The sequence below is a fragment of the Carcharodon carcharias genome, chromosome 14 (genome assembly GCF_017639515.1).
Source record: "Carcharodon carcharias isolate sCarCar2 chromosome 14, sCarCar2.pri, whole genome shotgun sequence".
Classification (NCBI taxonomy): domain Eukaryota; kingdom Metazoa; phylum Chordata; class Chondrichthyes; order Lamniformes; family Lamnidae; genus Carcharodon; species Carcharodon carcharias.
Genome location: NC_054480.1, coordinates 98,218,349 through 98,290,437, shown reverse-complemented (window position 1 = coordinate 98,290,437; position 72,089 = coordinate 98,218,349). Strand labels below are relative to the sequence as shown.

At 42.2% G+C, this 72,089-nt stretch overlaps 2 protein-coding genes across 3 annotated transcripts in view; both read right to left on the bottom strand.

Moving 5' to 3' along the window:
* The window catches only part of crsp7 (cofactor required for Sp1 transcriptional activation, subunit 7), a 187,277-nt gene extending 179,282 nt beyond the window's left edge, over window positions 1-7,995 (bottom strand). Inside the window, exon 1 of the mRNA XM_041205141.1 lies at window positions 7,578-7,995. Coding sequence (XP_041061075.1) covers window positions 7,578-7,640 — 63 coding nt within the window. The 5' untranslated portion in view covers window positions 7,641-7,995. The remainder of the gene's footprint in view (window positions 1-7,577) is intronic.
* Window positions 7,996-35,519: 27,524 nt separating this feature from the next.
* smim7 (small integral membrane protein 7) lies at window positions 35,520-67,242 on the bottom strand. Of its 2 annotated transcripts, XM_041205615.1 has the most exons (5): window positions 67,129-67,242; window positions 55,062-55,103; window positions 49,489-49,541; window positions 39,994-40,084; window positions 35,520-35,966 (listed from the first exon to the last, which is right to left on the bottom strand). In XM_041205615.1, exons 1-5 carry the CDS (start codon window positions 67,152-67,154, stop codon window positions 35,951-35,953), a joined length of 228 nt encoding a protein of 75 aa, XP_041061549.1. In that variant the 5' UTR covers window positions 67,155-67,242; the 3' UTR covers window positions 35,520-35,950. The 2 variants fall into 2 exon arrangements, with proteins under 2 accessions (XP_041061549.1, XP_041061548.1); XM_041205614.1 differs by lacking the exons at window positions 35,520-35,966; window positions 39,994-40,084 and adding an exon at window positions 48,686-48,861.
* Between the last annotated feature and the right edge of the window lie 4,847 nt (window positions 67,243-72,089).

Genomic DNA, 72,089 nt, shown 5'->3' with positions numbered 1-72,089 from the left:
ATTTCAATACCAATTTCCTGCCTGCTCCCATATCCCTTGATTCCCTGAGACACCAAAAATTTGTCCATCTCAGCCTTAAATATATTCAATGATGGTGCAGCCACAATCCTCTGAGGTAGAGAATTTCAAAGATTCACAACCCCTCTGAGTAAAGAAATTTCTTTATCTCAGTCAGAAATGAACAGCCCCTTAAGCTGAAACTGTGACCCTTTCTTCTAGATTCCCCAGCAAGGTGAAACAACCTAGTATCAGTCTCTACCATGTCAAATCTCTTCAGGATCTCGAATATTTCAATGAGATTGCCCAGCATTCTTCTAAACTCCTAAGAATATAGACACAATTTACTCAGCCTCACATCATACGGCAATCCTCTCATCCCAGGGACTAATTTAGTGAACCTTCACTGTACCACCTCCAATGCAATTCCTTAAATATGGAGACCAAAATTGCTCAGAGTATTCCAAATGTGGTATCATCAAAGTCCAGTACAATTGTAGCAAGACTTCTTTATTCTTGTACTCCAATCCCCTTGGAAGAAAAGCCAACATGCCATTTGCTTTCCCCATTGCTTCCTGCATCTGCATGCTGTGTTCCTTGTATAAGCACACCCAACTCTCTCTGACCATCAACGTTTACAAGTTTCACTGGCACCCTTCACCCGTCAAACTAGACATACCATTTGTGACATTCCCAAGCTGTGGGTGCAACTATTAAAAGGTAAGGCACCCACCTCCTCCAACAGAAAGAAGACATTCCATTAGTCAACAGCATAGGTTGAGGGATGTTAATGGAAGCCAAAAGACTGGCGCTCCAGAAGCCACCGCTTCAGACCCAGAATTAGTTTAGTCCAACTCCATTGGCTAATATAATGGTGATTTTCATGAATTCACTAGTGAAACAAGTTCAATTGTACAAATTTCATTTGGAACAAAATGACTACAACATGAACATGTATTATTCATTCATTGTTGATGTCTCACTCGACAACAAACTGGTCAGCAGGCAAGAAAACTTTGCCCTAGGTTGTGGACATAAAGCACATACAAACTTATATTTGCTTTTTTTCCCCTCTGGGTGAGACAAATAAGCTGAACTCCTGGGCCACATGGCAGCACCTGCAGAATAGCCATTTGAGCAATTTTTGATGAGCCAATCATCCAAGGAAGGATAAAGTAGCAAGAACCATAGAGTGGCACCAACAAGGCAACATTTTGTGCAAAGGGAAGTAGCTGTGACTCCAAAGTTGAATAAGATACTATTGATAACACAGCTTAATAAGCAGGAATCTCCATGCAGGAAACTGTCAATGATTTGGGACATATTTACCATCCAAGCCTTTGCTTGCACTGGAATCTGTCCTGAGCCCAAGAATGAGACTGTACCATCTAGAATTTGAGAGAGATAAATCAGATAAAAACTCTTCCCAATCTAGATGAACTGTTTCAATTGCTACAGATGAAAGAAGGCCACCCATTGAAGGGTCACTTGGAAGAATGATCCAACTATAAAATTCACAATGGTTCAGTCTGAAAATAGACAGAGTCAGTGCTGGCTATACAGGGCTTAACGTGAAGTAATGGAAAATCTATGGTAAGAATCACAGTCCAGGCCTCAAACAAAGAAAAGAGGCTCCATGGGAGGCTGCTCAGAAGCTCTGGCCAAAATCATAAAAGAGCTGCTCCTGTGGACCCTGCCTAGATCTGTAGACAGATTCCTCAGTAGGCACCTGTGAAGCCATAGCGCAGACCTTGTGCATTTCTGATTACAGCCCTTTCATGTTTCTTCAGGAGTTCTGAGCCCCAACTCAGCAGTTCATCACTTGGGCTTGTAAGAAAAATTGGACCACAAACAGGTTGCATTCAAAACTAGCAGCTGCTACTGCACATATGTAAAATCTCCAGATGGTGATCTGCAGAAATAGACAGGAGGAACCTCAAAAATAAAAATATATGCGTGTTAGTGGTTCATTCCCTTGACAGGAATTCCATATCTGATGCATGCATACTGTTCTGTCATCCCAGAGTCGAAACAGCCTTAATGTGCCGCAGGTACTTGTTCAGCAAAGTTAGCAGATCATTCTAATTTTTCTACTCTTCTTATGCAGATTGTAATTTCAGTTGCCTTTTGGAAGTGAAATGATTCATATGGCCACCTCAGCAGGCACCCAGTAGAGAAGGTTGGGGAGGAAAGTCCTGATTTTTCATTTTACAACCACTGGTTCTACCAATGAGACCCTGGATGGAAGATGTGATGGTGTCAAATCTAGAAGTGATAACTTCGTACCACTCAGGAGTTAGCAGTCCTTGTGCTTTCCTTAATAGCTTATACCCTCAAAAATTAAGGGTGCCCAGGAGTTGCAGAAAACACCAAGGCAGATGCTATGTGCAATCATTGGTGTACACTCACTGATCCAATACACAATTCATCTAAATAAATGGTACCCAAATACACGTCTGATACTTTGCAATGTAATATACCAACGGATGCTAGAGCCCCAAAGCCACATCCGTAATGTCAGAGGTTCATGACAATAATCCATCTGGAGTGGAGGAAGACTGGCAAATTACACATCATGGACCATCAAGGAGCAATCTCTTCAGTGAAAATCAGCAATAATCCAATGGTACCAAAAAAGGAAATAAAAACAGTGCTGTGAATATTCAGCAAATCTGAGGAATCTGTTCAGAAGTTAAGAGTATTCATATTCTACTTGACATGTTAACTGTTTCTTTCTCCACAGATTCTTCCAGACTTGCTTAGTATTTACAGCACTTTATTATTTCAGATTCCTGGTATCCACAGTATTTTGCTTTTGTATTATGTACTAAAAGATGACATTTCTTTAAATGCTTGACAATGGTTTGGCTCTCAATACTGCAGTCAAAACAAAAAGAACAGTATCGTTTGCATCAAATTCTGCTGGTCAGACAAGAGTAGAGGTCTATCACAAGTTCATAAGAAATAGGAGTGGGAGAGGGCCATTTGGCCTATCAAACCTGCTCCACCATTCAGTAAGATCATGACTGATCTGACTGTGGCCTTAACTCCGGTTTCCTGCCTGACCTCCATAACCCTCCACCCCTTGTATATCAAAAATCATGTTGATGAAATCAACTTCAATCCATATATCTGAGGACCAGATAATGTAGCAACATAGGCCCTGTGCCAATATTGTTGATCGGTACTACTCCTTGGAACACCACTGGCCCTTAATGCTTGAAGCTCATCTCGCCCCTTGTGGTTGCAGTCACAGGGCTGGCCAGTACCAGCATGCTTTCCAGTCTTTTTGTGGATTGTGTCAAATCTGACCCAGCATACCCAGTTCTGAAAGTTCTAGCATTATAGTCATGATGTCAGACAGTTCCTAAGCGGGTTAGAATTTTTAGCCACCATTTAGCTAAAAACCTCCAGCCTAGACATTGGAAGCAATAAAGGGAAAGGAACACTTGAAGCCATAAACAAACATATAGATGAGTGATGGTCAGGATGAAAGATAGAATATTTTTTAAACTAACATTTTTATCTAAGTCTAAAGAAATTCAATAAATTCAAGAAAAATATTAAGACATAGGAAAAGATGACTTATCTAGAGTCTGTTGCCACAACATTAAAATTTACAATCAATAGGATAATTGTAGGTAGGAAATAATTTTCCAACATTGATAAAAATAAATATTCCAAGGTGGGACAGGGCTGTATTCAGCCAACAGGGATAACACTGACTACAAAACACCTTGAAAAGAAGCTACCCCTTGCATAAGACTGAGGAGACGACAGTTTCACAAATTTGTTGACAAATTTCAACAGCTTATAACAATAGAGTACCAATATTGAGACTTCAATTACCCTAATATAGACTGGGAAAAACATAGCACTGATGTCAAGGAAGAGGAATTTCTAACATATGCACTAGTAAATTTTCTCGATGATGTCTCCAGTTCAGCAAGGAATGAAGGATTTTGGATCTTGTTCTGGGAAATGAAGCAGGGCAAGTGGAGTGTGTTACAGTACATTACCCAGCTAAGCATGGCCACAAAGTAATTGTGGAAAGAGACCAACACTATCAAAGGTAAGAATGCTCAACTGGGAAAAGGCACATTCCAAATGATTGGTAAAGCAGTAACAGGGAAATGGTGGGAGGGCAAATGAGATAATTCAGTTACAAACTGGGAATATTTCTTTGAAGGGAAACGGTACAGCATCTAAAGCTAATGCGTTCCGAAAGATAAAGAAATTAAAAAGTTAAAGTAAAACAGAAAAGGAGGCTTATGACAAATGTCAGGAGCAAGATTCAGCTAATATTCAGGAATATTATGGAAAGTAGAGCAGGGAATTGAAAAAAATTAAAAATAGGCCCAGAGAAGACCTATTAAATTGAATCCTAAAATTGCTCATAAGAAGTGCAAGTGGTTTGTCAGGGCAAAGGTTGGGGAACAGAAATTTTCGCGTAGATGAAGAGATGACTATGGTTGAAACGATGTTTTGCATCTGTCTTCACAAAGGAAGTGCATGATGTGAAAAATTACATGAAAAAAAGGAGAGGGGAGTTATAGAAGGGATAGTAATAAAGCAGACCTACTGAAAATTGACAAGTCAGTTGGCCCAGATGAAATACACTCTAGGTTGTTAAAAGAAGCAAAAGCATAAATAGCAGCGGCATTGCTCACAATATTTCATTCTTCACTGGATACAAGAATAGTGCTAGAGGAATGGAAGGTTGCAGATGTTTACTACTGCTATTGAAAAAAGGGGAGGGGAATAAACCAGCAAACTGCAGGCCAGTCAGCTGAACATTGGTGGTGGGGAGGACGATCATGGATAAAAACTTTTATTTGGAAAAGCATAGGTTAATCTAGGAAAGCCAGGATAGATTTGTAAAGGTAAATCATATCTGACTAACTTGGTTAAAATTTTGATATGATGAAGTATGTTGATCAAAGCTGTTGCATTTATGAACTTTCAGAAGGCAATTGACAAGGTGCTACATAGGAGGTTTATTTAGAAGATGGAATCTCATGGAATTAAGGGGAAAGTGATAGTATGGATATAAAATCGGCTGAGTGACAGAAAGCAAAGGATGGTGGTAGTGGATGGATGTTTTTCAGACTGGGAGGTGGTTTACAGTGGTTTTCCCCAAGAACCAATTATGGATACACTATGCTTTGCAATTTTTATAAACAAATAGCATTATAAAGTTTACAGATGATATGAAACTTAGCAAAGTATTAGATCATGATGAGAATAGATATGGCATTCAGGGTGACACAGGATGGTGAAATGGGTAGAAGCATGACAAATGGAGTTCAATGAGAAGTGATGCACTTCTAGAGGACTAATTTAGAAAGGCAGTATACTATAAATAGCACAATTTTAAATAGTGTAGACGAACAGCAAAGCCTTGATGTTCATGTACACAAATTCTTACAAGGTAGTTTGGCAAATCAATAAAGGTGGATAAAAAAGCATATGGGTTACTTAAGTTTATAAATAGAGGAACAGGATATAAAAGCAAAGAGATCATGCTACAACTGTGAATCACTAGTTAGGCCTGAGCTAGAGTATTGTGGACAATTCTGGGCACCACACACTTCAGGAAAGAGGAAAAGGTGCTGGAAAAGGGTACAGAGGAAATTTACCAGAATGTTACTACGGATGAAGACCTTCAGTTATGAGGGGGCAGCAGAAAAGTTAAGAATGCTCTCCTTGGAACAGAGACGGTTTAAAGGTGACAGTATGGACATTTTCAAGATGATTAGAGCTTTTGATAGAGTAAATGGGGAAGATATATTCCCTCTGGCAAATGGGTCAATAACTAGAGGTTATAGATTCAAAATCAATGGAAAAAAACCTAGAGAGGAAATGAGGAGTCCTTCTTTCTTTCAGTTGTCAGAATCTGGAAATTCTACTTGTAAAGGTGGAAACTCATTCCATTATTTTAAAAGCGAGTTGTACAGGTACTGATAATGAGGAACTCACATGGTTACAGGTAAAAAGCAAAGATAGGGGACTGAGCACAACTGTTCTTTCAGAGTGGCACAGGAACAAATGGCCTCCTCTGCGCTGTAAACTCTTATGATTGTATAATTTTGCTCAGAACATTCTTTGGCGCCAGATCACAAACTGTATATAAATGCAAAATGTAGAAGAATTGGAGAGAAAAGTTATTTGACACAGAACCCTTTCACAATACTAGACAAAATAAGTTACATAAAAAATCCTTGCTTAGCAAATCTGACTTGGAGAGATACATTGCAAATTTTGCTTAACCATAAAAGACGTGCACTATTGCTTACGTTTTACTTTCTGCTATATAATGAGCAGGAAGAAAATTGATTTTGGAACCAAACACTGACGTAACACTATTACTCTGCAAATGCTATTACTCTGAAATTCATAGATTTATTTTTCAAAAAATGAAGATGCTAGTGAACATTTTCTGAACAAGTTCTCTGGGTGAAGGCTATCAGTTATCACGAGCCTGCATAGGTCATGAAGGAATATAATATTGCTTTTTATGCATTAACTAGGAAATACATTTGAAACCAGCCATAAGAAACATCCACCAAATATAAAGCAGCAGAATTCCTCTATTTCACGACACAGCTGCAACTTCACCACGTGAAATACCGAAATTATGATTTATGGAACCGAGTAAGATACATAAGATACATTTTTTACAAGTTAAACTAGAATTATCCTAAAATTCCGTACTTTCCTATCAGATTTATTCTGCGCTGATGTTACTCGGGAGCTCCAAATTACCCATCATTCCAGTAGCCACTTCCTGTTTGCCCGTTTTTACCTGCTCTCCCGTATGTGATTCCCTGACCCTAAATCAATTACTTCAACACGAAAACATTAAATTCAATCCCCCCGAACTCACATTAGCCACAACATGAATTAATTCCAGCTCCACTTTCTATAGGGGAGGGATTTGCAGAAAGGATAGATACACCACCGCTCATCTTCCAATTTTAACGAAATGTGTATTACGTGACTTTGATTTAATCATTCAAATATATTAAATATCACAAATCAACTTCACGCTTCAGTCAAATATGTTCAATGCCATCTCATAAGGTCTATGTACAGTTAACTTAAAAAAGATGGCAGTGAGTACAACAGTTGGTCACCATTTTAATAGGGGAAACTTTCCAACGATTTAGATAACAAGCATTAACAGTTGTTTAAAACTTTATATATTTTCGGAACGAGTCATTGTGCGTGTGATTTGTGATAAGTTAGAAACAACCAGAGCGTGCTGTAAGGCACTGTGAAAGCTGAGAGCTGACATGGTTTAGAGGAATCCTGCTGCTACTCCATGCTGGGAGGTTAAACCCCGAGCCTTGAACAAGGCGCAATAAGATCCTGGCTATTCCCATTCCGACCCGCCTCACTCCAGTCTGCTCCACACACTCATCGCGGGCCTGGGGTCAAAGCCTGTCCCGCTAGGCCGCGTTTACTCTTCTATATACACACACACACACACACACACACACAGTCTCACACAGGCAGACCCCGAACCGCCACGGGCCCGAGCCAGGGGCTTGCGTGTAGGCACACGGCCTGGTTCTTACATTGGCATCCTTGTCTATGGCCTGGAGCAGCTGGTCCTTGATCTGCTGCGGGGTGGGTGTCATTTGGCGGCAGTGTGGCGGCAGCGGCGCGGCGGTGGACGGGACGGGGGAGGGGGGGTTAAGGAGGAGGTGGGGAGGGAAGAGGGAGAGGAAAGGGACAGGGAAGGAGGGAGGCCCGCTAACAAGAAGCGCAGAGTCTGAGGAAGTAGCTGCGAAGAGCGGCGGCTACAGCAGGGCCGCTCGGAACCGTCATATTCCGCCGCTGCGCTCTCGGGTTGCTCCCTGCGTCCAGTGTGCGCCTCACTTTCGCCGGCTGTCTGTCACTGCCTGAAGGGAACCGGCACCACAAGCAGCCGAGAAACCGAGCCAGTCCGAGCAAAGCAGCCCACAGCGAAAGCTCACTCTACCGACTCTAACTGAGGATCCGCGCGCGCTGCACCACGGGAACCCAGCACTCCGGCGGCGCGTGCCCGCGTCACAATCTACGATCGAGCGCGTCATTCGCCCCGCGCGTGCGCGGAACAGAGAATAACGGCGCTCTCGTGCGCGCGCGCCCTCGCTTTTAAAAAAAATTACGGCCGGCGCGCACCCTCCATCGGAACAATCACGCCGCGCGCTCCAGCGTCTTGACGTCATAGCGTAGGTAAGTTCAGGCGCGGTGGGTGTGCGTGAGATTTCCTGCCGCTGAGGAGCATGCGGCGGGGTGGCGGACGGTTACCCTGGTAACGAACCGCTGGAGCTGGATCGGAAGTATTCTCAGGATTGCTTCTGCCGAGAGGCTGGAGCCTGGGAGCGAGAGAGGATCTGTCGAAGGTTTAAGTGGTCATATTTCTTTGATAACAGCAACTTCTCAGTATAAATGTAGCTCTCCAGAAGGCATATCCTTGTCGAATGCACTTTAGGCTTCATAACCGAGTGTAGGATTCTGCTGATGGAGGGTTAGAGAATAAACTCACAAATATAGTTCAGTCCCCAATGTAAGGTCGTATATTCTGTTCTTCTTTATGTGTAACATGTTGATTTTATTAATTACAAAAAAATGACTTGCATTTATATAGCACTTTTCATGACCAGTGGACATCTCAAAGCGCTTTACTGCTAACGAAGTACTTTTGCAGTGTACTCACTGTTGTAATGTAGATGTGACCTTTTTGATGAAAGGCTGTTGACCTGACAACATTAATTCTGTTTCTCTCTCCACAAATTCTGCCCGACCTTCTGAACGTTTCCAGCATTTTCTGTTTTTATTTCAGATTTCCAACATCCACAGGCTTTTGTACCATAGAAAAGTTACAGCACAGGAGGCCATTCGGCCCAACTTGTCCATGCCAGCCCAAGGACACCCAGGTGACCCTTTCTAATCCCACCTTCCTTCACCCGACCCATAGCCCTGCAGTTTACAGCACTTAAGGTGTAGATCCAGGTACTTTTTAAAGAGTTTACAGTTTCTGCCTCTACACCAACTTGGGCAGTGATTTCCAGGCACCCATTACCCTCTGCTTAAAAAAAAGTTCTTCCTCATGTCCCCCGTACACCTTCTGCCACTTATCTTAAATCTATGTCCCCTGGTTCTAGAATTCTCCACCATGGGAAACAATTTTATCCCTCGATCTATTCCCCTCATAATTTTGTATATCTCAATCAAGTCACCTCTCAGCCTTCTTTGTTTTAAGGAAATAACCCCAACCTATCCAATCTTTCCTTGTAGCTACACTTTTCTAATCCTGGCAACATTCTTGTAAATCTCCTCTGCACTTTCTCCAGAGCTATTACGTCCTTCCTGTAATGTACTTTGGGAAGTTGAATTGGTTGGAAACTGGTGTGTGGCACAGGCTGAGGCCACTGGACATATGGTGTAAATACAATAATAGTATTAGGGATTGTAGGGGTTCATGTGTGGGACTGTGTATATAGCACCTCCAACAATGATAATGTAAGAGAACACGTGACTAGGAGAAGTAAGGGGGAATGTTCATGGCTTCAGCATTGTAACATCTAGACATGGATAACTGTATATAATTCAGTTGTATAAAATAAACCAGTTGCTGTTTAAACATACCAACGTCTCAGGAATCATTCTGAAGCTAGACAAACCAACATGCAACATGGTGGCAACAGTGATAGTCTCCAAAACACTGAAAATTCAATTTTAAAGAAGATTTAAATATGAGAGTGGTGCCAAAACCGCAGAACTCTAAGACACAGTTGAAGAATTCCAAAGCTGCTCCATTGACAAAGTGGTAGCAGGAAAACTCAGAAAATCAACTTTTTAAGTCATTCAGGATTGCACTACAGCACGTGGTGGTCTGTGAAGAAAATCCTGATCCAGCGATCATAGGCCTCAAGTCAGAGAACCAAGCAAAGATTGTGGAACTGGTGAGCGATCATTAAAAAGGGTAAAAATCAATTTTAATGGCATACTGGGCAGTCAGCACTGGGAAAACCAGATCCCCAGCAAGGGCAGGTTACAGAAAACCCTGCAGTCCAGGTCTGAGGTTATTAAACGTGGAAGGGACTGAAGAGATTATTGAAATAACTTAAAGCAAAGCCATTTTTAATAAGCGTTCAAGAAATAAATACCAAACCTAGCTGAGATTCCCCCAGGGAGACAGTTACCTGTGAGAGGCTGATCAGCACAGGAAAGCTTCAAATACTGGAAGGAAAATTTAAAACTTTGGGTAAACCAGCTAAAAGCTTAGAAAAGCCATGGATCCTAAATTTATGCTACCTGAGGGGTTTGGTCACATGGAAGGACCAAATCAGACATCATACTGGGCACTTAGGAGAAAAAGATTCTTGAGGTTCCGAACAGCTTCAGGATTGGACATTACTTTGCTCCATAGGAACAGTAGCAAATGATGTTATTGCACAATAGGGTTTCAGCGGTCTCTGAAATTTTGCAAAGTCTTAAAACCGATAATAACTATTTTAACATGAGAAGCAAAGGGTTCTGGAAAGGGCCAAATTCAACAAAAGGGTCCAGGAATCAGGTGAACCGGCAGATGCTTTTACTAATGATCTTTACAGTCTGGTTGAAGGATGGGAGTATGGAGACCTAACAAACAGAATTAATACGTGAAGTAAAACTTTGGCTCAGGAAGTCTTCAGTGATCATTGTTAGGAAATAGAGATAGTTTAAGTTGTATTTGTGGGTGTTAAACTTTAACACTAAAACTAATTCTTAAGTTTGATTTGTATTTTTGTATTTAAGAAAAGATTGAGTTTTAGTTTCACATTAAAAGGTGAAACCTGGGATTGAGTTTCATTTTTGAGGGAGACAGGTCTGAAGCGGTTTGGATTCCTGCATTTCTAATGAGTTTTACAACTCTCATGTTTGCTTTAACTTCTCCACAAGAGCAGAAAAATCTCTGTTGTCCAGCAACAGGGGTTCAGAGAGGGAGACCCACCCACACATATACAGGAAAACAAAAGAGAAAGCAGTTTGAGTTCAGTTGGTTGGAAGTAGCTGCCAGAGAGAGACTGGAGCTATGGGACAGATAGCAAGTCCCAAGCTAAAGAATAAAGTCTCCAAATCTAGGGGAGTGGAACAGGTGAAAGTTCCAAGAAGACCTTCGAGTCAAAGGAAGGACAGGAACCTGGAAAAGGTTCCAAGTGAAGTTAAGAGTGAGGGGCAGAGAGAAAGGCTCCATGCTTCAGATTTAAAGGGATAAAAGCTGCAGGAAGCAGATTTAAAGTGAGGACGACTTGTGAGAAGTTAGAAGATCCAAAGAGACAACTGAAGGACTGTAACTCTTTGCTATGGGCATGTGAAGCAGTGATGTACTGTTGACAGCTGATTTATTGAGAGAGAGTGCATGGAAGAAAGCGTGAATGCATGTGGTGACCCGAGGAAGAGGAAAATTGGAAAGAGAGTTCAAAACCCTGGAACCCTTGCAGAAGGCATCTAAGAGAAAGCATCAGTTTGGGAGAAGATTCCAAAGCGAATTCTGAAGCAAATGTGAAAGATGGAGTTCAGTGAGACTGGTTGGCTCACAGTGTAACAAGCTTCTGCGGGGAGTTGATGAGAGATCCAAAGCATCAGTTTGGGGTGGCATCTGTCACTTGGTTCCAGAATGTGTCTGACCACAGGTTGCCTATTGGTTTGCATGGAGTATGTACTTACTGCGAACATTAGAATATAAGATAGCTTTTGTAACTTGTGTTATCCTTACAAATCTGTATATATCTGTCAAGGTATAGTTGTGGCTGAAGGAGTAATGTAATATAGTTCATCTTTTCTCGTTTAATTAACTTTATTCTTCTGTTAAAAGTTCATCAGCTGACTCCTGTGACTTTGTTCAGTAGCCACTCCACATTTCTAAACAAAAAAATTAAAAGTTAGGATCTATCAAGCTGGATTCCACCCTGAGATCAGGCTGGGATCATAACACCATACAGTTCCTTAAGCCCAGGAATGTAAAAGAAGCATCAGAAAATGTAAGTTGTTGGGGGGGGGAATCCACCACAGTAATGTGGTTGACTCTTAATTGATCTCTGAAAAGGCCTAGCAAACAACTCACTTGTATCAAACTGAGAAGTCAAATTGGAGTAGAGAAACAGAAGAAGCACTTGGCATCAACTTAAGACGAGAAATGGCATAGACCAATCTTGACAAGTTGACCATGCAACGTCATCCAAACTAACATCTGGGAAGGTAGGTGAGAGTGACTGCCCTTGACATCAAGGCAGCATTTGATCGAGTGTGACATTAGGAGCATTAGCAAAATTGAAGTCAATGGGAAATAGGGGGGAAACTTGCCACTATTTGGAGTCATACCTAGATGACTGTGGCTATGGGAGAACATTCATTTCAGCACCAGGACATTGCTGCAGAAGTTTCTCAGACAGTGTCCTAGGGCCAAACATCTTCAGCTGCTTCATCAACAACCTTCCCTCCAACATAAGGTCAGAAATGGGCATGTTTGCTGTTGATTATACAGTGTTCAGTACCATTCACAACTCTTCAGATATTGAAGCAGTCCATACCGCATGCAGCAAAACCTAGATAACGTTCAGGCTTGGGCTGATAAGTGGCAAGTAATTCATGCCACACAAGTGCCAGCAATCACCATCTTCAATAAGAGTGTATCTAACCATCTCCCCTTGACATTCAATGGCATTATCGTCATCAACATAGTAGGGGTTACCATTGACCAGAAATTGAAACGGACCATCCATACAAATACAGTGGCTACAACAGCATCAGAGAACTAGGAGTTCTGTCATGAGTAACTCACTTCCTGACTTTTTATGGCCTGTCCACCATCTACAAATCAGGTGTGTGGTGAAAATATGCCTGGGCGAGTGTGGCTCCAACAACACTCAAGAAGCTCAACACAATCCAGGACGAGGAAGCCCACTTGGTAGGCACCCACCCACCACCTTAAACATTCAGTCCTTCAACCACCTGCACACAATGACAACAATGTGTACCATCTAGAAGATGCACTGCAGCAACTCACCAAGACTCATTCAACAGCATCTTCCAAACCTGTGATCTCTAGCACCTAGAAGGACAAGGGCAGCAAATGCATGTTCCCCTCGAAGTCACACACCATCATGACTTGGAACTTATATCGCCATTCCTTCACTTTTGCTGGCTCACAATCCTGGAACTCTCTGCCTGACATTACTGTGGCAGTATCTGTATCAGGTGGACTGCAGTGGTTCCAGAAGGCAGCTCACCACTGCCACTTTCTCAAGGGCAATTTGGGATGGGCAATAAATGCTGGCCTTGCTAACAATGCTTGTACCCCATGAACAAATAGCAAAAATCTCTACTGCTTTCCTTATTATAGATCTACCGTTTTTTACTTTCCTCCTTTCTCCCTTTACCCTGCCTTTGTATTTGCTTAAAAAAAACTTACTTTTTTTAGTTCTGAGAAAAATCACCGACCTGAAACATTAACTGTTTCTCTCTCCATAGATGCTCCCTGATCTATTGATTATTTCCAGCATTTTTGGTTGCATTTCAGTTTCCATTCTAAACGTGATCAAAGGAATTCATAATCATAGAATTATGCAGCACTAAGGTGTCCATTTGGCCCTTAATGTCTCTGCTGGTTAGCTCTTTCAAAGAACCAATTAGTCCCATTCCTTTGCCCTTTCCCTGGAATTTTTCCCCTTCAAGTATTCTGTTTTGAAATTTATTATTAAATTTGCATCCACCACCATCAGGCACTGCAGAAGAGATCATAACTTGCTGTGTAAAATAAATTTTTCTCATCTTCTCACAATAGTATGATTAAAACTTGACAACAGGAAGTAATGTTTTTGTAGAAAAGTAGTGAGTACAGATTTAAGATTTGTACTGTTGATCTGGCATTTCAATTGGGATGAAACCAAATGCACTCTTTAGAGGAAGCAAACAAAGTTAGAGGATAATTGGGCCAGGGTGTGCATAAGTAATTTAGCCCCCATTTGAGAATCGACATTCTTTCCTTATCTGTATAATACTTTGTTAGGTTTTATTGAGAAGTCAACCAAAACAACAAAGTCTCCAAAAAGCAGTTTATTTTCGTGACTTCAGTAACAACTCATTCAATTTCCTGCTCCAAAGACACAAAACTTGTCCCTGATGGTTCATTCTTACATTGTCCTAAAAATAACAACTTGCATTAATATAACCTATAACAGTAAAATGTCACAAGGTGCTTCACAGGACCATAGAAAAGTTACAGCACAGAAAGAAGTCATTCAACCCATCTTGTCCATGCCAGCCTGAGGACACCCAGGTGCCCTTTCTAATCCCACCTTGCTGCATCCGGCCCATAGCCCTGCAACTTACAGCACTTAAGGTGCAGATCCAGGTACTTTTTAAAATAGTTTAAGGTTTCTGCCTCTACCACCAACTTAGGCAGTGAATTCCAGACACCCACTACACTCTTCGTAAAAAAAGTTCTTCCTCACGTCCCCCCTACACCTTCTGCCACTTATCTTGAATCTATGTCCCCTGGTTCTAGAATTCTCCAGCAAGGGAAACAATTTTATCCTGTCCACTCTATCTATTCCCCTCATAATTTATATACCTCAATCAAGTCACCTCTCAGCCTTCTTTGTTCTAAGGAAAATAACCCCAACCTATCCAATCTTTCCTCGTAGCTACACTTTTCTAATCCTGGCAATGTTCTTGTAAGACTCCTCTACACTCTCTCCCGGGCTATTACGTCCTTCCTGTAATGTGGTGACCAGAACTGCACACAATACTCCAGTTGTTGCCTCCAACAATTCCAACATTATATCCTTACTTTTATGTTCTATACCTTGTCTACTTGAACTGCTGCCTTCAGGGACCTGTGTACTTGTATGCCAAGATCTCTCACTTCATCTACCCCTCTTAGTATATTCCCATTTATTGTGTAATCCCTGTAACTGTTTGACCTCCCTAAATGGATGACCTCACACTTCTCTATGTTAAAATCCATCTGCCATTTTACCACCCACTCCACCAACCCATCAATATCGTTTTGGAGATTATGGCTATCCTCTACACTATCCACTACTCGGCCAATCTTTGTGTCATCTGCAAATGTCCCAATCGTGTCCCCCACATTCACGTCCAAATCGTTAATATATAACACAAACAGCAAGGGTCCCAACACCAAGCCCTGTGGAACACCACTTGAGACAACCTTCCATTCGCAAAGGCATCCATTGACCATTACCCTTTGTTTGCTGCTACAAAGCCAACCTTTTATCCAGTTCGCCACATTACTCTGAATCCCAGGGGCTTTTACTTTCCTGACCAATCTGCCATGTGGGACCTTGTCAAATGCCTTGCTAAAATCCATGTACACAACATCCACTGCACTACCTTCATCAATCCTTCTTGTCACTTCCTCAAAGAATTCAATAAAATTTGTAAGGCAAGATCTTCCTTTAACAAATCCATGCTGACCATCCCTGACCAGTCCATGTCTTTCCACATGACAGTTAATCCTATCTCTCAGGACTGATTCTACTAATTTGCTCACCACCGATATAAGACTAACTGGCCTTTAATTGTTTGGCATTTCCTTTGATCCCTTTTTAAACAATGTAACTACGTTTGCATTTCTCCAGTCCTCCGGTACCTCCCCTGTATCTAGTGAAGATTGGAAAATCATCCTCAGAGCATCTGCTATCTCTTCCCTGGCTCCCTTCAGCAGCCTCGGAAACAATCCATCTGGCCCTGGTGACTTATCAACTTAAGGATTTCAACCCTTCGAGTACTTCATCTCTCTTTATAACTATCCCATCCAATATCTCGCAGTGTTCCTCCTGGACTACTATATCTACATCCTCCCTTTCCTTTGTAAACATGGAGACAAAATATTCATTCAAAACCCGTCCCATAGCCTCTGCATCGACACACAAGTTTTCATCTTCATCCCTGATAGGTCCCACTTTTTCCTTAACTAACCTTCTAGCATTAATGTATTGGTAAAACATCTTTGGGTTATCTTTAACTTTACTTGCTAACCTTTTTTCATGTCCTCTCTTTGATTTCCTTTTTTACTTCATTCCTCCACTTCCTATATTCGTCTAGGCTATCTACAGTGCTTAGTTCTTTGTGCCTATTGTACGTTTTCTTTCTCTGTTTGATCTTCCCCTGTATTCCTCTAGTCAATCAGAGGGGTCTAGATTTGGCAGTACTACTCTTATTTTTGTAGGGGACATGTCTATTTTGTACAATTAGGATCTCGCCTTTTAGTGCTTCCCACTGGTTTTCCACTGTTTTATCCTCCAGCAGTGCTGTCCAGTCCACCTCAGCCAAGTCCCTTCTCATTTCTGCAAAATTTGCCTTCCCCAGTTCAAGACTTTTACTCCTGTCTTATCTCTGTCCTTTTCCATGGTAAGGCTAAATCTAATTGAATTGTGATCACTGTCCCCCATATGGTTGCCAACTGTCACTTCACCCACTTGCCCTTCTTCGTTCCCCGAGACTAGGTCTAGGATTGCATCTCCTCTCGTGTTTGTCATTAATTGGTTGAAAAAATTTTCCTGGACATACGGTGTGAATTTTTCTCCCTCAGTGCCCCTTATATTGTTTGAATCCCAGTTGATACTGGGATAGTTGAAGTCTCCTACTATTATTGCCCTCTTTTTCTTATAAGCAGAAATTTGCCTACATATTTGTTCTTCTATCTCCCTTTCACTATTTGGGGGTCTGTAGTATACTCCCAGTAGTGTGACTACCCCTTTTTTATTTCTAAGCTCAATCCATAAAGCCTCGTTTATTGACCCATTTAGTATATCATCCCTTCTCACAACTGGAATTGATACTTTAACCATTAGTGCTACCCCTCCTCCTTCTTTATTTCCTACTCTATCGTGTCTGAAGAGTCTATAACCTGGGATATTAAGCTGCCAGTCTTGTCCCTCCTTTAGCCAGGTCTCTATTACAGCAATGACATCCCGCCACCATGTGTCTACCTGTGCCCTTAGCTCATCTACCTTGTTTGTAATACTCCTTGCATTGAAGTTTAACCCCGTCAATTTCCCTTGCTGGACACTTTGTAAACTTTGCTTCTCCTGTAACTCCATGTCTATCACAACATCCGTAGCTAATGTCCTACCTCCATTTTTCTGATCTGAACCTGACCTATCTGATCCTACTCCTGGGATCCCATCCCCCTGCCACACTAGTTTAAATACTCCCCAACAGAACTAGCAAAAGCCCCCACAAGGACACTGGTCACAGCTCTGCCTGGGTGCAGCCCATCTGGTTTGTACAGGTCGCACCTTCTCCAGAACTGGTCTCAGTGCCTCAAGAATCTGAATCCCTCCCGGCTACACCATCTCTCCAGCCACGTGTTCATTTGGTCTATTTTCTTATTCCTGCTCTTGCCAGCACGTGGAACTGGGAGTAATCCTGAGATTACTACATTTGAGGTCCTGCATTTTAATTTATCTCCTAACTTCCTGTACTGAGCTTGCAGATCCTCATCCCTTAGTTTACCGATGTCATTGGTACCAATGTGTACCACGACCACTGGCTGTTTACCTTCCCTCCCCAGAATGTCCTGCAGCTGCTCCGTGACATCCTGGGCCCTGGCACCAGGGAGGCAACATCCCTGATTCACGTTTGCGGGCACAGAAGCATCTGTCTGTGCACCTAACTATTGAATCCCCTATCACAAAGCCCTGCCACTTGTTTTCCTCCTGCCCAACTGAGCAGCAGAGCCATCCATGATGCCGTGAACTTGGCTGTTGTTGCTTTTCCCTGAGAGGCCATCCCCCCAACAGTATCCAAAGTGGTATATCTGTTAGAAAGGGGGATGACCACAAGGGACTCCTGCACTACCTTCCTGAGAGTTTTATCGTTCCTGATGGTCACCCATTCCCTTTCTGCCTGTGTAATCTTCACCTGCGGTGTGACCACCTCACTAAACGTGCTATCCACAACTTGTTCAGCATCGCGGATGCTGCACAATGAGTCCACACACAGCTCCAGCTCCAAAATCCGGTTAGCTAGAAGCTGCATTTGGACACACCTTCCGCACACATGGACACCAGGGACGCTGGAAGCGTCCCTCATTTCCCACATCTTGCAGGAGGAGCATATCGTGAGTCTGAGTTCTCCTGCCATGATGTCCCTCTTGATTAAGCTAGTTACTCCCTTATAAAATAGGCTAGCTCAGAGCCTTATTTATGTTAGCTAGGAACCTTGTTTCTTGACTAATTATACTTGTACAGTACTACTCTATACTTTCTTTTTAGCTCCTACCTCAGTATTAAGCAATGAATTACTTTAACAGATTGAAAAAAAACTCACCAGAACTTACTCACCAATCAGCTGCTTTTTTTTAAAAATCCACTTTCAGAAGAGTGTCCCTCAGAGGTCTGGTGCACTCCTGAAGGTACTGCCTCTCCATCTCTCTTTTTTTGGTTTGAGGTGGAGGGAGGGATGGAAACACCACAGCAATGTAATGTTTGGGGCTATTCCGTTCTTTGACAGTGGGCCCTCCTCAATTCCCTGCTGAGTTGCGGTGACTTCTCCCAGGATGCTTCTCAGTCACTTCTCACTACTGCCCTCTGTTGGATGCTCTTCCTCCTGTTGAGTGCAAGGATCCTTCTCCTCAATCCCCTTCTGAGTTGCGGTGACTGTGCTGACTTCTCCCAGAATGCTTCTCAGTCACTTCTCACTACCGCCCTCTGTTGGATGGAATAGCTGTAGTGCTACATTGCTGTAGTGTTTCCATCCTTCCTTCCCTCCCTCAAACCAAAAAAGAGAGAGAGGCAGTACCTTCAGGAGTGTAAGCAAACAAAGATTTACACCAAGCTAGCAAAGGAGACATTAGGACTAATGTTCAAAAGCTTAGTCAGGGGTGTTTTAAGGAACATCTTAAAGGAGGCGAGGGTGGTGGAGATGCAGAGAGGTTTAGGATAGGAATTCCAGAGCTTAGGGCTTAGACAGCTGTAGGCACAGCCACCACTGGTGGGGCAAGGTAAGTCAGGGATGCATAAGAGACAAATATTGGAAGAACTCAAGAGTTCTCAGAGGGTTATAAGGTTGGAGGTGGCTACGGGGTGGGGGAGTGTGATTCGAACACAATGATGAAAATTTTAAATTCAAGGCATTGGTATACAGAGCCAATGTAGGTCAGTCGGCTGTGACTGGAAAGATAAGAATGGAATCAGGGTGGAATTTTACGGCCCCATCATGGCTGGGGTGGTTTTGTAAAATGTGGCAAGCTGTTCAAAAGTCCTTCGACTTTGGTGGGACCGGAAAATCCCACCGACGGGAGGGGCCGGAATATTCTGCCCCAGTTGTGTGCAGTCCCACTCAGCTGAACAATGAAGGAGTGTTGAAGGAGGATTGTATGACCAGCCATGTCAAAGGCTGCAGATAGGTTTCCACTTCATAACAGTACTCAAGATAAACATGGTCAGTAGCAGACTGAATATGTAGTAGCAGGGTCTGGCACATACAGGGATAATGCAGCACTGAGTACAGTACCACCCAACAACTACCAGGATATACAAAGAGCAGTCCTACAGACAGAAGCAAGCTTCTACCTACTATGATGGGACTGCACCAGACACCTGGCACAGCTGCAGCAGAGTGCCAAGGTCTGGATCCCTGATCTTGGAAGACAAAGAATGGTCCTCCGACAGAACAAGGATCAACCCCGGTCCTACCAGATTGGCATGCCAGAGGGCATATCCAGATACAACAGAAGTAATAGTCTCCACCCTCTCCCTAGTCAGGCTATCTCCATTGCACAGTGGAGGACTATTGATGAGAAAACCCAAATGCCAGTCCAACCTCCAATCCAACAACAAGAACTAAAACAAGAACCTACCACTCTCTGGCCAGAATGGTGAACGAGATGTGGAAAGGTTATAAGGCCTCCAGACTGCTTGATCCTCGAACTTCAAGGACTTGGAAGGGATAGATGGGGTACTGGGGATGTTGTTAATTCTAATACTGTAATAGCAATAATATTGGAATAGCATTAAGGTTGTAATAATAAGGTAAGTACATAAGACTTATAACAATGTAAGAGTTGAAATAAACTAAAGTAACTCTATATCCATGGGATAAAGTCTTGGGGGGGTGGGGGGTGGGGGGGGGTGGTGTGGGGGGGGAAGAGGTGTAGTAAAAGATTCTGGCACATACAGGGTTAACATGGGACTGAGTACAGTATTGCCCACACAGTGATGTAAGAAGGCACATGACCAAGACCTAGAGTCAGTGTGGTGTTGGCCAGAGATGTAAGACCTAGGATAGATATAGCTCCATACCTGTACCCTTTACTGTATATTTGTATATAGTTACAGGTAGTTAATAAAGACTTCCTGTTAACATACAGAGACTATGAAGACTTCTTTAATGTGCAATTTCTGTAACCAACATCATCACACAATAGAACAGACCTTTGGTCCAACTTCTTTACCCACCACCTTGTTGTTTCAGGCTCCATAGTAAATTTCTACATTTGGGTCCCAAAGGATAATATGCACCAAGTCCAAGCAAATAAAATTTAAATATTTTTCAAGTAATTTTTCACTGCGTTGTCCCTGGGGATAAAGTTTGAAATCATTTTGAATTTTTTCAAGGCACTTAAATTGTTTTTTTACAGCACATTTTGTGGCTATATCACAATGCCAGTCAAAGGAAGCTTAGAGATAAAAGCAAAATACTTCGGATGCTGGAAATCTGGAAAAAAAACAGAAAATGCTGGAAAAACTCAGGTCTTATAGCATCGGTGAAAGAGAAACAGAGTAAACATTTTGAGTCTGTATGATCCTTCTTCTAAGCTTCAAGCTGAGTTTTTCTTGCATTTTCTGTTTTCACCCCAGAAGCTCAGGTCAGGTTTTGGAGGTTGATCTGACTTCAATGGAGCCTCCAAACCCAAAGTGAACACAGGTTGCCACATATGAGGCTAGATAGAACTCAGCAACCCCTCTGAAATACCACCATAATTTACACTGATTCTACAGTTGGCTTTGATAATTTGTCGGGCTTTTTTTCAATGGTGGCCTTGTTTATTTAATTACCTGAGGCGTGGACCGGAACTGATAGGCTTTCCTGATGATTCAGAAATAGCCCATTTCAATGGATAACAAGGCAATATTTTGAATAATGTTACCAATTGATACAGAATCTGAAACACTCAGTAAATTATCCAAGGTCCTAGCATTCAAACTTACTCCAGTAATCCATGAGGCAAAGCTTGGGTTTCCAATGTTAAAGAATGTGTTGTTTTCTCTGGAATCGTTACTTGTCTTTGAATGTTAGTACTAATGTCAGATTTGTTATATCTGCCATCTTCCCATCAATAATTCAGCTGGTGTACACTTAGTAGTGTAGTTTAGTGTAATTATAGAAAGGAGGGCAGCTTGTGAATCAAGATACCGGACTTACGTAATTGGTGGTTTAAAAATTCTGACAAAATGTTTTGCCTCTCCACTAGAACTGTGCTAATAAAGGAAGGCCTAAAATGTGACATATTGCATTGCAGTTTACAAATTGTCAGTTATTGGAATGTAACCTATCTGAAATCAGTTCTTCTGGTAGACCACAAAATGAAAAATCAATTCTCAATGAATTAAATGTAACACTAGTGGTTATAGATGGTATGTGTGGTTTGAACTCTTAAACTGTCACTGCTTTATAGTGTTTCTTTAATTATTTTATAATTAAGAGATCCAATGCAGGTTCTACAAATATTGGTTTATTTTCTCAAATGGCACTATCACAAAACTGACACAAACCCTATTTCTAAGGCAAATCACCTACAAAGCTTACCTAGGACTCAGTGTCCATGAGTGACAGAGCACATAATGTAATTAAATACATTTTACATCCCATGAAAGTAACGCACTAGACATAACATCATTTATCTCATTGCTTTTGTTTAGGAACTTGCTCTGTGCAAATCAGCTGCTGTGTTTGCCTACAAAATAACAATTATACTTCAAAACTAATTAATTGGTTGTAAAGGCTTTGGGCATCCTAAGGGTGCAATATATAAATGGAAGTTTTTCTCTATTAGAATGTGAGAGGAGTATGGTGGCAGATTCAACTTCTCTCACTACCCTGATTTTCCAAGTTTAGCCATATTTATGTGGAGATATTTTGATGCCTCACTACTACTGTTTGTTTAGTCTCAGCAATAATTGTTTTCCCCTTTTCGAATGTTACTTTTAGGTTTCACAGCATCATTTGTAACAAAGAACTTGCAATTATATAACTCATTTTACAATCTCAGGACATCCCAAAACGCTTTACAGCCAATGAAGTACTGTTGAAGTGTAGTCACTGTTGTAATGCAGCAGCAAATCCATGCACAGCAATCTCCCAAAAACAGTAATGTGATATTGATAGATAATTTTTTTTTTCTTAAAGTGATGTTGATTAAGAGACAAATATTGGCCAGGATTCCAGGGAGAAATCCCTGCTCTGCTCCATTCCGGAAAACCAGCTGGTGAAGGGTAGAACTGGAGCCAATTTTTATACACATTTATTTACATGTTACAAGCATGCAACTCTTAACTCAACAGCCACAGTTTTAACCTATGTCTATTTATGTCTCTTTTGATCCAACCAGAAGATGCCAATGAAGAGGAACTAAGTGCCCTTCTCAATAATACACAGTAACAAAAAAGCACACACTTTCAAGGAAACTTAGTTCATCAGATTGAAGTGACATTCTGAGATGTGATGGTGCACTCCAGTATTCCCCAGTGCTCATCGGTCAGGGAAGACCTGAAATGTACCAGCAGATACTGCACACTTCCCCTGGATCTAGTTGCAGAAGAGAGGCAAGCAGTCGGGCTGGAAATCTCACTGTGATTCTCAGACACAAGTGCTGAGAATTGACTCATGTATGCCAGGTTCCTGGAACTTAAAATGTAAATGCACCTAAAAAAAAACCATCCTGCAATGAAAGTGGGTAATTTCTACAACATCCTAGAATTCAGACCCAGTATTGCAGAATCTGCAACATAAGCAGTTCTGCAACATTAATGCACTAAATGGAAAGCCACTCCTGAAAATCAATAAAAGTCTCATGTTAAATATTCTCAAGTAAATTCTTCCCTTTAAGAAAATAAAGTATCATGAAGTCAACACAAAAACTCATATTAAAAGGTTCACTTACTCAGGTTTTGACAGCTTCTATTGTGTTTGGAACATAAACTGCCCCATAGGGATTCATTATCAGTTCTTCAACGGCATTACTGCTGGACTGCAAACCTTTGAGCCACAATTGAGAGCTCCACTTGCAACAGGTCTCCAAATATTATTTTACTGTTTGACATTTTCCATTGATTGGACCTTGTAATGCTAATGGGGATAGTACATAATGACTCACAATGCCATTCATTTTGGCATGCACTTTCACTTCATGCCAAAATGACCAGTAAGAGTGTAAATCCACTGACGTAAACATTCTTTATTGCTATTTAGCTTCACCATATTTAAGTATTTTTTCCCTATTTTTGCTGTGAATTTTTATGCTTATGGACTTTAGGAATACCAGTGTCATTAAATAAAATTCAGGAACTCAGTGTCAACATCAACCAATCCCAGGTCAAGAAAGACGTAAAGCTCCTTCCATTGTGCCCTTTGATGATATACTATATGGGATAGCCAACTTGATACTTCTCATTTTAGCTCTATTCTCCTCTTCCATGAAAGGGGAAGAAGCAAGATTTTAGCGTTAAAGAAAATTGCTCCAGTAAAATCTCCTTCAATGGCACATGGTGCTAAGGTATTCTAAACACTGATGGAGCTTAAACTGGTTAACTACTAAATGTGGATGAATTTTGTGAATATTCTTGGCTCCTTGCATTGTTTTATCATCATTCTTTGAAGCGGTTGGAATGTTGAGGACTCGTACACTTAAAGACACAATGTTACATTACAGTTCATTCTGAACTTCTAATTCCTTTTCTAACTCAAGTGATAATTCATGAAAAGTTTCAGGAATAACTTAATAGCTTTATATTAATAAATTGCCGTGTATTGATCAGAGCTCTGTGTTGAGTTAGCTGGTATTAACTGGAGTGGGATGAAAGAGGGGGGCCACAATTAATTTGACTGTGGATGAGGAAAAGTGGTAAAACTAAATCTGCCAGAATTCCACTCACTATTCTTATAACTTCAAGAGGGGATGAGGGTTGGCTGCAGCACAACTCATAGTTGAATAGCCTATCATTTACAACTTGGCTCACCCATAGAACATTTCCCACCTAGATGAGGTACAATTGTTGAATCACAGATGGGAAGGAAATAAAAGATTTTTTTAAAACCCTGTTCCAATAGACACTCCACTTTTTTGAGGTGAGGTAGAAGAGAGATTGAGAAAGATTAACCACAGCTATCGTACAGCAAACTACAGTCATCAATGCTGCTTTATTAATGGCCAATGCCTGATTGAATGAATAAATAAATCATTCACAGGATGAGTGGCACTGGTAAGCCAGCATTTATTGTCCATCCCTAATTGACCTGAAGGGGGTTATGAGTTACCTTTTGAACCACTGCAGTCTGTGCAGTGAAGTTACTCCCACAGTGGTCGTAGGTGGGGAGTTGCAGGATTTTGACTCAGTGATGATGAAGCCACAGCAATATAGTTCCAAGTCAGGATGGTGTTGACCAGGACAAAGCAACCCATTTGATTGGCATCCCTTCCACAAACATTCGCTCCCTCCACCACCGACAATCAGTGACAGCAGTGTGTACCATCTACAAGATGTACTGCAGGAATTCACCAAGGCTCCTTAGGCAGCACCTTCCAAACCCATGACCGCTACCATCTAGAAGTACAAGGGCAGCAAGTACATGGGAAAACCACCACCTGCAAGTTCCCCTCCAAGCCACTCACCATTCTGACTTGGAGATATAATCGCTGTTCCTTCACAGTCGCTGAGTCAAAATCCTGAAACTCCCTCCCTAACACCACTGTGGGTGTACCTACACCACATGGACTGCAGCGGTTCAAGATGCCAGCTCACCACCACCTTCTCACAGAAAATTTGGGATGTACAATAAATGCTGGCCTACCCAGTGATGCCCACATCCTGTAAATGAATTTAAAAAAAAACTTTAAGAACTTATAGGTATTGGTGTTCCCAAGTGCCTGCTGCCCTTGTTCTTCCAGGTGGTACAGATCACAAGTTTGGAAGGTTCTGTGGAAGAAGCCTTGGCAAATTGATGCAGTGCATTATGTAGGTAGTAGCCATGTCAAGGAGAGGTGTAGACTCTTGGTGGAGGTGGTCATTGCCTGGTGCTTGTATGGCATGAATGTTACTTGTCACTTGGCAACCTGGATGTTGTCCAGATCTTGCAGCATGACTTCATTATCTGAAGAATTGCAATTGGAACTGAACAATCTGTAATCATCTGCAAACATCCCCATTTCTGCCCTAACGATGGAGGCAAGGTCACTGATGAAGCAGCTGAAGATGGTCAGCCTAAAACGCTACCCTGGAGGAACTCCTGCAATGATGTCCTGGAACTGAGATGATTAACCTCCAACAACGACAATAATTTTCCTTTGTGCTGGATATGACTAACCAGCAGAGATTCCCATTGACTCAAGTTTTGTTAGGACTCCTTGATGCCACAATCTGTTGACTGCTGCCTTGATGTCAAAGGCAGTCACTCTCACCTCACCTCAAAGTTGAGCTCTTTTGTCCATGTTTGAACAAAACCTGTAACGAGGTCAGGAGCTGAGTGACCCTGGCAGAACCCAAAGTGAGCATCAGTGAGCAGGTTATTGCTAAGCAAATGCCACTTGATAGCATTGCTGGATGACCCGTTCCATTACTTCACTGGTGATTGAGAATAGACTGGTAGTGCAGTGATTGGTGGAGTTGGATTTGTCCTATTTGTGTACACAGGACATACCTGGGCAACTTTCCACATTGTCAGGTAGATACTAGTGATGTTGCTGTATTGGAACAGCTTGGCCAGGGAGCAAGTTCTGGAGCCTTCAATACTATTGCTGGAATATTGTCAAGGCTCTTAATCTTTGCAGTGTCCAGTGCCTTCAGCCGTTTCTTGGTATCACGTGGAGTGAATCGAATTGGCTGAAGACAAACATTTGTGATGCCGGGGACCTCCGGAGAAGGCCAAGGTGGATCATTCACTCGACACTTCTGACTGAAGATTGTTGCAAATGCTGCAGCCTTATCTTTTGCACTGATGTGCTGGGCTCTTCCATCATGGAGGATGGGGATATTCGTGGAGTCTCCTCCAACTGGTTGTTTAATTGTCCACCACCATTCACAACTGGATGTAGTAGAACTTAGATCTGATCTGTTGGTTGTGGGATCGCTTAATTTCTGCGTGCTGCTTATGCTGTTTGGCACACATAATCCTGTATTATAGCTTCACTAGGTTAACACCTAATTTTTTGGTATGCCTGGTGCTGCTCCTGGCATGCCCTCCTGCATTCTTCATTGAACCAGGGTTGATCCCCTGGCTTGATGGTAATGGTAGATTGGGGATATTCTGGGCCATGAGGCAACAGGTTGTAGTTGTATACAATTCTGCTGCTGTTGATAGCCCACAACACCTCATGGGTGCCCAGTCTTGGGTTGCTAGAACTTTGAAATCTATCCCATTTAACATGGTGGTAGTGCCACACAACACGAAGGAGAGTATTCTCAATGTGAAGATGGGAATTTGTCTCCACAAGGACTGTGTGGTCATCCGACCGATACTATCATGAACAGATGCATCTGCAACAGGTAGATTGGTGAGGTTGAGGTCAAGTATGTTTTTCCCCCTTTTTGGTTCCCTCACCACCTGCTGCAGACCCAATCTAGCAGCTGTGTCCTTTAGGACTTAGCCAGCTCAGTCTGTACTTGTGCACCCGAGCCGCTCTTGGTGATTGGTCACCAACAACTACAACCATCTTCCTTTGTGCTAGGTATGACTCCAACCAGTCATCTTCCCACTCCGATCCCCATTGACTCAATTTTACTAAAGTTCCTTAGTGCCACGCTTCATTAAGTGCTGCTTTGATGTTAAGGCAAACACTCTGACATCACCTCTGCAATTCAGCTCTTAGTATCTATATTTGGAACAAGGTGGTTATGAGGTCTTAGCAGAACTCAAAGGGAGCTTAGATGAGTGGGTTATTAGTGTGCAAGTGCCACTTGTTAGCATTGTCAGTGACTTATCCATTATTTTGCTGAAAATTGAGAGCAGACTGATGGGGCAGTAACTGGCCAGATGGTATCGGTCTTGCTTTTTATGAACAGGACAAATCAAGACAATTTTCTATCTGTTGGGTATATGCCAGTGTTGTAGTTGTACTGAAACAGCTTGCTGGAGGCACAAGTTATTCTGGGGCATGTCTTCAGAGGTACAGCTAGGATGTTATCGAGGTCTAAAGCATTTGCTGTATCCGGTGCACTCAGCAATTTCTTGATAACATGTGGACTGATTCAAATTGGCTGAAGACTGGCATGTGGTTGGGGGTGGGGGGAAGCTCAAGAGGATGGCGAGATAGATTATTCATTCAATACTTTTGACTAAAGATAATTACAGACACCTCAGCTTTGTCTTTTGCCCTCAACCTCTAGGCTCCACCATCACTGAGAATCAGGCTGCTTCTGTAGCCACTTCCTCCCTTTAGTTGTTGAGTTATCCATCATTCATGACTGCATGTGGCAGGATTACAGAACTTTGATCTGATCTGTTGGTTGTGGAGTCACTTAACTGTCTGTAGCATAGTGTTTCTTCTGTTAAGCATACATGTAGTCCTGTGTTTTAACTTCACCAGGTTGGCACCTCATTTTCAGGTACACCTGGTGCTACATTTGGCATGCTGTTCATCACTTAACATAAGAAACTGGAGGAGTAGAGTAGGCCATTCATCCCCTTGAGCCTACTCTGCCATTTGATGCGATTATGGTTGATCTACCTCAACTCCACTTTCCTGCCTGCTCCCCATATCCCTCGATTCTGGAGACATCAAAAACCTTATCAATCTCAATCTTGAATATACTCAATGATGGAACATCCAGAACCCTCTGGGGACTAGACAATTCTAAAGGTTCACAACCTTCTGAACGAAGGAATTTCTCACCTCAGTTATAAATAACCAACCCCTTACCCTGAAATAAAATATGACTTGGGACCTTCTTGCCGAATTGGGTTTTAGGATGACACCAACCAAGGAAGATTGGTGTCATCCTAAAACACCCCTTTCAGGTGAAGCAATGCTTCACTTGCAGCTCCTTCAATTTGCATTCGCTGCTCCCAATGTGGTCTCATCTACACTGGAGACTCCAAACGCAGACTGGGTGACCGCTTTGCGGAACAACCTTCGGTCTGTCCGCAAGCATGACCCAGACCTTCCTGTCGCTTGCCATTTCAACACACCATCCTGCTCTCATGCCCACATGTCTGTCCTTGGCCTGCTGCAGTGTTCCAGTGAAGCCCAACACAAACTGGAGGAAAAGCACTTGATCTTCCAAGTACGCACTTTACAGCCTTCTGGATTTTAACATCGAGTTCATCAACTTCAAACCATGAACTCTTGCCTCCACACCCCTTTTTATCCCTTTTCTCAAAATTCATTTTTATTTTTTATCCACTCATTTTTATTCATTGTTTTATCCCCCACCACCACCCCCTCCCCCGACAATGGCCATCTGTTACTTGCTCATGTTATTCTTTTCAGATTGCTTACCCCTGTTCTGCTATTATCACATTTTTTCTTACCTTAATGCCACTGTCAGCATTTTTTAGCCCTTACCACTACCATTAACACTCCATTTGTCCTATTGTTCAGGGAATCTTTATCAATCTCCCCTTTGCCCCCACCTATCACTGGCCTTCTACCGAGCTTCACCAGCTCCACTTAAATAGTATAAATTTCATCACATTTCTACTTCTCTGTAGCTCTGAAGAAGGGTCATACGGATTCAAAATGTCAAATCCGTTTCTCTCTCCACACATGCTGTCAGACCTGCTGAGTTTTTCCTGCATTTTGTTTTTGTACCAACCGAGGAAGTCTTCTTTTTAAAATGGAGAAAAATAATATTTAAGCTTAGATTTTAGACATGCAGTGCAGACAATTATTCAGAAAAGTTTTATAAAACATCCTAGAGGGTTGTTGCATGATGCATTCAATTGCAAGAGAAACTTACCTTTCACCCCTACTACCCTAACAACATTGAAGTCTACATTAGTTAAGTATTTAAGTAGTCACCAATTCCTCTTTAATATTGTAAATTACTTCCATCTCCATCTATTTGAGGGGCTTAAAACAAAACCTTATCAATTCTCTGAAACATCTCAAAGTGCTTCTAGTCTGGTTTACAGGTCAAGTGTTCATATTTTTCTGTTGCTTAGTAATAACCATGGCCTATTCCCTCACCTCTGCTATAATTGTCCACTGGGAATTGATTGAGCTGAATTAACTCACCCCATGACTCTCTCCCCCTTGGGCATCTGATTATTCAATTGACTCAATTACCTTGCTAAAATGGAACAGGAAGAGCAAAGTCAGATTTACCATTCTACGGTATAATTAACTGATATACCAACATGGTACTTCAAGATACAGTTTGTTGACAGGCTGGTCTCTTGGATTGTTAGCTTGTTTTAAAAATGGACATTTCCTTGTGCACCTTGAACAGTCAGGGCAGAAGTGTCAGGTCTCAAATTATAAAGTTAGTGAAGGTCACCTCTGATTAATCCTGATCCCTAAACAATAGGTTATATTTTGGGATTGGAGCTGGACATTTCCAAAGGGAAGAAGAACTGTACATTTATTCATTTCAGAACAAAATATAAACATTATGTTGCAGAACCAAATCATTCAGTATTTAAATTTAAACATTGAAAGTGCTACCAGCATGCAATCTCATGAGATTAAAGGAACATGTTCCATCATTGCTACATTTCATTTTAACTGATTGAGGTTGTGATTCAGCAGCAATCACCAAGCTATATTCTATACATAAGCACAGTGGATAATTCCAATAGTGCATTCAGAGTTCCTCAATCAATCACATAATTTAAGAAGTTTTTATTCACTTTAGAGGTGCAACAGGGTAACCATGTTGAAAAAACGCAAAATAAGAGCAGGAATTCAAAAGAAGGCTGTGCTGTATCAAAACAAAACTCACTCTGCTTAGATCTCAATATTTCTGGTTAGCTAATAGTATAAACAAGTTAATAATTCTCTCCTACTTTGTGCAGAAAGAGGAAAAGAATTTTTCCAATTATAAACAAGTATCATGAAAAAAATTTGTTTAATTAATTGCTGCTTCATGTTTTTTAGTTTATGGAATAGATACTATCACAGAGCTGAAGCTAGGACACTTACAAAGGAAATGGACAGATTTCAAATTTAACAGGTGGCTATTGGCTTGTTGCTAGAGAGGGATGGGATGAAAACAGCATACATGAACCCCACATGCAGTCCTAAATTTTGAGCTAGAGAGCTGAATGCCTCCCTCTTCATTCAGAACAAATTCAAATCCTTTCTTTGTGATCCAGTTGCTTAAAACTGCCATTTAAAATAAAATTCTATCAAGGCATTGAGCGAGAAATGAAGAGTTAAATCTTGGTTACAATGTTTGTACAGTAACCTACTTAGCATGCACTGACTCAACTTATCAAGAAATCCAGACTTACCTTGTTGGGAGGTTGTGAACTACAACCCCCAGCATGCCTCTGGGGTTTCCATGCCTGCACAGCTGGGGAGCAGACTGCACATGCGCAGCACAGTGCCAGGGAGTTCTCAGCGTGCCTGCGTGGAGAAAAAAGGCACGGAAATTGGGTCACACGACCCAGAAGCAGAGCACTATAATCAAAAGGGAGTGCCAAACAGGGGACACGGCAAGGTCCCAAAGGAAATCCCGGACAGGGACAGGTCCCAGGTAAGAAGAAAGAGCAGAGAAAGCGTCTCCAAGCAAAAAGGGCCACGTTTGGCAGACTTTATATGAAGGGGGCTTAGGAGAAGGCCTAACTATGGAAGGAGGCAGAAGGTTGGTGACTTGTGCTGCAGGCCGTTGCGGTGAAGGTAACCCTTTGGAGCAGTAGTATTCTGCTTGGCATACACTGGAATCCCTCATGAGAGACAGAGTTTCAACAACATTGATATCTGGGTGGGTTGTTGAGAAATCCATGGAATCTGTCTTGTTCGCATCTGCCATTTATTGTGCAGTATGATTCGTTCAACCATTTTGCCTGTTAACTCACATGTACCTCATATTAACTCCGAACGTTAGATATTGTAAATTGTTTTATCTTTGACCTTATAAAGTTTATTTTGTTTGTTCAAAACTCATGGAATCTTGTGGCTTTATCTTACTAAGTGTCTTCAATCTCAAACTTTGTCTACTTTAAACAAAATTGGTCCCTAGCTGGATCTTACCATAAACTTGGGGGTCTGGTCCAGGATCATAAACTGTTAACACTCATGTTGTAATATGATAGTACTTCTATGAAACAGCAAACCTTCAAGATTTGAAAGTATCAGTCTCAATAAATTTTTTTTGAGTATTCTAATGAGCATTTCAATCGGCCTTTTGATGAACTCGGATCTTTGCTGCAAACAATGTACATGCATCAAATTATAAAAACCATTCAAACTCAATGGAATTTCAAAAGTGCAATATTACGTTGCTGAATTTTCTTCTGCATTATTCCCAAAACTTCTAGCACCAACTAGCGTAAATGATTATTCAAAGCCCAACTGAGGAGTAGCAATGTAACAATATTTTCAATTGGTCAATACAGCATCTGGCAATATCACAAAAGAAATGGAATAAAAGAGCATTTTAATTAGTTAGGATAGTGCTCGAAGAATTCCATCCCAATTCCTCAATAATCACAGGTTAACTAATTGAACTGTTTCACATACATGCCCAGTGGAATGATGAATCCATGATCAATAAAATTACAATCAAGTTTGACTTTCCAAATATGACGTCATTATTTCCTAAAAGCTGGACCGTGGAAAGGAGGCCAAGTGTTTCTCCAGTTAGACAGAATCCCAACTTGCAAACCTTCTAGCAGTTAATTTGAGGGTGGTGTCAGCAAAGATCTAAAAGAAGCTCACCTGGCCTCTTGGTTGAGGAATGGTTAACTTGGAGCAGCAAGAGAGATACAAAGATGGGGGTCAAAAAACATTTACAAAGTCAAACCTCTGTGCATAAATAGTGGCTTACACCACCTATTTTTCTTAAGCCCAGTTAAAAGGCAGCAGTAGCCAGGAGGAATTCAGAGTTTCCTGTCCTGCATGAAGTAAAATGCTTGTTTTTCAATCCACACCACCTAACAATGCATGCAATGATCAGAAACTGTGTACCAAATCACAGGCATAAACCCACACTGAATACTCCAAAAAAAAAGGCCAAGTTACTTCTTCAACACACTGTGGTTCTTTTAAAAATCACTAGATTTTAAAATTGAACATTTCTAGTTTTACAGTTGGCTGTTCCAGACTTCAAATCTGTTAGAGCCAAATTAACACAATTGTGAAAAGTACAGATAAACTACAGCACACAAAATTTCAGAGCAGAAAACTGTAAGCAAGAGGTACAGCAGTTTAACCCTAATATGTCTAGTCTCTCAGGTCATGTCTCCCACAAGTTCAGTTCTTAACTTTTCTTTATGGCCCAGCCTCACAAAAATGAAATAAGGCAATTTCAAATGAATGATCTGGTTGCATAATGACTCAAGAATTGCATGTTTCTAGTTTGGGTAGCTGACTTTTAGAATCTTAATATATGTTACAGTACTAAATTTGGCTATGTACATTTTCAAACAGCATTACATGAGGATTTATGCAGCAGCTGTTTTAGGCAGTATCTTACCTGTAGTGACCCATGCTAATGACCACAAAGGCTACAAAGGTTTACATAGGCTACTCAGGGCCACAGCTACCAGGCAGCATGCCAAAATCATGAGGGTGGTGAGAGGAGGGTCATGGGTGGGTGGGGGGGGGCGGTGGCGTGTCACACAGGAAATGGTTACATAACTTAGAGGTAGAACAGCAAGAACAGCCAACTATACATACAATGTTCTGAACAAAAAAAAGTACCTTCAAAAGTGGGTGAGAAGTTAATGCGTGAAGAGTTTGTTATAAATTGGATATTTGTGAACTCGGTAGGATATCAGGAAGTTTTGTGGTGTGTGTTAGCATGTCAGCATAGAAGGAAATTGTAACTGCCACTGCTCATATCAAATGGAATTGCATCCCAGTTATCCACAGATATTCACCCAAACTAACAAATGCAAACACTTTGCCAGCCAGATTTTTGTTAGGTTTCTTTAACTGTGGTTGGCCAAGACTGATGTCCAGTCGCTCTTAGAAACTTGATTAACTGTAGTTTCCTCTCTAGCCATTGCTAAACTGTTTGGAGGTTAGGGACTCCATGTGGAGGTAAGAGACTCAAAAATATTTAAGGAGAAAAACACTAGTATTGCAGTGTAAATTAAACTACTGGAAAAGAAACAACAGTGATGCTGCCAGGACATCTTGTATTGTGAACTCAGTCTCTAAATGTGGTCTGAATATTTAAGCTAGGTTCAATGAGCAAACTAATGTATTTCAATTACTCCATTTCCCACTCTGCCCATTCCGCAAAACTATGACATCTAAAAGCTAATATCATGGCAAATGGAATAATCCAACATGGGTAAGAACTCAAAAATGGAGACAGGTCAGAAGTACTTTAAATACAAATAATTGTTAAAGAGTTTCACTGCATCTAATCAGAGACAATGCACAAGTGTGGTAAAAAAACATTCCACTCTCAGAAACTGCTTTTGCTTCATGCATAGTGCTCTGTGATCAGGCACCAGATACAATGACTTTGGTACACTGCAATAGTGTCTGAATGGTATTCAGATGCACTATGCTCCATAAGCCACATGCCCAACTCTTCCATCTCATTATTAGCAGAACTACAAATAAAAGAACCAGCCTGCAGACAAATGGATAGCAGGGATATGCCAAGTGATAACACATTTTAATAGCTTTCTGTGAATTAAAGGGATTTTAAATCAAGTCAACAGGTTTTTGTATTACAATTTGGGCTCACTGTAGAAGTTTACAGCTTCAAATTGAGTTTCATTTTAGTGGTGTAAATGATAACACATTTATGGAGACTTGTGCAAATGTCACTGTGAAAAAGCCAGATTCATATGCATTTAACTTGCCGCACACATCCCAATTATAACATTTAACTTTCTCTCTGTTCACATCAAATCCCCAGATAAGAGGGCAATTAAGCAACTTAGCAATTCCTGTGCTACAGCAATGGAGTCCACTCTCAGTGCACATGTGAGAGACTGCTTCTGTGACTTATTTTGCCACTCCACTAACAGTAGCTTACAGTGCATCCAATACTTCATCTTCAAACACCACTGCAGTGCATCAGGTATAACCATTGTCCTTTCAACCGTTACTCTTCAAATGGTCAATAGATGTAATTCTCAAGGCAATAATCTACAAGTGCCCAAGTCATGGACAGTACTTCTTGCAAAGCTCTGTGGGCACCAATGCTGCACAGATCACCGGTCAACCAGAGGGTATAATTATATTTTGAAGTACTTAAAAATGGAAAACTTCCATCACTGATGAGAATCTAAGGCATGCAATCAATAAACACAAATCCTGAATGTGGTCACTGAACATATGGGATTGGAATGGGTAAATTAAAATATTTAGGCATAGGGCATGAACTTTGTCATTAGCCTCACTGACTTATTGAGGGGAACAGTATTGAGTGAGCAATGAACTCTTTGGTGGCACCAAAACTGTAGCCGACTGAAATATTTATTTCACTGGCTCAAAATCTGCAGGTGAAATGGACAAGCATGACTGCAAGTTTCAGGCTGCAATGAGAATTGCTCCTTGGGGAACTGTCCCACTTCAGCTATATAACTTACTATAGAAAATATATAAAAAGTGATTACTTTGTGTATGTGGCAGCAGATTAATGGATACAGACAGCCCATTAGGCTAAATCTGAATAAATTTCTACTGCAAGAATTTAAAGGATCAATTTTTGTGATGTAGTTTCATGAAACACTTACTCTCTCTCCCACTCTCGAATTGCACACAATGTCACATTGACATCTTTATAAAACCTAAAATCTACATTAAAAAAAATGCATCCTCTTTCAGTGATTTTATGTGCAATTTACAGGTCAGCAGAAATTTCAACACAAAGAACCTGAACCATCTCTGGAGTCTACTAAACACCAAGTTAATTAGCTGTTATTTCTTTGCTAGTCAGGAACAGTGCGATAATGGTGCTTACTAAATAAAATGGTGCTTACCAAATGCAGTGCTAACCAACCTTGCAGATTGTGTTTTGTACAGCGCATGTTTGATCACGAACGGTACACGTAAGACACAGCTGACAGTTCAAACTGGTGTGAAAACAAGTTTAAATATCAACACAATTGTCCTGTTTAAAATTTTTTTTTTAAATGCAAAATAAATTTGCTAAGAAAACAACAACCTGTTGTATTCAACATAATTTTAATATTCACCAAGTATTTTACATCTGGCAGAATTTCATGTCACAGCCTGACTTTTTAGATCTGGATCAGTTTTTATCTGGAATAAACTAAAATAGAACTATAACTACCACCATCCCAGCTCCTGAAGGTGTCCTCTCTGGGAAGGAAACTTTCTAAATGCATGATTTGTCCAGAGAACGAGGAGAAAATATTGAGATAGTTACACCAGACAGCAGCTAGCACCTCTGTAGCTGCTGTTGCAGAACAACTAGACCTTGGATATGTACAATTGTTGGAGGTAGGAAAAAAACATGTCTGACTCTCAAGATTGAACAATTGTAGAAATTATAATGGAGAAGGGAAAGAGCCTGCTAAGAATCCAAGTCCAATGGGGCTGTCCTGAACTGCATTATTTTCACAGCATCTATAGGTTTCAAGATCCAAACAGCCTGGAAAGGAACAAAAAAATGATCAGCTATATTTTTTGACAAAATTGATCAGTTGGCTTGATGAGAACAATCTTACACAACTCAAGGTGCCCCAGTGACACATGAACTCATGTACCTTCTTCTGCAAAGCACTGAAAATGAACTTGAACTTTGTACAGCAACATTTCACAACCTCAGGACGTCTCAAAGTAACTCACAGCTGAGATGGCCAGTTTTACAGGTTGTGGATGAGATATGCCCCCAGGTATTCCCCACCACCTCCCACCCATTTTTCTTGAATCTCTGCACAATGCACTCGACCTCGAGCTAAGTTTCAACGTTGGGAGTCTCTCTCTTGTTTCCTGCAATGTGGAAGCTGGCCTCTGTGCTACGCTTCATCGTTGTCGGGAATGGAGACTGGGAACATGGGGGATGGTGGGTACTGACTTGGGCTGCGAGGTTATCAGGGCCACAGCAACAACAATTTGCATTTATGTAGGAGTTTTGAAGAGTGAGGGACAGCCAAATTGAAACTTACAAAATCCTTCTTGGGCATGACAGGGTAGATGTTGATAGGATGTTTCCTCTGGTGAGTCCAGAACAAGAGGGCAGAGTCTCAGAATAAGGGGCAGGCCATTTAAGACTGAGCCGAGGAGGAATTTCTTCACTTCGAGTGGTGAACCTTTGGAGTTCTCTATCCCAGACGGCTGTGGAAGCTGAATCATTGAGCATGTTCAAAACAGAAATTGATAAGATTTCTAGATGCTAATGACGTCAGGGAATTATTTTTTTATTCATTCATGGGATGTTGGCGTCGTTGGCTCGGCCAACATTTATTGCACATCCTAGTTGCCGTTGAGAAGGTGGTGGTGAGTTACCTTCTTGAACCACTTCAGTCCATGTGGTGTAGATACACCGACAGTGCTGTTAGGGAGGGAGTTCCAGGACTTTGACCCGGCAAGTGAAGGAAAGATGATACGTTTTCACGTCAGGATGATTTATGTCTTTGAGGGAAATTGCAGGTGGTGGTGTTCCCATGTGTCTTCTGCCCTTGTGCTTCTAGATGGTAGCAGTCGTGAGTTTGGAAGCTGCTGTCTAAAGAGCCTTGGTGAGTTTCTGCAGTGCATCTTATAGATGGTACACACTACTGCCACTGTACATCTGTGGTAGAGAGAGTGAATGTTTGTGGATAGGGTGCCAATCGAGAGGCTGCTTTGACATGGGGGGGGTTGAGCTTCTTGAGTGTTATGGGGCTGCACTCATCCAGGCAAGTGGAGAGTATTCCATCACACTCCTGACCTGTGCCTTATAATTCATGGACAGGCTTTGGGGAGTCAGATGGTGAGTAACTCATCACAGGATTCCTAGCCTCTGACCTGCTCATGAAGCCACAGTACTCATGTGGCAAGGCCAGTTCAGTTTCTGGTCAATGGTAACCCTCAGGACATTGATAGTGGGGGATTCAGCGATGGTAATGCCATTGAATGTTGAGGGGCAATGGTTAGATTCTCTATTGTTGGAGATGGTAATTGCCTGGCACTTGTGTGGCGTAAGCATTACTTGCCACTTGTCAGCCCAAGCCTGGAAATTGTTCAGGTCTTGCTGCATTTGGACATGGACTGCTTCGGTATCTGAAGAGTTGCAAATGGTGAACATTGTGCAATCATCAGCGAACATCCCCACTTCTGACCTTACAATGGAGGGAAGGTCATTGAAGGAGCCGAAGGTGGTTGGGCCAAGAACACTACCCTGCGAACTCCTGCAGTGATGTCCTAGAACTGAGATGTTTGACCTCCAACAACCACAACCATCTTCCTTTGTGCTAAGTATGACTCCAACCAGAGGAGCGTTTCCCCCCTAATTCACAATAACTCCAGTTTTGCTAGGGCTCTTTGATACCATACTCGGTTAAATGCTGCCTTGATTTCAAGGGCGGTCACTTTTACCTCACCTCTGGAGTTCAGCTGTTTTGTCCACATGTGAACCAAGGCTGTAATGAGGTCAAGAGTTGAGTGACCCTGGCAGAACCCAAACTGAACAGTGATCAGGCTATTTCCAAGCAAGTGATGCTTGATAGCACTGTTGATGACCCCTTTCATCACTTTACTGATGGGGCAGTAATTGGCCAGATTGGATTTGCCTAGCTTTTTGTGGACAGGACATACCTGGGCAATTTTCTACATTGCCAGGTAGAAGCCAGTGTTGTAGCTGTTCTGGAACAACTTGGCTAGGGACGCGGCAAATTCTGGATCACAAGTCTTCTGTACTATTGCCGGAATACTGTCAGGGCCCATAGCCTTTGCAGTATCCAGTGCCTTCAGCCGTGCCTTGATATCACACAAAGTGAATCAAATTGACTGAAGACTGGCATCTGTGATTCTAGGGACACCTGAAGAAGGCAGAGATAGATAATCAATTCGACACTTCTGGCTGAAGACTGTCGCAAATGCTTCAGCCTTATCTTTTGCACTGATGTGCAAGGCTCCCATATGGGGATAGTGGGGAAAAATGGCGTGGAGGTAGATGATTGGCCATGATCTGTTTGAATGGCAGAGCAGACTCAATAGTCTACCCTGCTTCTGTGTTCCTAAAGCCTTTAGTATCATAAAAAAACTAAAGCACTTAACAGGTGTACTATTAAATAAGATTTGATATCAGAATACATAAGGGAATATTAAGACCGGTAACCAAAAGCTTGATCAAAGGAGCTAGGTTTTAAAGGGCATAAAAGAGGACAAAGGTAAAGAGAGATGGAGAGCTTTAAGGAGGGAATTCCAAAACTTAGGGCCTTGAAAGCTGAAGGAATGTCTGTCAGAGGAGGAAGAGAAGGTTCCTCTGCAGCTGCAGGAATGTGGGTCCCAGCTTTTCCATTTTTAAAAATGATTCATTCATGCCCTAGGATGTGGCCGTCGCTGGCTAAGCCAGCATCGTCCCTAATAGCCCTCGAGATGGTGGTGAGCCGCATTAAGAACATAAGAACTAAGAGCAGGAGTAGGCAATTCAACCCCTTGAGCCTGCCCTGCCACTCAATACTATCATGGCTGATCTAACTTTTGGCCTCAACTACAATTTCCCACCCTCTCCCCATTACCTTTCAACCCGTTACTAATTAAAAATCTGTCTATCTCCTTAAATTTATTCTGCATCCCGGCATCCACTGCACTCTGAGGTTGTGAATTCCACAGATTCACGACCCTTTGAGAAAAGTAATTCCTCCTCATCTGTGATTTAAATTTACCACCCCTTAGCCTAAAACTATGGCCTCATGTTCTAGAATGCCCCACAAGGGGAAACATCTGCTCCACATCTACTTTGTCTATCCCCTTTAGCATCTTATATATCTCAATTAGATCTTCTCTCACCCTTCTAAACTCTAGCGGGTATAGGCATTCTTGAACTGCTGCAGTCCATGTGCTGTAGGTACACCCACAGTGCTGTTAGAAAGGGGATTCCAGGATTTTGACCCAGCAACAGTGAAAGAATGATGATGTAGTTCCAATTCAGAATGGTGTGTGGTTTGGAAGGGAATTATGCAAGTGGCGGTATTCCCATACATCTGCTGCCCTTGTCCTTCTAGCTGGTAGAGGTCACATATTTGGATGGTGCTGTCAAAGGAGTCTTGGTGAATTGCTGCAAGGCATTTTATAGGTGGTCCAAACAGCTAACTGTGCCACTGTGTGCCAGTGGTGGGGGGAGTAGATACCAATACTGAGACTAGCTTTTATTATTTCAACTATTAAGTTAATTTAAATTCCATCAGCTGCTGCAGGATTTGAACCTATGTCTCCAGAGCCAGAGCCTCTGGATTACTAGTCCTGTGACATTACCACTATACTACCACCTCCCTCTAAATACTTGCCCTAATCAAATACAGGAGGATCAAGGTCAATAACAACACAACAGAGATCCCCAAGCAGCCTAGTGCTGTTGGATTTGAAGATATTTTAACAACTTTTAAAATGTGAAAGCCAAACCAGATTTTCAGGGGGCAACTGGTAACATGCTGTAAGTTGCTATATTATTAGTTTAATGCAGTTTCTAGACTTACACAATCATACAGAACATCATGAAGATATTCCACAGGGCGATGAAGATCCTGAAGTAGCGCAGACTCAGCAGGAACTCTTTGATGTTATCACCTGAAAAAGAAAAAAGACTTGCATTTATATAGTGACTTTAATCACTTCAGGGCATCCCAAAGTGCTTCATAAGTAATGAAGTACTTATGAATTGTAATCACTTATGTTATAGAAAATGTGCACAGCAAAGTCCCATTAACAGTAATGTGACAATGACCAAATAAATCTGTTTTTGAGATGTTGTTTTGAGGGGTAAATATTGGCCAGTACACTGGGGTTAACTACCTCGCTCATCTTCAGATTACTGCAATGGGATCTTTTACATTCACCTGAGAGCGCAAATGAGGCCTTGGCTCAACATCTCATCTGAAAGACAGCTCTAAAAGAAATCAATAATTTGGTGTCGCTGAAAAAAGACAAGTCAAAGCTTTTCATCTAGCACTCATCAGGACATTCGCAAGAATACCAAATATAAAGGGAACAACAATGTATACTTCAAGAGAAGAGGGTGCTGATTGGTTGACAAGTGGACTATGATTGGTAGGGGCATTGCCATGGAGAATGTGCCAGTTAACTGATAAAGCTTAGCAGTCAACTGTCAGTTGTTAAAATTCAAACCAGGCAGGTTGACTCCGAGTGGTCAAGGGAGCAGTTTCACACTGCTACTATGGAGTTGCAACACAAATGGCGTTCACTACTAACAGGATACCGCTGTCAAGCCAAAAAGACATTCTGCCTATCTCACAAATAAGTAATGGATATATAATTTCAGTGTCAGCTTGATGCTAGGTACATAGGCCGTACATTCCAAAGACTGGCGGATTGTATCAAACAGCATGTCCCTTTAGCTGTTTGCAACAGGCAAGGTACTGACCATACCCAACCAACCCATGCTTGCAAAACCCAAAACAGTGTCCAACATTAGATTATCTGCTTCAACACCTCTTTGTTCTTTTGTCTGTGACATCTTTTGATTATCTGCTCCTATCACTGCTTGCTTGTCCCTACAACCACACACCACCACCAACCCCCCCCCAAACTTCTCCCACCCCCCACCTCAAACTTAAACCAGATTATATTTCACCCCTCTCCTAATATTCACTCAGTTCTGTTGAAGGGTCATGAGAACTCGAAACGTCAACTCTTTTCTCCTCCACCGATGCTGCCAGACCTGCTGAGTTTTTCTAGGTAATTCTGTTTTTGTTTTGGATTTCCAGCATCCACAGTTTTTTGTTTTTATCTCCAACATTAGATGTGATTCTGCCATTGGACAACATTTGCTGAACAATCCAGTGTGCTAAGAATTATACTGACAATCAATTTAAGATTATTAGTCATGCTTGCAGTGTGTTGCACGCACAAGTGCTGGAAGCTATGTATAGTAACTCTCAGCCCTGTTCTTTGCAGACAGAAAAGAACAAGTACACACGTTGTAGCTGTTTTAACTGAACAAAATAGGTGATAGCTATTCTCTAGTTCATTCTCCATCTGCCAAATTTTTGCCCACTCACTCAACCTATCTATATCTCTTTGCAGACTCCTTATGTCCTCTTCAAAACTTACTTTCCTACCTTTGTGTCAGCTGCAAATTTAGCTACCATGTCTTCACTCTCCTCATCTAAGTCATTGATGTAAATCGTAAAAAGTTGACGCCCAGTACATACCCTGTGGGACCCCACTCGTCACATCCTGCCAATCCGAAAAAGGCCCATTTATGCATACTCTCTGCTTTCTGCCAGCCAGCCAATCTTCTATCCATGTTACCCCTACACCATGCGCTTTGATTTTCCTTAATAATCTTTGATGTAGCATCTTATCAAATGCCTTCAGAAAATCCAAGGGCAGTCCATCGACAGGCACCCCTTTATCCACTGCGCGTGTTACTCCTTCAAAAAAACTCCAATAAATTGGTTAAACATGATTTTCCTTTCACAAAACCATGCTGATTCTCCCCAACTGCCTTGAGCTCTTCTAAGCTCAGCTATAGCCTTCTTAATGATCAATTCTAATAACTTCTCCATGACAGACATCAAGTTAACTGGCCTATAGTTTCCTGTTTTTTGCCTCCCTCCCTTCTTGAATAGAGGAGTTATATTTGCTACTTTCCAATCTGATGGAACCTTTCCAGAATCTAGCAACTTTTGGAAAATTAACACCAGCGCATCGTTCATTAGCCACCTCTTAGATGTAGACCCTAAGATGTAGTCCATTGGGATCCAGAGACTTGCCAGCTCACAGCTCCATCAGTACTGCTTCCCTAGTGATTTCAAATACACCAAGTTCCTTTCTCCCATTCTCCTCCTGATTTGCTGGAATTTATTTTGCAAGCTCTATAGTGATCACAAAAGCAAAATATTTGTTCACCTTTTCTGCCATTTCCTTATTATTTATTATTAACTCTCCACTGACACTCTAGAGGACCAACACACATTCCACTTACTCTTTTCCTTTTCCAAAATGTCCTGAAAACACTATGGACTCATCTTCCAGGCTGCCTTTGTCAATCTGATTTGTGCAATCTAAATGTAGATTAGAAATCACCCCCAATTATCACAGTACCTTTCTCACAAGCCCCCATTATTTCTTCCACAAGTAATTTCTTACCTTAGCTATTTCTTATCCTGGCCCAAACTGATTCCACGTCTTGATCTTTAGAACGAAGGTCATCTCTACTGTAATCCTTCATTAACAGAGCTACCCTTCCACCATTTCCTAACTTCCTGTCCTTCCAAAATGTCATGCACAATGCACCCTTGAATATTCAGGTCCCAACCTTTGTCATCCTTCAGCCATATCTTTGTAATGGCTATTAGATCGTACATATTTATTTCTATTTGAGTTGACAATTCATCCATTTTGTTACTAATACTACGTTCATTCATATACAGAGCCTTTAGTACAGTCTTATTATTTTTGCAACCTCTAGCCATACCTGCTGGCATACTTATACTCTTCGTCCCTTCCTGCCACACTGATTTCATTATCCTTATTGCTACCCTGCTCTCTTGCCTTTTCCTCTCTAACATCTTCCCTCAATTGATCCCTCGCCCCCACTATTTAACTTAAAATAGTTGTTTGGTAGTACAGAACATTACTGAAATAAAAAGACATGTTGAAGCTTTTCATCTAGCATTCATTAGGACACCTGAAGAATACCAATATAAGGGGAAAACAACAATTTATACTGTAGGTGAAGAGAGTGCTGATTGGTTGGCAAGTGGACTGGGTTCCTAGAGGCATTACCATGGGGAATGCACCAGTGATGGTGACTGACAGTCATCAAACCCATTTCTCCTACACCAATCTTTGAACCATGCATTCAACTCTCCAATCTTATTTGCCCTATGCCAATTTGCTTATGGCTTGAAGATAATCTCTGGATTAGCACCTGAGGTTCTGCTTTTTAATTTAGCCCCTATCTGCTTATACTGCCTAAGCAGAAACTCTTTCCTAGTCCTAACTATGCCCTTGGTACCTACATGGATCACACCAACTAAATCCTCCCCATCCCACCCAAAGTTCCTCTTTAACCCAAAGCAGGTGTCCCAAACCTTGGCACTGATAGGCAACACGGCCTTTTGGACTCTCGCTCTTGGCTGCACAGAACTGTGTTTATCTGCCTGACTATATTGTACTCTACTACCACCATATCGCTATTAAACCCCCACCCAAGTTTGATTGGCTTCCTGTAACACGGTCAGTCCTAACCATATTTTATGTAAAAAAAGGTTTTCCTCATGTTGCCATTAGTTCTTTTGCCATCCACCTTAAATCAATATCCTCTGGTTTACAACCCTTCCACCAATGGGAACAGGTTCTCTCCCCTAGGATCTCAGCCCCTCAATTTTAAACATCTCTACCAAATCTCCTCTCAGCTTTCTTTTCTCCAAGAACAACCACAGCCTCCCCAATTTATCATTTAACTGAAATCCTTCATCCCTGGAACTTTTCTCAAACATTTTCTGAACCCTCTCTAATGCATTCATATCCTTCTTGCTTTCTTGTCAATTAGGTACAAGATCTTCCCTTTTAATATATCCTTCAAACCCTACCTCTTTGACCAAGCTTTTGGTCATCTATTCAAATAACTCCTTACATGCCTTTGTGTTGAATATTAGTTTTATAATGCAGCTGTGAAGCTCTCTGTGACACTTTACTATATTAAAGATGCAAAATTAAGTTGTTGTTGAAGAACGAATATATGCAACCTGTAGCTCAGTTGTACTGTTCTTGTCTGAGTCAGAAGTCCCAGTCTAGGGACTTGAGCACATAATCTAATTTGATCCTCCAGTGCAGTACTGAGGGAGTGCTGCACTATTAGAGGTACCATCTTTTGGATGAGACATCAGACAAAGTCCCATCTTGGGTGGATGTAAAGCATCCCCCAGCACTGTTTCAAAGAGGAGCAGGGTATTTCTCCCAGCATTCTGGCCAATAGTTATTCCTGAACCAACAACACAAACCGATATATGGTCATCATCACATTGCTTCTCGTGGAATCTCTCTGTACACAAATAGGCTGTTGCGTTTCCTACGTTACACAATGGCTCAATAACTACACATTTAAAACTACTTAATTGGATATAAAGCATTATGGGATGTCCTAAGGTCATGAAAGGTGCAATATAAATACAAATCTTTTTTTTAAAAAAGTGTGAAATGTACAGAATGTTGTTGTCCAGCAATGAGCCTGTATCCGAATGACTGTGATCTTGTCTTAGTCAGAAAACACAGGTTCAAGTCCCAGTCAAAGGCATGTAACATATACTTTCAGGTTTGTATCACCACAGATGTCCCATATCTTCTCAGTGATGAGAACTGCCTGCCAGCAAGCAATTAGGATGGGCACCTGGACTTACCCTGGGGGCCATTTAGGAGATACCCAGGCATTAACCCTCAGGATTTGCCAAGTTAGTGCTGTCCCTCCTATACAGCAGAGAGAAATGTTGGAAACACACATACAGAAAATTGGAACTCTAAAGTCAACTAGAACAAGAAAATCTTCCTCATCAGTCAATATGTAGTGAAATTAAACTAAAAAGTGTGTATTAACAGGCAAGATTTAGGAAGAGGAAGAATCCAGCAAGACAAAATAAAATGTTTAGAATACATAGCAAGACAAAGGTCAGAGATGGAGGCAGGAAGGCGATTAATCTGTTTCCCTCAGAAACCTACCAAAAAGTGAGAGATTCAATCGAGAAGCACCTAACACAGATAGCTGATGGTCTATGCAAGGTGCTGCCTCAATAAAAAATAGGAACAATTCCACTAACACAAGTTAAGGAAGCTTAATCATTGATCACTTGACTAAAGTCAAAATAATATATTCAAAGTAGATACATTAAACAGTCTGAAAATGCTCCCCTTGTTGATCAGAGACCACCAGGGAATCAACTGTTGGCAGGAAAATTATCCCCTCCCCCACCCACCACCTTTTCCATCCTGTTCAACGAGCAAGCGAGACAGCAGCAGCTGGAGCACAGACTCATCAGCAAATCTCAGGAGGTGTGGAAGAAGGAAAGAAACAGAGAGAAAGAACAAGTCAGAGATTTACAGAAACATAAAATTGGGAAGAAAGAAATGAGGATGGCTACTTGATAGTAACTTTTAAACAACAGCATAGGAGTTAAAAAGAGAATAAAACAGGAATATAACATTCAGATAAATACATACATTCAGAAAGATGTAATATGTGAGGTTTTTAAAAATGCAACTCAAAGTGAGATTGGAACAAAATTCACTTCAAGACTTTAATCAACCACACCAGCCATGAAAAATCTGATCCCCTGGGCTCTTGCTTCATCCTGGACTAGACGGCATATTTCTTCTCAAGCAAATAATTTGAGACATGATGTGTGCTAAGTGTAGCATGTTTGTGAGGAACAAGTTACTTTGGCCCCTGCCAATCCCAAAGTTCTCCACCACTGGGGGTTTCTTTCAACTCATGTCTACCTCTGGTATAGACTAATAAATAGAGATTAATTGCTATGATTAGTCAACAGCTCCACTGTTACTGTATCATACAACTACCCGAATGGCAGAAAGCGAACCAGATGGGAGTGTGTTCTTCAACGAGCAATTCCTATGTTCCCACGGATTCCACAGGGATGCTAGCTTGGGTAGGACATGGAGCAGAAAACAAAATAAAATCCAAAATAGACAAACTGCACAGAGAAAACTGCATAGAATAAACTTCAGTTCCAAGCCACTGCTACAACCATGAAATCTTTGATTAGTGAAGCAGGCAATGAGAGTTGGAGACACAAGCAGATTAATGTAGGTATGAAGGCAGCCAGAACATGATATGCCTACTAACAATTACAAACTAAGATGGCAGTTGAGTATATGGCATGCTCTGTCCATTCAGGTACCATCATATATCAGTGTTTACAGGACAGAAACAGGTCATTCAGTCCAACAGGTCCACGCCAATGTTTATGCTGCACAACAGCCTCCACCTGCCCCGAATCATCTAATGCCATCAACATATTCCTTTCTCCCTCATGTTTTCATCTAGCTTCCTCACCTCAAATGCCTCTTGTGATAGTGGGATCCACATTTTCACCATTCTCTAGGTAAAGAAGTTTTGCCTGAATTCCCCAGTGAAATTCATCAATGACTATCTTATATTTAGGCCCTGGTGGTCTCCCCTAAAATGCAAACAACTCTACTGCTACCTGTTTCTAATTTTAAAATGGGAGAGGTGGCAGACAGGTGGATGGATGAAAGAGAGAGAAAAAGAGAGATGGAGAGGGAAGTGATCAAGCAAGAGGGAAGAACAACTTCCCATTTTTATAGTTGATTTCAAAACCTTAGGCCATCTCAAAGCTCTTCACAGCCAATTAAATATTTTTGTAAGTTGTCACTGTTGTAGAGAAGTGATGCTGCCCATTGTGCACAGCAAGATCCCACAAACATGGTAATGACCATATAATCTATTTTAGGCGTTGGCTGAGGGATAATATTGGCCCCAGGCCACTGGGGAGAACTCTCCTGCTCTTCCTCAAAATAAAGCCATGGGATCTTTTATGTCTTCTTGAGGGCAGATGGCAGCTTCAGTTTAATGAATCATCTGAAAGGTGGCAGCTCTGACAACTCACCACTCCCTCAGTACTGGACTGGAGTATCAGCCTAGATTATATGCTTGCATCCAGGAGCGAAGTTTGTACACATCATCTTCAAGCTGGCATTTAAAGTAGGAAGAGAGTTCTAGTAAGTGTATTTATTGCTCAAATTATACAGCTTTCTACAAAAGAAAGCAATTAGCCAATTATTTTAAAGTTTTAAAAATATCAGTGTTACCACTGCTCTGTAGACCCTGGGACAAGGCATCTCTCCCTGCCACACTGTTTAGGTCACTGGGATTAGCCATATGAATCTAGCGTGGTAAAAACAAAAAAACTGAGGATGCTGGAAATCCAAAACAAAAACAGAATTACCTGGAAAAACTCAGCAGGGCTGGCAGCATCAGCAGAGAAGAGTTGACGTTTCGAGTCCTCATGACCCTTCGACAGAACTTGAGTGAATCCAAGAAAGGGGTGAAATATAAGCTGGTTTAAGGTGTGGGGGGTGGGGGGGCTTTTGGGTGGGGGGAGAGAAGTGGAGGGGGTTGGTGTGGTTGTAGGGACAAACAAGCAGTGATAGAAGCAGATCATCAAAAGATGTCACAGACAACAACAAAAGAACACATAGGTGTTAAAGTTGGTGATGTTATCTAAACGAATTTGTTAATTAAGAATGGATGGTAGGGCACTCAAGGTATAACTCTAGTGGGGGTGGGGGAGCATAAAAGATTTAAAAATATTTAAAAGTAATGGAAATAGGTGGGAAAAGAAAAATCTATATAATTTATTGGAAAAAACAAAAGGAAAGGGGAAACAGAAAGGGGGTGGGGATGGGGATGGAGGAGGGAGCTCACCCTCCTCCATCCACACCCTCTTTCTGTTTCCCCCTTCTTTTTGTTTTTTCCAATAAATTATATAGATTTTTCTTTTCCCACCTATTTCCATTATTTTTAAATATTTTTAAATCTTTTATGCTCCCCCCACCCCCACTAGAGTTATACCTTGAGTGCCCTACCATCCATTCTTAATTAGCACATTCGTTTAGATAACATCACCAACTTTAACACCTATGTGTTCTTTTGTTGTTGTCTGTGACATCTTTTGATGATCTGCTTCTATCACTGCTTGTTTGTCCCTACAACCACACCACCCCCCTCCACTTCTCTCCCCCCACCCAAAACCCCCCCCACCCCCCACACCTTAAACCAGCTTATATTTCACCCCTTTCTTGGATTCACTCAAGTTCTATCGAAGGGTCATGAGGACTCGAAACGTCAACTTTTTTCTTCTCCACCGATGCTGCCAGCCCTGCTGAGTTTTTCCAGGTAATTCTGTTTTTGTTTTGAATTTAGCGTGGATTCACTGCAAAATTCAGAAATGTGACTTTACATGTGCCTCATATGCTTCACAGCAACTAAACCCTGGCTCATCAAACTAGGAACCCTACAAATTGGGGCCTCCTAGAGGGATCTCCACATTAGGAACAAATGGACGTTCTTAAATAAAAATATACTCACATAATAAGATGATCATTTTGATCAAAAATGGAGAGTACTCTGAATTAAAAGTACTCACCTGGAATTCCTTGCATCCTCAATTTACCCTTTCTCTTGTTATGCTTTCTTTAATCAGATAATACAACCTCAGTAAAATGGGTCAGCATTGCGTTGAGGTTTACTTTTTCCAACCTGATGGGAAGCTTGGCTGTGCAGTCAGACACAGGTACGAAGGAGCAAGAGCTTCCGTAACATGGCCAGGCATGCCACCTGGTGGCTAAGCATAGGAAAGTGCACCATTTTTTACTTGCTATCACTCAATGTTTTCAACATTTAGGGCTGCAGAAATAACTTACATCTCTCTTTATTCTCATCAAATAATTCTGTACTCAAAGTATCTATTATTCTTGCTGATATGATAGTTCCTGTGTTATATAATTGTGAATCTCCATCTTCGGAATTTCCCGCTAATTTTACTCCCAGATAAGCGATCCTGTGCTGTGAATTTTTGATTTTCCTACTAAAAATGTTTTTCCTCCAAAAAGTGTACAAAATTCAGCAGTGATACTGCTAAAAGCCAAATGAACAACACACTTAACACTTGACATCCAAGACTAAATGCCAGGTGAGTCAGAGCTGGTTCACAACAAATCAAACCAGAATGATAATTCTGCAAACTGTTGTGCAACATGGATACAAGCACGTGTGGGATAAGTGAGTGCAGGAAGGGAACACTTAACAGGAGGTGGAAATGAGTACAGTGAGGAACAGTATGACAACCATCCCTCTCATGAATAACATAGTTATGGTAACAAGATTAAATAATGACACACACTGGGAGAACCAGATTGAATAAAGAAACTCTAAACTGGAAGGATTGACAGAATTAAAAACATATTTTTACCTGTCGTCAGTTCATGGCCATCTTCTCCAAAACCCTGCAATTCTTTTCTCTTTCTGGAATACAAATGAAAAAAAACACAGTAGAAGCAAGTTTAATTAGTATAAATAGCCTAAAATAAGTCAAAAAGAATATATCTAAAAGAGGCGAGGTAGGCAGTGGTGCTTGAGGTCGGTAGCAAGATGGTGTGCACTGGATTACCCCAAACAGGGCCTACTTTAAATCAGAGTGGCCATTATAATATTATTTAGCAGCTTGTTCGAGAGTGGCACGAGGCAAGGAGCTGATGGCTGATCTGTTGCCCACTACATGCAGAATAACTCACTGGAATCACTATATCCAGCAGTACTACTTAATGCTCTAACTTGAAGAGTTTGTGGCTTCTGTCTGAAACTGTACAATGCGCAGGAGTAGCAGGGTATTAGACAAGCAACTACATTATCTTTTTAAGAAGGTGTGGCAAGCACAAAATGTTAGTCTGCAGCCATGATCTTTGTATTACACTGGATGTAGATTTTCTTGATAATCATGGAAAGAATATATAAACATATAGACGGTTATATATAGGTTATTTAGAAAATCTTCCACCTCCCTACCCCGACCTTTCACGTCTCTTTCCTTCTCACCTTCTCTGTTCCCTCCATCCCCTCTAACCCTTATACTATCTCACCACCCCCTCTCTCTCTACCACCTCCAACCTTTCACATCAACCTGCTCTCTTCCATCTGTATAAAGATGGACTATCTTTCCATTGCTACCGTATAAGGAACCCCTAAGTGCTTTTGAATAATACCAGAAAAACTGCATAAATCTTTATTTTTAGTACATTTTTCTCAAACTCTGTCTGGACTAAGCTGGAAATCCCTTCCCACTCTCCATTACCAACCTATAAAGATAATCAACTGTGATAATGGTATTGGCAGCAAAAGACTTAGCCTGGAGGAAAACCCTACATTTTCCAATGACTGGATTAGCCGTTTGTCACCAATAGTTTCTACCTTGAACTTGTCAGGTTGTCATCAGGATCCAGTCACTCGGCTCCCATGATCCAAGCACAGCACTCAAAACCGACACTTGTTTAACAACTTAATGTAAACCTACAGTTCTCATGGATCTCCTGTGGCATTGCTCACTGATGGTCTGCGCTCCATTGTCTGTTTAGCTGCTGAGATGGAGCGAGTTAAATCTGGCCTGGCTCTTTCTTTCAAGCACTCCCGTGGGGAAGTAGTCCAAGTGGGCAACTCCCATCAAACACACTGCTTGTCAATCTCCGATTCGAATTGCAGCTGTTCAGAAACCTCAGGTTTCAGGTCAGAGAAATCCAGTGCAGAAAAAAATTGGCTCTTTTGTTATTAGCTTGCATGTTCATAGCACTTTCAACTGAGTAAAACGATCCAAGGAGCTTCACAATAGCATCATCAAACAAGGTGTGACATTGAAGGATATAAAATGATCTTAGGACAGGTGACCAAAAGCTTAGTTAAAGAAGTCAGTTTTGAAGAGCGTCTTTACATTATAAGAAATAGGAGTAGGCCATTCAGCCCCTAAACATTCGATAATGCCACAATCAGATCAGCCATGATCTTAACTCCACTTTCCTGTTTTCCCCCCCACTTAAAGAAGGAAAGAGGTGGAGGGGTTTTGGGAAGTAATTCCAGAGTTGAGGGACCAGGCAGCTAAAGGCACAGGCACCAATAGCGAAACGATGAAAATCAGGATGCACAAGAGGCCAGAATTGTTACAAAATGGAGATATTGGGGTAGCAAGGCAGCGGAGGGATTTAAACATAAGGTTGAGGATTTTAACAACTTCAATTGATGTAGTGCCTTTAACATAGTAAAATGACCCAAGGAGCTTCACAGAAAAAAGTTAAACAAAATGTGACAATGCACCACATGAAGAAATGTTAGAGCAGGTGACTCAAAGCTTGGGAAAAGGGAGATTTTAAGAAGCATCTCAAAGGAGGAGTGGGGTCCAGGGATTGGGAGTTTGCCAGATTGGGAGTCAGTGTGGGTCAGTGAGCACAGGTACGATAGGTGAACAGGAATTGGGATGAGCTAAGGTACAGACAATGGAGTGTTGGATGAACTCAAGCATGGAGATCTGAGGTGGGTGGGTGGCCAGAATAACACTGGAACAGTTGAGTTTAGAGCTAACAAAAGCATGAATGCATGTATCAACAGCAAATGAGCTGCGGCACAGGCACAGATGGGCAATTTTGGGGAGGGGGTGTGGAATTTGGTGGTCTTGGTGATGGAGAAGGTATTGTGTCTTTAAGATACTGTGCATCTACAAAAAAATGAAATTGCTTGAAGACATGCACAGGATGCAGGACTGTTTACATTTGTATAGGCTATTATAGAATGATGCAGCTCAGACAAAGGCCATTCAGCCCATTGTGCCTGTGCCAGCTCTATGAAACAGCTCTCCCACTACCGTGCTCTTCCCCCAAAGCCTGCAAATTCTTACCCTTGAAATATTTATCCAATTCCCTTTTGAAAGTTATTGATTCTGCTTCCACTAACCTTTCAAGCAAAGTTTTCTAAATCACAACTCTGTTTTAAAAAAAAGTCTCACCTCGCCCCTGGCTCCTTTCAATCATATTAAATCAGTGTCATCTGCTTAGTGACCCTTCCGCCATGAGAAAAAATTTCTCCATATTCACTCCCTTAAAACCATTCATGATGTTGGACATTTCTATTAAATCATCCCAAAATGTTCCCTGCTCCATAGAGAACAACCTAGCTTCTCAAGTCTCTCCTCATAGCATTGGTACCATGGAATGGAGTCCTGACGGAAAGCAGGAGTGAGGAAACCATAGGAAAGTTATGGCACAGAAAAAGGCCATTCAGCCCATCCTGTCTACTCCAGCTGAAAAAACTAGCCTCCCATTCTAATCTCACATTCCAGCACCCAGTCTGTAGCCTTGCAGGTTACAGCACTTCAGATGCAGATCCAGGTACCTTTTCAATGAGTTAAGGATTTCTGCCTCCACCATCAATCCGGGCAGCAAAATTCCAGACACCTACCATCCTCTGGGTGAAAAAGTTTTTCTTAATATCCCCTCTAATCCTTCTACCAATCACCTTAAATCCATGCCCCCTGGCAATTGACCTCTCTGCTAGGGGAACAAGTCTTTCCTGTCTCTCTATCCAGGCTCCTCATCATTTTGTACACCTCAATCAAGGCACCCCTCAACATCCTCTGTCTAAGGAAAACACCCCAGCCTATCCAATATTTCCTCATAGCTGCAATCTTCAAGCCCTGGCAACATTCTTGTAAATCTCCTCTGCGCTCTCTCCAGAGGAACTATGTCCTTCCTGTAATGTGGTGACCAGAACTGTACACAAAACTCCAGGTGTAGCCTAGCTAGCATTTTATACAGTTCCAGCATTACATCCCTGCTTTTGAATTAAATACCTCATCCAATAAAGGAAAGCATTCCATCTGCCTTCTTTACTAACTTACCTGCCACCTGTGGACATGGACTTCAAGGAAGTGTGGTTGAGGTAGCTGTGGGAGTCCATGGACTTAGGCTGTCAAAAAATATTCAGCACATCTCCAGAAATGGAGACAGAGAAGTCAGGGAAGGGAAGAGTCAGAGATGGACCAGGAGAAGATAGAAGTTGGAAACAAAGTCAATGAAATTTTCCAGTCAATGGCAAGTGCAGGAAGTAGCATCGATACAGTTATTAATGTACCGGAAAAAGAGAAGGGGGCAGGGAGGAGGTCCCTGATTAGGACTGGAATAATGAGTGTTCCACATATCTTGCAAAAAGACAGGCAATAGCTAGGACCTAAGCGGATACCCATAAAAATACCTTTTATTTGGAGGAAGTAGAGTTGAAGGAGAAGTGAGAACAAGTTCAGCAGGTAAGGGAGGGTGGTGGAGGATGGGTACTGGAGGATGGTTGGGCCTCCATTCAAAAAAACTGTTAAGTTCTGAGGCCGTCTTGGTGGGGCATAAAGGTATAGAGGGATAGGTCGTCCATAGTGAAGAGGAAACAGTGAGAGCCAGGAAACGCTCAGTTTCTCAGTCCCTATCTGCGACCTTCCCCACCAGCGCTTCTGACATGTTTCCCTTTTTCAACTGAGGATTCCCCTTGCATCCCCCCACGTCAAGGTTGACAGGGCTCTCCACCATGTCTAAAATATTACCCGCCATTCTGCTCTCACCCTTCCTTTTCCTTCCAGAATCATGATAGGGTTCCCCTGACCTCCTCCAACGCCCCCCCCACCCCCCAACCCAACACCCCTCATCCGCCTCCCTCCATAATCAAATGATCCTCTGCCATTTCCACCAGCTCCAGTGTGATGCCACCACGAAATAGATCTTCCTTTGCCCTCCTCTTTCAGCATTCCAAAGGGATCATTTCCTCCCTGGTTTGCTCCTCAGTCATCCCTAACACCCCCTCCCTTCCCTTTAGCACCTTTCTTTGCAAGCGTAAGAGATGTAACATCTGTCCTTTCACCTCCTCCCTTTTCACCAGCCAGCATTCCAAACACTCTTTCCAAGTGAAACAGGGATTTAATTGTACTTGTTCAATTGTCTTCTCTACATTGGAGAGACCAGATGTAGACTGGGTGACCTCTTTGTGGAACACCTCCATTCAGTCTGATAACATGACTCTGAGCTTCCTGTTGCTTGACATTTTAATTCTTCACCTTGCTCCAACTCTGACCTGTGAACAGCCTGCTCTAGTGTTCCAGTGAAGGTCAATGCAAGCCTGAGTCTATAGATTCTGGGTTCAATACAGAGTTCAACAACTTTAGATAAAACCTCTGCCTCCATTCTGTTCTGTGTTTTCTCTTTTTTTTTTGCTGGATTGTTTCTTTCTTGATCCCTTCATGTTGCATTCAGGTGGCCACTATATTGCCATTCACGTCTCATCAGGACACAATCTTTGTTTTTTTTACTATACCCATTCCCACTCTCTTTGGCTTTTGAATGACAAAATATTTTGTTGTTTAACCTCTTCTGCCCTCCACCCTATCACAGACCTTCACTTTTGTTCTTTCTGCCATCTCCTTTCTAGGCCTTAAAAACACTTACATTTCTATCTTCCTTCTGTTCTGATGAAAGGTCGACCTGAAACATTGACTCTGTTTCTTTCCACACATGCTGCCTTAGATGTTAAAGAAACAAGGTATAGGAACCAAGAGTGCCTCAAACCAATCCCTCCAAAGACACATGCTATGACAGTTCAGATCTCTTATCATCAAAAGAACCTGATTTTTAATTAGTCAACACCTCTCAACCCCCACAACAACTTCAACAACAGATGAACTTTCAATCCCATGATCAAACACAGGGCACCTATGCAAAAGGAAACTCCCCAAAAACGTGGTGGTAAAAGAAGTGTCTTTCATGAACACTAGCTGTACTGCCAATGCAGTGCTTTCAAGTGTACTCACCGCCAATGCAGTGCTTTCAAGTGTGCTCACTGTTTTAATGTAATGTTGAAATTCTCTAGAAATTGCCTAATCTGACAAATTTGGAAAAAACTTCACCTCTAAACAGGACAAATACACATTTTGCAGCCAGATCTTGTCTATCTCCAGGTTTGCATACTCACAGTTTGAAGTTCAGCACAGCTCCTGCATTCATCAGCAAGGTGCTACAAGAAACAAAGTGAACACAAGAAGAGACAATTTTATCTTGTAATTTCCCAGCTTTTTTTTATTCTTTCATGGGATGTGGGCGTCACTGGCTAGGCCAGCATTTATTGCCCATCCTTAATTGCCAAAGTTTAGGGGGCATTTAAGAGTCAACCACATTACTGTAGGTCTGGAGTCACATGTATGCCAGGCCAGGTAAGTATAGCAGGTTTCCTTCCGTAAAAGAAGAAAACTGCCTACTTTTACACAGAGATAAAAGCAAAAAACTGCGGATGCTGGAAATCCAAAACAAAAACAGAATTAGCTGGAAAAACTCAGCAGGTCTGGCAGCATCGGCGGAGAAGAACAAAGTTGACATTTCGAGTCCTCATGACCCTTCAACAGAACTGAGTAAAATTAGGAGAGGTGAAATATAAGCTAGTTTAAGGTGGGGGGGGGGGGCGGTTGTAGGGACAAGCAAGCAGTGATAGGAGCAGATAATCAAAAGATGTCACAGACAAAAGAACAAACAGGTGTTGAAGGTGGTGATATTATCTAAGAGAATGTGCTAATTAAGAATGGATGGCAGGGCATACAAGGTACAGCTCAAGTGGGGGTGGGGTGAAATAAAACTAACAGAGCATAAAAGGTATAGATTTAAAAATAATGGAAATAGGTGGGAAAAGAAAAATCTATATAAATTATTGGAAAAAACAAAAGGGAGGAAGAAGAAACGGAAAGGGGGTGGGGATGGAGGAGGGAGTTCAAGATCTAAAGTTGTTGAACTCAATATTCAGTCCGGAAGATGAGGTGCTGTTCCTCCAGTTTGTGTTGAGCTTCACTGGAACAATGCAGCAAGCCAAGGACAGACATGTGGGCAAGACAGCAGGGTGGAGTGTTAAAATGGCAAGCGACAGGGAGGTTTGGGTCATTCTTGCGGACAGACCGCAGGTGTTCTGTAAAGCGGTCGCCCAGTGTGAGTTTGGTCTCTCCATTGTAGGGAGACTTCTACATTGGAGAGACCAAACGCAAACTGGGCGACCGCTTTGCAGAACACCTGCGGTCTGTCCGCAAGAATGACCCAAACCTCCCTGTCGCTTGCCATTTTAACACTCCACCCTGCTCTCTTGTCCACATGTCTGTCCTTGGCTTGCTGCATTGTTCCAGTGAAGCTCAATGCAAACTGGAGGAACAGCACCTCATCTTCCGACTAGGCACTTTACAGCCTTCCGGACTGAATATTGAATTCAACAACTTTAGATCTTGAACTCCCTCCTCCATCCCCACCACATTTCCAATTTTTCCCCTCCTTTTTGTTTTTTCCAATAATTTATATAGATTTTTCTTTTCCCACTTATTTCCATTATTTTTAAATCTATACCTTTTATGCCCTGTTAGTCTTATTTCACCCCACCCCCACTTGAGCTGTACCTTGTGTCCTGCCATCCATTCTTAATTAGCACATTCTCTTAGATAATATCACCACCTTCAACACCTTTGTTCTTTTGTCTGTGACATCTTTTGATTATCTGCTCCTATCACTGCTTGCTTGTCCCTACAACCACCCCCCACCCCACCTTAAACCAGCTTATATTTCACCCCTCTCCTAATTTTACTCAGTTCTGTTGAAGGGTCATGAGGACTCGAAACGTCAACCTTGTTCTTCTCTGCCGATGCTGCCAGACCTGCTGAATTTTTCCAGGTAATTCTGTTTTTGTTTTGCCTACTTTTACAGTTAATTTCTTCTGACAGAAAACCTGAGTAACATCCCTGGAGTACAGGCAAGTGCTTAGTTTAGGAAATTTCAATGTTGCAGTTAAAGTTTTAAAATTCCCTTGCACCAAACATATAAACGTTGAACACATTTTTACGGTTTGATGCGGCAGCCAGGAATAACAATGAGAACTTAAGAAATATAAGCACTAGGAGGTAGTTCGACTATTCAACTTCCTCCACCATTCAATAAGATCATTATTGATCTTTTACTTCGGCTACACCTTCCCACCCTATTTACACACCCCTTGATTCCCATAGCATCCCTCTGGCTTGAATATACTCAACAACCAGACATCGCAGACTGGATGACCGCTTTGCATAACACCTTCGGTCTGTCCGCAAGCATGACACAGACCTCCCTGTCACTTGCCATTTCAACACTCCACCCTGCTCTCATGCCCACATGTCTGTCCTTGACTTGCTGCATTGTTCTAGTGAAGCTCAACACAAACTGGACGAACAGCAACTCATCTTCCGACTAGGCACTTTACAGCCTTCCGGACTTAACATTGAGTTCAACAATTTTAGATCATGAACTCTCTCCTCCATCCCCACCTCCTTTCCGATCGCCCTTTTTTCCCCCAATAATTTATATAGATTTTTCTTTTCCCACCTATTTTCATTATTTTAAATGTATTTCCATCCATTGTTTTAGCTCTACCATTTAGCCTATTTCGATCCCTTCCCTTCCCCCCACCCCACCCCCACTAGGGCTATCTGTACCTTGCTTGTCCTGCTTTCTACCCTTAATTAGCACATTAATTAGATAATATCACCACCTTCAACACCTCTTTGTTCTTTTGTCTATCTCCACCTATCACTGGCCCTCTATCCAGCTCTACCCCAACCCCCTTAAACCAGCTTATATTTCACCTCTTTTCTATTTTTACTTAGTTCTGTTGAAGAGTCATACGGACTCGAAACGTTAACCATGTTCCTCTCCACAGATGCTGCCAGACCTGCTGAGTTTTTCCAGGTATTTTTATTTTTGTTTTGGACATCAACTGTTCTTTGGGGGTAGAGAATTCCAAAGGTTCACAACCCTTTAGGTGAAGAAATTTTCTTCACCCAAGTCCAAAACGCCCTTCATTCTGAGAGTGTTACCCCCTAGATCTAGACTACCAACTAGGGAAGCATCCTCCCAGGTGCTGCCCTGTAAAGTCTCTTAGAAATTTTATATCATTCAATGAGATCACTTCTTATTCCTCTAAACTCTAAGGAATGTAAGTCTAGTCTACTTCATCATTAGGCAAATTTACCCTAATCCCAGGAATCCGATTAGTGAACCTTAGAGAGCTAAGGGAAGCATAGCCTTCCATACTCCAGGTGTGGTCTCACCTACATCTTATACAATTGCAATAAGATTTGACCCTTTTTTTTTTAATTTGTTTTTTCATGGGATATGGGCATCACTGGCAAGGTCAGAATTTGTTGCCCATCCCTAATTACCCTTGAGAAGGTGGTGGTGAGCCATCTTCTTGAACCACTACAGTCCATCTGGTGTAAGAACAACCACAGTGTTGTTAGGGAGTTCCAGCATTTTGACCCAGGGACAGTGAAGGACAGTGTGTGACTTGAAGGAACTTGCAGGTGACGTTCACATTTATCTCCTGCCCTTGTCCTTCTAGGTGGTAGAGGTTGTGGGTTTGGAAGGTGCTGTTGAAGGAACTTTGGTGAGTTGCTGCAATGCATCTTGTATATGACACACACTGCCACTGGGCGTTGGTAGTGAAGGGAGTGAATGTTTACGTTGGTGGATGGCATGTCGATCAAGCCGGCTGTTCGTCCTATATGGTGTCAATCTTCTTGAGTGAAGCCGCACTCATCCAGGCAAGTGGAGAGTGTTCCATCACACTCGTGACTTGTTCCTTGTAGATGATGGACAGGCTTTGGGGAGTCAGGAGGTGAAAAACAAAAAGTCATGAAAAACAAAGGACCCACGCACACCCTTGGGGAACTCCACTACAAATCTTCAGAATGCCTTTATCAAATCTCCTCTCAGCCTTCTTTTCTCCAAGAAAATCAGTCCCAACTTTTCCAATCTACCATCATAACTGAAGTTCCTCATCCCTGGAACCATTGTCATAAATCTTCGCTACACTCTCTCCAATGCCTTCACATCCTTCCTAAAGTATAGTGCCCAGAACTGGATGGAACTCCAGTCGAGGGCCGAAGTAGCATGTTACTCAAGTTCAACATAATCTCCTTGCTCTTGTACTCTATGCCCCTATTAAAGCCTATGTTACTGTAAGCTTTCTTAACCGCACTCTCATCTGCCCTGCCACCTCCATTGCCTTATGCACATACCCTGGTCCCTCTGCTCCTTTAGAACAGTACCCTTTATTTTATATTGTCTCTCCATGTTTTTCCTACCAAAATGAACCACTTCACACTTCTCTGAATTGAACTTCATCTGCCACCTATCTGTCCATTCCACAAACTTGTCTATATTCTTTTGAAGTTCTACACTATCTCCTCACAGTTGACAATGCTCCCACGTTTTGTATCATCCATACATTTTGAAATTGTGCCCTGCACGCCAAGATCTAGGTCTTTATTATATATGAGGAAAAACAAAGGACCCAACACACACCCTTGGGAACTCCACTACAAACCTTCCTCCAGCCTGAAAAACATCCATTAACCACGATTTACTGTTTCTACTTTCCCTTTTATTCCATGAGCTATAACTTTGCTCACAAGTCTGTTGTGTGGCACTCTATTAAATGCCTTTTGGAAGTCCATGTACACCATATCAGCTGTATCACCCTCATCAATCTTTGCTGCCATCCCTTCAAAAAAAAAATGCAAGCAAGTTAGTTAAACATGATTTTCACTTAAGAAATCCATGCTGGCTTTCCTAATTATTATTTCTGGAAGTTTCCCCACCAAAGTCATATTACTCCCTAATCCTATGAGCCTTAATTTTGTGTAGCACCTTATCAAATGGTTTCTTTGAAATCCAAATGCGTTACTTCCACTGGTCCCCTTTTATCCATCTGAGGAGTTACATTCACAAAGAACAGAGACAGGTTTGTCAAACACAATTTCCTTTTCCAACATCCATGCTGACTCTGATTTTCAAAGTGCCCTGTTATCACATCTCTAATAATAGTTCTAGCATTTTCCCTACCACTGATGTTAAGCTAACTGGCCCATAGCTCCCTGTTTTCTCTTTCCCTCCTTTCTTAAATTGCGGTTTACATTTGCTACCTTACAATCCACAGGGCCCATTCTAGAATCTATGGAGCCTTGGTAAATTCCTGCAGTTCATCTTGTAGATGGTACACACTGCTGTTACTGTCCATCTTTTAGAAAATCAAAGCCAATGTATTCAACACCTCTGTAAACACATCTCAAAACTCTAAAATGGAGGCCATCAGCTCCAGGGGATATGTTACTTGTTGTATCATTCATTTCTTCAATGCTATTTCATCATCAATGCTAATAATATCCCCACTTCATTTTCACTAGAGCCTCAGTTCTCTAATACTTCTGGAATTTGTGTGTTTTCTACTGTGAATACCTTACAAAGTATTCATTTGATGTCTCTGCCATTTCCCATTATAACTGCTGTCTCTGCCTCTAAGGGGCCCACATTTACTCCTGCTAATCTCTTCTTTTCTTAAATACCTGCAGAAACTTTTATAATCTACTTTTATGTCCCTCATTCATTGACCCTCATATTTTATCTTTTCTTTCATCATCAATTTCCTGGTCATCCTTTGCTGAAATTTAAAATCCTTCCATTCCTCAAGCATACTTCTCTTTCACAACATTATAAGCCTCTTTCCTTAATCTAACACTATCTGTAACTTGTTAGCCACAGTTAGACCACTTGAGATTTTTTTATCGGTATAATCTTGCAAATGATGAATTAATTCCTTAAATGTTTGCCATTGCCTATCTATTGTCATATTTTTAATGTATGATGTTTTTCCTGTCACATTGTTCTAGGATTTATAGCGACTGTACTCATTCAGGCTAAAAAAAATTACTTGTAATATATAAAAATTTCAATGGGATATAATTTTTCATGAAAAATAATTCAACCAAACTTAAATCCCATGGATCCAATTTAGAAAAAAATTATATTGATAGAGCACTTTTCACAACCTCAAATGGTCCAGGGCTTTAGAGCCAATTAAGTCCTTTTGAAGTGTAGTCTCTGTTGTGATGCAGGGAAAACAGCACTCAGCAACTCTCATCTGATAATCATCAGATAATCTATGTTTTTAGTGACAGTTGAGAGTTAAACATTTGACAGGAAACCAGAAAGTATTTCTCTGCTATTCTCTGAAATAGTGTCATGATATCTTTTAAACCCACCTGAAGGCAGAGATAAAGCCTCAGTTTAACATTTCATCTAAGAGATGGCAACTCTGACAGTGCAGCATTTCCTCAATACAGCGCTACAGGGTCAGCTCAAAATCTCTGGATTCGGACTTGAACCCACTTGACTTCTGAGTTGGAGGCAAAAGTACTACCCACTGAGTCACAGCTAACACTTGGGTCAATGCTTCTTGTGGCATCAGACAAATGGATCAATGCCAAAATGTCCGACAATGTTATGTTTGTTAATTCAGCCTTCTTTCAAAATTAAATTTTTGGAGTTTTATATGATCAAAGGTGCAAAAAAAAAAAAAAATTCTCCATTGAGAACTTCACATTTAATGACATTTTGGGTGAGGTAGAAGAGAAAGAGAAAGAAAATTAAGGTAAGGTGCTTTCATATTATCAGATGCTGTGAGGTTGGACAGTTCAGGCCTGTGAATTTGGAGGGCTGTGCTGGCATAACTAAATCAAACTTCATGTTTTTTTTTATAAAAGGCAGTGTAAAATGAAACAACTTTTATGACTGAAGCAATATTTTATCAGTTCAAGGTAATTTGTCAAGAGAAACTTTTCTGCAGATGCAGTTTTAAAATCAATGCTTTGAAATTGAAAAAGCTATCCGTCACTTGCAAGGTTATTTGTTTATAAACTGAGCACAGATATATGCTGAAGCAAGTTTGATCAACATTAGATTCTATCAGATCTAAATCAACACTGATCAGCCGCTACAAAAACAGAATTACCTGGAAAAACTCAGCAGGTCTGGCAGCATTGGCGGAGAAGAAAAGAGTTGACGTTTCGAGTCCTCATTACCCTTTGACCGAACTGGTTCAGTTCGGTCGAAGCGTCATGAGGACTCGAAACGTCAACTCTTTTCTTCTCCGCCGATGCTGCCAGACCTGCTGAGTTTTTCCAGGTAATTCTGTTTTTGTTTTGGATTTCCAGCTTCCGCAGTTTCTTTGTTTTTATCACTGATTCAGCCGCTGCTGGTCCTGTTAACTGAAATTAAGTTTCAAACAAGTGTTTGAAAAAAAGGAACAAATTCCACACAGAATTTTACTCTGCTTTAGAAAATCAAAAAGGAAACTGTAAATTACTCAAGGAATTCTTTCAGCAACAAAGGGAGCACACAGAAATCTTGGGCTGCTGTAAACATTTAAAGGCATTATTCATCAGGATTACAGCTTAAGGAACAGAATTTATGTGCCAAATGTTAAGTAAGGATCTGTCCATGTTAACAGATGAGCAAGAGATCAGCAAGCCAAAATAACTTGCCTGAAATAAGTCCCATCGACAGCACCAAGCAGAGCTTGTTCCAGACCATTTACACTCCAGAGTTCACTCAGACAGTATATGTTACTCAAGTTGGGACAGTGATAATCATTGTGCAAGTGAATGTAAGCACCAGAGTGTATTGTAAAATCCATCACATATTTACAATGCATTGTGCACAAATAATGGCACAGGTTAGATCATTTTTATAGAATCACAATTATAGAATGGCTACAATGCAAAAAAAAACGTTCAGCCCATCATGTTCCTGCAAGCTCTCTGCATTAGAACTGCCTTTTCTTTGTAGCCCTGCAATTTTTTTTCTCTTCAAATAATTATCCAATTCCCTTTTGAAAGCCAAGATTGAATCTACCTCCACCACACACTCAGTCAGTGCATTCCAGATCCTAACCACTCGCTGCGTAAGACGATTTTCCTCATGTCGCATCTGGTTCTTTTGCCAGCGTCCTTTGACTCTTGACCCTTTCACCAACAGGAACAGTTATTTTCCATGTACTCTGTCTACACCCATCATGATTTTGAACAGCTCTATCAAACCACCTCTCAAACTTCACTTCTGAGAACAACCCCAGCTTCTCCTGATAACTGAAGTCCCTCATTGCTAGAACCATTCTTATCAATGTTTTCTGCACTCTCCCCAATATCCTTCCTCAAGTGTGGTGCCCAGGCTGGACACTCATCCGTTTGAGCCCGAATCAGTATTTTGTTAACTTTCATCAAATCTTCCTTACTTTTGTACTCTATGTCTCTATTAAAAAAGCCCAGGGTTCTGTATGCCCTATGAATAGCTTTCTCAATCTGCACTGACATCTTCAACAATTTGTTCATACACCCTCGGGTTCCTCTACTTTTACACCTCCTTTAGAATAACATCCTTTATTTTAATTTGCATTTCTTCATACTAAAGTGAAGAACTTCACACTTTCCTGCATTAAATTTCACCCGCCATGTGTGTGTCCATTCCACCAGCTTGTCTATGTCCTCTTCAGTTCACCATACTTCAAATTTTTACGTCATCTGCAAATTTTGAAATTGTGCCCTGCACACGCAAAACTGGGTCATTAATATAGGTCAAAGAAAGCAATGGTCCAAATACTGATACTAGGGGAACCATTCCTCCAGTCCAAAACTCACAAATTCACCACTATTCTGTTTGCAGTCACTCAGTCAACTTTGTAACAATGCTGACACTGTCCTTTTTATTCTATGGACTTCAACTTTGCTGACAAGTCTGATGAGTCACTTGATCAAACATCTTTTGGAAATGCATGTGTATCACATCAACCCTCTCCATTACCTCATCAAAAAAACCTAACCAAGTAGTTGAACATGATTTGCCTTCAACAAATCTGTGCCGGATTTCCTTATTTAATTCACATGTGTCCAAGTGGCTACTAATTCTGTCCCAGATTATTGTTTCTAAAAGCTTTTCCAGCACAAAGGATAAACAGATTGGTCTGTAGTTGCAGGGTTTATCCCTGCACCTTTTTCTGAACAAGGATGTGACATGTGCAATTCTCCAGTCCTCTGGCTCTATCCTTTTATCAAGGGAGAACTGGAAGATTATGGTCAGTGCCTCCACAATTTCCACCTTTACTTCCCTCAAAAGTTTATAAGTCACCAGGACTGGATGCGGACAACTAGCCTTTCTAATCCTTCCTCTTTATTAACTTATAGCTCATCCAATATCTCAACTACCTTCTCTTGCACTATAACTTTGGCAGCATCTTCTTCCTTGGTAAACAGACAAGATAAAAAGTACTCCTTTAGTACCTCAGCTATGCTCTCAGCCTCCTTGTATAAATCCCCCTTTTTGGTCCCTGATCAGCCCTCCTCCTTACACCACCCTTTTATTGTTTATACGCCTATAGAAGATTTTTGGATTCCCTTACATGTTGGCTGCTAATCTCTTTTCATATTCTCTCTTTGCTGCTCTTATTTCTTACTTTACTTCTCCTCTAAACTTTCTATATTTAGCCTAGTTCTCATTTGTATTACCAACCTAGCATTTGCCATACACTACCTTTTTCTGCTTCATCTTACTATCTGTCTTTTGCCATCCAGGAAACTCTGGCCTTTGTTTCCCCTACCATGCCAACTTGTGGGAATGTACCTCAATTGAATGCAAACTCTTTCTTCTTTAAAGGCAGCTCATTGTTCAATTAACAGTTTTGCTTGCAATCTTTGATTCCAATTTACCTGGGCCAGATCCGTTCTCACCCACTTGCCCTTCCCCAATCATTTAATTTTACTCGATTGCTCCTGATTTTCCTCCCACAGGTAAACTAACCATATGATATTCTAAACATCGTCTCCTGAATACTCCCAGACTAACATTTGATTCACTCGCCCCACCCCTTCCTCATTAGACCGGAAAACAGTAATCTAGAAATTTTTCAACACACTTCAGACATCGCCCTCTCTACCTTATCTTAGTCTATATCAGGAGAATTAAAGTCCTCCATTAGAACTACTCTATAATTTTACACATCTCAGTAATTTCCTTGCAAATTTGTTCCTCTATATCTTTCTCACTAGTTGGTGACTTATAGAATGCACCCAGCAATGTAATGGTATCTTTAGAGTTTCTTAGCTTGCATCAAATAGATTCTGTCTCTGACCCTTCCAGGACATCCTCTCTCTCTTCGGCACCATTATATTTTCCTCTCTCAATACTGCCACCCTCATCCTTTCTTTCCTGAACGCTTTATATTCAGGAAGGTGAGGTGAGAGTGACTGCGCAGAATTTGACCAAGTGTGGCAACAAGGAGCCCTAGCAAAACTGGAGTCAATGGGAATCAGGGCAAAACTCTCCTCTGGTTGGAGTTATTTGTAACACAAAGGAAGATGGTTGTGGTTGCTGAAGATCAGTCATCTCAGTTCCAGAACATCACAGCAGGAGTTCCTCAGCGCAGTGTCCTTGGCTCAACCATCTTCAGCTGCTTCATCAGTGACCTCCTTCCATCATAAAGTCAGAAGCGGGGATGTTCGCTGATCATTGCATATTCGTGGCTCCACAGATACTGAAGCAGTCAGTGTCCAAATACTGGACAATAATCAGGCGTAGGCTGACTAATGGCAAGTAACATTTGTGCTGCACAAGTGCCAGGCAATAACCATCTCCAACAAGAGAGAATCTAACCATCACCCCTAGACATTCAATGGCATTACCAACACTGAATCCCCCACTATCAATACCCTGGGTGTTACCATCGACTAGAAACTTAATTGGACAAGCCATATTAATACTGTGGCTACAAGGGCAGGTCAGAGGCTAGGAATCCTACAGCAAGTAACTCACCTCCCAAATCTTATCCATCACTAAAAGGTACAAGTCAGTCACTAGTATGATGGAATACTCCCAACTTGCCTGGATGAGTGCAGCCTCAACAACACAAGTAGCTCGACACCATCCAGGTGGTGTCCACTTGATTGGCACCCCATTCACCACCGACAAAAGTGGCAGCAGTGTGTACCATCTACAAGATGCACTGCAGAAACTCACAAGAGCCTCCTTGTCAACTCCTTCCAAACCCAGGACCGCTACCAACTAGATGGACAAGGGCAGCAGAAGCATGGGAACACCACCTCCTGCAGTTACCCTCCAAGCCAAATACCATCCTGACTTGGAAATATATCACCATTCCTTCACTGTCACTGGGTCAAAATCCTGGGACTCCCTCTCTAACAGCACTTGGGTGTACCTACACCACATGGATTGCAGCGGTTCAAGGTGACAGCTCACCACCACCTTCTCAAGGGCAATTAGGAATGGGTGATGAAAGCTGGCCCAGCCAGTGGCACCCACATCCCATGAACTAATTTTTTAAAAAACCCATCTTGTCCATTTTTCAAGGTCTCCATTACTGTCCCAACATCATATTCTCATGTGCCTACCTGCAGCTCACCAATTTTATTTTGTGCATTCATACATGTGTACAGTAAACCAATTTAGGCCTTACTCCATTTCCTCTTATTCTGACCCTAACACCTGATGCTATTTGTTTCTTCTAATTAATCGCACACATTGTTTTTTTCTCTTTACAACACGCTGGTTCCCATATTCTTCTTACTTCACGTCTCCCAAGGATTCGGCATAAGGCTCAATGCACAATTCGCCACAACACTAACCTTAACCCACATTGTAATATTCAAAGATAAAAAAAAAACTGCGGATGCTGGAAATCCAAAACAAAAACAGAATTACCTGGAAAAACTCAGCAGGTCTGGCAGCATCTGTCGAAGGGTCATGAGGACTCGAAACGTCAACTCTTTTCTTCTCCGCCGATGCTGCCAGACCTGCTGAGTTTTTCCAGGTAATTCTGTTTTTGTTTTGTAATATTCAAAACCCAATTCCCACCCACCTCACTCCACCATGTCAACCCCGACACCTCCTCCCTCACTCCCACCCATCCTCAGACAGGTATATTTGGAATTAATGATCCTTCATTCAGTCTTCCATCCGTGGCAACAATAGCGGAGCCGGGCCCAGGCTGCCCACCGGCCCTGCTTCCTCTCTTTCCCACCCTCCCCGGGCCCTGTTGCTCTCCGTCTCTCTTACCCTGCCCCGCGGCCCTGTCCCTGCTCTCTGCCCCCGGACCCACTCCCTTGTCCCCGCGGGTCCTATCTTCCGCCCCTTACCCAAACAGCAGGAAGTCTCCGATCATTTTCCTCCAGCTCACCGCCCAGCGCAGCCTAAGGCAAACGGCCAATCACAGCGCATGCTCCCTACACGGCCACCAATAAGGAGCAACCGGAAGCCGATTCTACCCAGCATGCTCGGCTGGCCGAGGTGAATCATACTCCTCCAATCAACATCAACCCCCAAAAAACCCAAAACCTCACCCTCAAAACATCCTCCCCCCAAAAATCCAAAGCCACAAAACCTTCTCTCCCAAAAATCCAAAACTCCCCACCCAAAAAACCCATACCGCAAAAATCCAAAACCTCACTCCTAAAGATCCACCAACCCCAAAATCTCCACCCTCAAATCCCATCCCTTAGGACACCCTCTTCCCAACCCTCCCAAAAAGAACCAAAAACCTATCCTCAAAACTTTCACCCCAACAAAATCCCACCCCCAAACCCCTTCTCCCCAAAACCCCACACACCTGCAAAATCCCAGCTGAAAACTCTAACCCCCAAGCCCCACCCCAAAAACTCCACCACTGCAAACATCCCCCACCCATCCCAAAACCTCCAACCCCCAATAAACTCCTACTCAGCCTAAAAGCCCCATGTCCAAAACACAACCCCAAAACCACACACACCCCAAAATCTCCATCCTCCAGCACCCACATCACCAACCTCCTCACCCCCCAAAACCCTGAACTTCAACCCCAGGACACCCACATATCCCCCAAAACTCCAATCCCAGATTACCCACATCACCCCCAAAACTCCTCATTGAAAAACTCCCCACCCCCAAAAATGTTCTCCAAAAACCCCGATCGTCAACCCCACTATCAAACCCCCCACGCTCCATCCCCTGCCCCAAAACCTCCACCACCAGGGCACCCACATAACCACACAGGCCCTCCCCCCATCCCTGCCCCTGCCAAAACCCCTAACCCAAAATCTCCTACCCCAAAAAACTCCACCCCTAGGACACCCAATCTTCCCTAGCCCCAGGACATCCACCTTAGGATATCTTTCTTGGGAACACATCCTGAAGATCCATTCCACCACCAATCACCCCACTCCACCCCACCTCACACCACACCACACCACCACTACCATCAGTAACTCACATTCAAGATATAGCCCCTCCCTCAGGAACTCGCCGCCCAGGAAACGTACCCTTTCAAAATTCATCAGTTGGAACCATACACTTGTTTACTTCCATGCCCACAAGCCTGCAAGATCAGAAAAACTCAAAAAACACCTATTGAGAACTCTCTCATTTTAGTCCTTATTCAGGTAGAGATAGCACATGATTCATTTGCCATTCCAGCCTGCAGTTAAAGACTGCTAAATACAAGATCACTGCATTATGATGGCTGGATGAAATGAGTTTATTTTTATTACATAGAAACAGAAAAAGTAAAGCACAGCTGGTGGCCATTTGACCCATTATATCTGTGCAAAACCAAAAAAGAGATATTCAGCCTCATCCCACTCTCCAGCTCTTGTTCCATTGCCCTGCAGATTACAACACTGAAAAGTGCATTTCCAAGCAACTTTTAAATGCAAGGAGGACTTTTTCCTCTATCAGTCTTTCAGGCAGTAAGTTTTAGCACCCCACTGCATTTCTCCTCAACTCCCTGTATTCTTTCTGCCAATAAGTTCCCTATGACAACACTGACTAAACTTTGAAAAATACTTTGTTGGCTGTAAAGCATTTTTGAACGTTGCGTGGTTGTGAGAGGCATCATAAATGCAAATCGTTCTTCCTTTAAATCTGTACGCCCTGGTAATTGACATTTCTGCTAAGGGAAATAAGTCCTTCCTAACCACTCTATCTGAGATCCTCATAATTTATACGCCTCCATTAAATCTCCCCTCATCCTTCACTGTTCCAAAGAAAATAACCCCAGTCTATCCAATCTTTCCTCACAGCTAAAATTCTCCAAGCTTCTTAAATTCTGAACATCTTCATAAATCTCCTCTGTACCCTCTATACTGTGAGTACATTCTTTCTATAATGCAGTGACCAGAACTGTACATAGTGCTCCAGTTATGGCCGAACTAGTGTTTAATACAGTTCTAGCATAACCTCCCTGGTCTTGGTTTTTTAAAAAGGCTTTATTATCCTGATGTCCTACTTTTAGAAACTTATATATCTTGTACCCCAGCCTCCAAAATCAGCCACCTCAGACTTATCTATATTGAAGTTCATTTGTTTATTCCATGCCCATTCTGTAATCTTATTCATGCCTTTCTATATTTTGTCACAGTCACCTTCTGTAATAACCATATCCCCACCTCCCAATTTGGTGTCTTCAGCAAATTTTGAAATTGTGTTTCTGATTCCTGTATGCAAAACATTTATGCAAATTGCCAGCTGCAATGGTCCCAGCACTGTTTCTTATTGAACACCACTTCTCATCTTTTGTCAATCTTCAACTCCATACTCTCTGGGCTTTGCCCTTGACGGGCAGGTGGGCCCAACCGACTTGGCGGTGGGTGGGCAACCAATTGCCACCTCCGAAACAGGCCAAGCTGCCATTTTGCGCGGGCGGGCCAATTAAGGTCCGCCCTGTGGGTTTGCGAATCCTGTGTACAACGGGAAAATCAAATCGGCGGCAGGCGTGTTCAGACCGCCAGTTCCAATGGGTAACCAGCAGTCTATGTAAAGAGTGGCCAAGCAGCCTCCTTGAGGCAGTTCACCATGGCCACTCATAGAGAAGGACATGCTGGTGTGACGGCAGAGGAGGAGGAGAACGGGGGCAGGCTGCAGGATAGGCCAGCGGGGGCCACTGTGCCCCTCGGTTCTCAGACGCCTGCCTTGCTGTCCTCCTCAAAGAGGTGTCCAACCATCAGAATGTTTTGTTTCCAGAGAATGGGAAGAGGAGTGCCCCCCACGTCACCAGGCAGGCGGGGCAGGAGGTAGCAATGGCTGTAAGCGCCCATGACGATGTGCGACGCACTGGGACGCAGTGCCACAAGCGCTTCAATGATTTGTTGCGCTCTGGAAGGGTGAGTACCATGTCAGCCTTGGCCATTTAACCCAGCAGGTAGCCTTAGCCTTTGAGCCCCCCCCCCCCCCCCCCCCCCCCACCCCCCCACATCTTAGTGTCCTTACTGCATTGGGCATTTGGCACATGCTGGGTGGACAAATGGGTACTGACCATGCTTACATCAGCCTTAGTGGTTGAGGAGAAGATGGGTTCTCCCTGCAGCATATGTTGGCGTTTGTCGCATTTGAGTAGTCTGGGGGTAACCTGCAGGGGAGGACACTAGACATATACTCAGAACTCCAACACATGTCTTATGGTGATGAGATGGTGGAAGGGGAGCCTCAAGGTGTTGTGGCCAAGAGCCATCTGCTGGCCTCGGCGTCACACCTAGTTGCGCCTCCTTGCCAGGGGTGCTAAGACCCTTGTGTTGGACGCCGAATGTGTCCAAGGTGGCCGTTGCAGGAGGGGGTTGGGAGCAGCTGTACTATCTTCTGGGGACTGATCAACAGTTGTGTGGACAGGAGCCACTGGAGGCCTCAGATGGGCCACTGTGGTTGGGGTGTGGTGTGCATGTGCAGGGTACATGAGCGATCAGCCCCAATAAATCTTCTTCTCTGTTCTGCCAGCAAAGACAGAGCACAATCTGAGGAGCGCCAGCAGACTGATGGTGGGCATGACGTGCTGCAGTGCCTCACCACATATGAGAAGCAGGCCTTGGAGCTGGGGAGGAGGCAGGCGGCCAGGGCGGCAGGTGTAGGCGAGGCTGGGGTGCAGCAGCCAGGTATTAGAGGTCGACAGTCCCATCCACCCTGTCTCCCCACCATCCAAAGCACTGATTGTTGCTGCAATTGTTAATGCTGCAACTCTGCTCATTCACAGACTGATACAGTCAGATGTGTGGGTCATACACAAAGGCCCCTTGAGGATGCACGTCTCTAGCACCTTCCAAAGTCATCTTATCCCTTTTGTGACCACTATCCCCTTGGCCTAACATGCCATGGCATCGCTGCTGCACATCCAAAGACGTTTTGCACGTTAGGAGGGTTTGTACCTCCACCACCCTTTCAGTGCATCCCACATTACTCTGTCCAAAAGGTTCTCAGCACCTCACCTGTCAACTTCATGGCACTCAACTTAAATAAATGCCGCCATGTTAGTCATCCCTGTGCCAAGAGGAAATGTTGCCTTGTGTCCACCCGCTCTATGCCCCTCATAATGGTATGAAGGTCAATAATGTGACCTGTCAATCTCCTATGCTCCACGGCAAATGTCGCAAGTGTATGCAATGTTTCCTCATCACTGCAACTCTCCAGGCCAGCATGCATCGAGGTCAGGTACCTCTGCACTCTCCCCACTCCAATGCCATCCCTCCAATGAAGCACAGGTCACAACTGGACGCAGAAGTGTAGATGTGGCCTCGACAGCGTTTTCTGCACTTGCAACATGACCTCCCTTTTTCTACATTCTATTCCTCGGCTAATGAAGGCAAGTCTGGCTTTTACCTTGTTAAACGCCTTATGTTTCTGTTCTGCTACCTTAATGGGTCTGCCAGCAAGGTCTCTGTAATCGTCATGACTTCTCATTGTCCTACCATTACTCATGTATTCCCGTACCTTGCTTGTCTTGCCCAAGTGCTTAACCGAACACTTATCCACATAACATTCCATATGGCATTCCTTAGGCCATCTGGCCAGCCTTTCTGTATGCGCATGTAATGTTTGGGCCTCCTCTTGACTATTTACCATCCCACCAATGTTTGTCTCCTTTGGTTCTTGAAGGGTGAGCAACTTATGAGGCTGGGGGAGGGGGGGAAAGGGTTGAAAGGTGTTACTGACTGAACGCTAACTGATGCACTGTCCTTGTTGTTAATTTCAGCATCACCACCACATGGCTGCCACAACACGTCCGGTGCCCCACATCCACACTTGAGGGCCAAGACTTGCAACTTGTGGCACATCATTTCAGCCAGCCAGGCACCAGTGC

Coding starts and splice junctions, on each gene's coding strand:
- smim7 (XM_041205614.1), bottom strand. CDS start 67,154: ATGATCGGAGACTTCCTGCTGTTTGG. Junction 55,104..67,128: donor GGAGACTTCCTGCTGTTTGG/GTAAGGGGCGGA, acceptor TGTTTCTTGTAG/CACCTTGCTGATGAATGCAG. Junction 48,862..49,488: donor TGGCCATGAACTGACGACAG/GTAAAAATATGT, acceptor TCCTATGCTTAG/CCACCAGGTGGCATGCCTGG.